This window comes from Triticum dicoccoides, chromosome 2B (assembly GCF_002162155.2).
Source record: "Triticum dicoccoides isolate Atlit2015 ecotype Zavitan chromosome 2B, WEW_v2.0, whole genome shotgun sequence".
NCBI classification, from domain to species: domain Eukaryota; kingdom Viridiplantae; phylum Streptophyta; class Magnoliopsida; order Poales; family Poaceae; genus Triticum; species Triticum dicoccoides.
The window spans coordinates 604,201,746-604,273,834 of record NC_041383.1 but is presented as its reverse complement, the minus strand read 5'-3'; positions in this window follow the sequence as shown (position 1 = coordinate 604,273,834).

The window sequence follows — 72,089 nt, the reverse complement described above, 5'->3', positions numbered from 1 at the left end:
GAAGTACTCTGCGCAAGATGAAAGAAGAAATGTCAAGTAGGGCGACATGCCATAAAGCAGGCGGCAGACGAAGAAAAGAGGAGAACAACTCACCGTCGACCATGTCCTCAATCGTGTCGTAGACGTCGTTTAGCGCCCTCTCCGCATTGGCCTAGTTCGCCGCTGGTCTCGTACTCGGCCTGGAGGGTGGTCTCCCTGTCCTTCGCTGCCTGAAGGGCTGCCTTGTGAAGCTCCTCCTGGTCAGCAAGCTTCTTGACCAGGCAGTCGCGCTCTTGGGCCACCTTGCTGCACTCCTCCTCCTTGGCACACAGCGCGGTTTGGGCCTCGCCCAACTGTTGCTACAAGGTGGCATTGGCTCCTACAAAGATAACAAAGAAAGATGATCAATAAGTAAGAAAGGAAATGAGAAGTTGCCAGAAGAGATCTGGCTCGACTGCTCAACAGTTGGCCTGAATCTCTGGGACAACACCCAGTTGGTGCACTGACGCACCCCCATGAGAGAGAGAAGGCGGAGTGCTTACTCTGGCTCTCAGACAGGTCAGCCGTCTTCTGAGCCAGCTCCTGGACCTGGGAGTTTAAGGCGGCCGCGCAAAGATTATGATAGTCCTACAATAAGGACAACAGACAAGAAAACGCAAGTCAACACTCGAACCTACCTGAGAGTTTCAGGCCGCCTGCGCAGCAGCCGTCCTTGAACTAGGGACTACATCTAGTGGGTGCGCTGACGCGCCCCCACGGAAGAATGCAAGAATCAAAGACAAAGAAGCATACCCGGATGGCCGTCTGCGACACCAGGAACTCCTGTTTGTAGGTATGGAGGATGGCAGCCTGAGCCTGGAGCCGAGCCCGGACGTCCTGTGCTGCCGCATTCAGCACGGCCGTCCCGCCTCTAGGCACCCACTCCGGCAAGCTGATGCTGGAGGCCTCCACCTCCAGGGCCGACGAGCTTGCGCCCCCGGTCGCCTGCGGCTGTGGCGTCGAAGCCGCCTTCTCCGCGCGCCATCTTGCCGGAGAGTGGACCGCGGGGTCCGCCTCCGCCGCCAGTTCACCGCCAGCCGGCGGCGCCGGTGGTACGTTGGGCTGGCCGCCTTGGTCCTCGATGGTCCGCGCCGGCAGAGGCACATCCGCCCGCAGGGCGATGCTATTGCCCCCTCCCTCTCCATGGCCGGCTGGTCGCCGCCGGCTCCTTCGGGCGCCGCTGGGTCCTCAGGCGCAGGCGGCACGGCGCGGAGGGGGATGACGAGCTGCGGGGTTCGGCCACAAGCGGCTCTTCCGTCTGCGCCTTGGCCGTGGCGTCCGCCTGGGCCTTGGCTGCGGCATCGGCTTGCGCCTTTACGGCCTCGTCCGCCTCCTCCTGTGTCGCCTTGGCCGTTGCCGCCTACTGCCGCTCCGCCTCCTGCTCCTCACGTGCTTCCTGCACGTTCCTCTTCGTCGCCGCCGGGAGCTCGGTGCACGGGTCCACGCAGCGGGTGTTAGCGGAACCCTCCGCCGTCCCAACTACGGTGGCGGCGCCAGACCGCTCGAGAGAGAGCAGCTCCCTGATCAAGCAAGCAGAAAAAAGCTCAGAAGGACGTTTGCAAGAAAGAAGAAGGGATGTGATAAGGAATCAACACTTATGCAGACACCATTGGGGGCTCCTTCACGACCTTCCGAAGGCGGATCGCCTTTGCGGCCGCCTCCTCCCGCTGGTCGCCACTGCCGAGCCCCTGGGCTTCTTCGGTCGGCTTCCGAACTTCAATGGCTTGGCCCGACGCTTCTGCGCATCGCCTGGAGTAGCCGGCGCGGCTGATGAACTCGCGCCTGCCCGGTCGGTAGCTGTCTGGCGGCACGGGCGCGTTCTCCTCGGCGTCGTCGTCTGGCCAGTCGTCGAGGCCGCCTCCACCTCCGGAGCCGCCTTCCCTGCCACCACCGCCCGTGGCGTCGTTGTCCTCCAGTGCGGCTGCCCCTAAGTCGGGGTCATCCACATCACTCACCACTCGGTCGGCGAGATATTCGTGGGTCTGCCCCGCGGCACTGGCTGCCGACTGGATGATGGAGTTCTGCTTCATGGCCGACTGGTCAGATGGCAGATGAGAACCCGGCAACTAAAAAAGAAAAAGAGAAGGAATGAAGACTTACCGCAAGCAGCGGATGCGCGCGCGAATACAGTTCCTTTCCAAACTGCCACTCCTCCGCCGGGAGCTTGCAGTTTGAGATGTGGTTCACCAAGTGAGCCACCTCTGCGTGTGGCATCTCCTTGGTTCTCATCCTGCATGGGTCCAGGTTCCCGCTCATCTGGCAGCTCATGTGTGGCTGGCCTTGAAGGGGGGCACCTAGGGCACCATGAAGGCGGTCAACAGGTCCGCCCCCGTGAGGCCTTCCATCCTTGTCATCACCTTGAGCCGTCGACGGCGGTGGCGGAGATGGCCGACAGAATCTTTGGTCGATATGATCAGTTGGAGCGGGATCCAGTCGGCTGGCCGACTGCATAAGCCGGCAGGCTGAAGAAGTCGGCCTATGGGTGGATGTTCTTGACATAAAAGTAGGATTGTTGCCACAGCTTGACCGACTGTGTCAACGTGATGGATGGGAAGGGGTTGTCAAGAGCCGGCCTCCGCATGGCATTTCAAGACATCGAGGCGTTTCTGCTCCCCATGGCATTTCAAGACATTGGGGCCGGCTGCGCCCCTCAAGCGTCCAAGGCAAAGGGCCGCCTTCTTGTGGCCGACTGGTCCAAGCGGCCGGCTGCAGGAAGGAGGCAAGGCCCAAAGAGTGATCCCAAAGTGGGCCGACTCCTAACAGGCGGCCACTAGAGTGGCTGACTCCTAGAAGGCGGCCCATACATGCACCCTCAAAGTTTGTACCCACATAACAGCGACGAGACGAGGCATGGCTACAATGCAGCCTGCCACCCCAGAATCCCGGAGCAGGCGTGGCCATAGTGCAATGTACCAGGCGGCCATCCCTCGCCCGACACAGTACTATTGCCATGTTGAGCCTGACATCATCCATGGCAGAGCTGCCATACTCCCACGGCGGGCTGTCAGTACGGCCCACATGCGGCGGGTCCTACCTGCCAGAGAGACACTTGAAGGCGGCATGCCCAGACCAGTTGGCATAGGGGGAGGTTGGCTCCCAACAGCCGGCCCTTCCCTTCGCTAGAAGTTTGTGCACCATCAACCAGATAAGACGAGGTGTGGCTACAGTGAACGCCCACCAGGCGGCGGCACTATAGCCACACCCTCCCCGACCAAGACATCATCACCGGGGGTGAGGCTACAGTAATAAGCCGCTGACAGGGCCCACAGGCAATGGGCCTAACCTCTCGGCCGAGAGCCCGACAGCCGGAAAGACCCACTAGGAGACGGGCCCCAGCGGCCGGCGGAGAAGCCGACGACCGTAGACACTGGCGGCCCGGGCCTACACCCAACCGAATTACCATTGTAACCCTGGGGGGTAGGCCTATATAAACCCCCCAGGGCACCCATGCAAAGGGTTCAGCTCTTAGACTACACACACCCCCATAGAGAAAGGAGTAGTGCTAGCCTTGCTCTTCTTCCTCCTCTAGCCGAACAGCTCAAGGAGCAACTTGTAGCTTCTTGCCGATTTAGTGATCATGTAGAGACCCCGCAGAGCAGGACTAGGGGTGTTATCTCCTAGGAGAGCCCCACACATGGGTAAGATTCGCCGGCGTGCATGCCTTCGCCTTATGCCTTTTCCAGGCACCGACGACGTCTTACTAGCTCCCACAATGATTAGCCATCCTTTGGCATATGTCGCACCAACCACCCGACAACCTACTTCTCTCTCATAGGACCTACTACCTTCTCGTAGGTAAAATAGAATAAAACAAGATAGGCCCTGGCTCTCCATTATGGAGAATGGAGACTATCCTGTCTCCATTTCTTGCCCTTCACACAATGTTGTTTCCAAGTAGCTCCCTACGAGTGACCATACATTTTTTCCAATCTTTGATTGTCATGTCTTAATTAGTTTTGGAAATCCAATATGAACAAGAGTGATTCGTAGGATGACTTGCCCGTATATTTAAAACATCAAGGCGACCTTTCTGAAACATCAGATGAGGCACACACTCCCGTGGGATTATCTGTTAAAAAACATAGTAATAACTACGTAGTTAGCGATGTAGTTCAGTTTTAGAAGAATTTATGCAAAAGATGCACAGATGTCGTAATACTAAAAAAATCTTACCATGACATCTCCACGGATGTTACCATAGTTGAACACGTGCACTAGTGGCACGTATTAACCATAATGTGGAGGAGTTTGATAATACATATTGTAATTCTCAAGATTAGTAATAAATGCAATTAGATGATTTTTCTCCTGATAAGTTAATTATGAGACATCGGTGTAGTAGGTTCTGTCTACCATCTTCCGCACATTCTTTCAAGAATGAAAATAAGCTATAAATGGAAATAAGATGTCAACTATTTTGAAATAAACAATATAAATTACTTAATAACTATGTTTGAGAAAATCACATAGCGGTAGAAATGGAAGCGTATCAACAAGGACCCAAATGTCCAAATTGTCTTTGGCGATGTCAGGATCACCAAGATCCATGGTGACATGCATACCCTCATGAAAATCATACATCTTGCAAAGTTCTTCCCAATACGGGCAACCAAACTGGGATACGTTGTCAGAATTGTATAGATTTACCTTAAAATCCATACCATGATGGGTCCTTAGGTAATTTTTTTTTGTTCCCATACTTTCATGATCTTCAAAATCCATCCTCTCCAAGACATAGCATCTTGCATGGCATGGGATAAGCCGGTCAAATCGTAAAAGACAAAAATTACACATTGAAGTAGTAAAAGTCGAGCTTAATTATGAAAAAACACTTTGCGTCGTAGCGTATCGTTTCAACATTGAAGGTCTCCTCGAGCTTAATGCTGAAGCACCAACCTTCTACCAATTGAGGTGTGGCGCAGAAACCCCGGTTGTCACTGCACCAGGAGCACTCCGCGAGACTTTCATCCGACAACATTTCCTATGTTCATAATTCAGTGATTAAACTTCTAAAATTCAATATATGTACTACAAAAACTAAATTAGATCATTATTATTCAGCACGGGTTTACTATCGGTCTGTCGAGTCTTTTTTTGAAAACTCTCAGCTCACGTGGTGTATATATTCGACCGTTGGTGATGGTCACTCCTCCCTTCGTCCCCATGCGCATTAAGCCAAAATGTCTAGCACATGGGAACGAAGGAGAAGCGACCCCCACGACAACAATCAACATTCTTCTTCTCTCATATATGGTGGACACACTCCCTCACTATTTTTTCGACCGTCGGCGATGGTCGTTACTCCTCCTTCCCCTAGTGCATAACAAAGGTCTAGCACAAGGAGAAGAAGGAGAAACGACCCCCATGACAACAATCGGGATTCTTCCTCTCTCATATATGGTGCAGACTTTCTCCCTCACTCATTTTTTGATTATCATGTATGGAGCCTCGATAGACTTAAAGTCAACCCGAAATGTCGTTTAATATCTTTCTAGAAAATTTAGGCCACTCGATATTTCCTACATATTCTAGCACAAGTCATGCCAAAATTCATGGAAAAAATCTGGCATGACCTTTGCTAAAAAAGGACATATCCAGCGCTTGAAATTTGCCGGAACGGAAATTAATCAACACTCCGGCAAAACATAGGCCACTCGGAGGTGTTACCTCCAAACATGGCCACTTGGGAAAGCACATATCCTATTTGCATTCAAACTTAATGGTCATTGCATTCAAACTTGATGGTCATTGCATTTCAATGTTTGAAATTATGAAAGAAAACATTTCAAAATATCTTATAGGACTTATATTAACATGGAGATTTGGTTGGTCTCACCTCGAGGCTGGAAGTGGTCTGTGACGGGGACGACGGCGGTGACAACATGGAGATTTGGCTGCAAAAACAAAATATAAATAAAAACATTATTATCATCATCTAACGACTTAGTGAAACCCTATAAGCTATCAACCAATCAAGTGCATACACCTTGCATAGTGCTCTCCAATTTGAGCATTCAAAATAGGAGTAGTTCTCCAATTTGAGCATTCAATAAGCAAAACTAAATCATCTCTTTCAGCCGTACATCGTCAAATATTATCACTAATACATCTTGAATAGTATCATACATATAACCTCACTATACAGCTAAAACACTAGCGAACGACAGGTATCGGCCCGGGCGGTGGACATCCAAAGAGAAGGAACCATCACATGATCATAGCTCTAGTGAGATCCCTGAAGAACCTGCCAGATATTGGAGAACCTGCCCTCCAACGCAACCATGTAGTGATGGACGTGCTCGTCCTCCTTGCTGACACGGTGACGTACCACCTCCATGGGGTCGTCAAGCCTCCGCATCGTCACTGGCCCACGCGACTGCCACCAAAGAAGGTTTGGGTCAACGACGGGCTAGCTCCTCACCAAGCTGCGCCTCCCGGAAGGTAGCACATCCCAGTACCAGCCCGGCGGAGCCCATTCCCGAACATGGCCCCTCTGATCAAGCAGGCCTCCTCAACCGAGTTGACGACGAGGATGCGGGATAGGCATCGTCAACGTCGATGCGGGAATAATTGCTTTAACTAAAAATATATACTAGTTCTATTAATTTTCGTAATAAAAATGTATTAATTCAACTAGTTCAACTAAGCACTTACTATAAATAAAAATAAACTAGTTCAACTAGTTCTATTAATTTTCTTACTAAAAAAACTAGTTCTATTAATTCAACTAGTTCTTACTAAAAATAAACTAGTTCAACTAGTTCTATAAATTTTCTTACTAAAAATAAACTAGTCCTATTATTTCAACTAGTTCTTACTAAAAATAAACTAGTTCAACTAGTTCTATTAATTTTCTTACTAATTCTATTGAACACTTACTAAAAACAATAAAAAAACTATATTGATTTTTCTCTTAAAGCTAAACACCACTGCCCTAATTAACATCTAGTTAAACCCCACTGCCCTACTTCTTAAGCATCTACAAGTACTAACTAATTAGATGAACCCTAGCTAGGTACTAAACCATCTACAACTACTTAAGCACCATTGATGAACCCTAGGAATTTGTCCTAAAAACTACTTAAGCATCTACAACTACTACCCTAATAAACATCTAGTTTACAATTATATTTATTTAACAACATTGGGTGCACAACAACTATATAACTACTTAAGGATCTACAAGTAGTAGCTAATTTGATGAACCCTAACTAATTAGATGAACCCTAAAATTTGATGTACCCTAGGAACCCTAGCTAGGCAGAGGTAGGGGAGGAGGAGGAGGAGGTGTAGGCGTGCTCACCTCGAGCTCTGGCGGAGTTAGGGAGCGGCAGAGGGAGGGGCACACGACGTCGAGGTCGGGTTCGGGGTTGGTGTCGCGGTCGAGGTAGGGGTCGGGGTCGGGGTCAGCTTCGAGGTCGAGGTCGGGGTCGGTGTCGAGGGCAGGAGAGGGTGTGCGGAGGGCGAAGGGGGAGCGCGCGGCGGCCGACGGCGATGCAGGGCGACAACAGCGGCGACAACAATTCGAGGTAGGATTTGGGGGAAGTGGCCGGGGGGAAGAAGAACGCATGGTTAAGTCAAAAATAGCAGTAGCACGTTTGCGGAAAAGCGCTACTGCTATATTAACTATAGCTAACATAGCTATAGCGCGGGCGAACAGAACGCGCTACTGATATGTTGGCTATAGCGCTTGTACTGAAAGCACGCTGCTGCTACGCCTTTCTGCTTTTTTATTTTTCTTTTATTTTCCTTCACATTTTCTTTATTTCCTTTCCCCTTTTTTGATTTCTTTCATTATCATTTACTTTTGTATATGTTATTTTATTTTATTTTATTTTCATTACTAGTAGCGCTTTCGACGCAAAACACGCTGCTACAACCATCTTAGCAGCAGCGCACTTTCCGTGAGCTCGCTGCTACTATTCCTAGCCTGCGGAGAATAGTGTCGGCATTATAGTAGTAGCACTTCTTTCGCCCGACGCGCTACTGCTATAATCTTAGCTACAACGCGTTTATTTTCCGTGCGCTAGTGGTAAGTAGTAGTAGTGATTCTTTCTGACACGCGCTACCGATACGTTTCTGTGTATAAGGTTTTCCCTAGTAGTGCATGATCATGAGACGATACCCCTCTGGTTCTCCTATATGTACTACTTACTGGCCTCGACCAAAGACAGGTCATAAACAGTTAGGGTTTTGCCTCATCTTGCAACTTGCACCGCCACCATAGTCTACTCTACCCCAAACGCCGGCGTGTGGGAGAGCAAGTCTCCAGAACTGTTCGTCCTTGTGATCCTGCACCGGGAGAGGATAAATTAGGTTTTTTGGAAGCGCTCTATGCTACTGCTCAATTTCGTCATCATGGGTCATCTTTCGTCCAAGTCGGGTGGTCCTACTCATTGTCGCCTCCATTACCGTTAACATCACATTGTGACCAACATCGTCACTCATGCAACAACTAATGAACAATACGTCATTCGTGATATGTTCATGTCTCTTTATGTAGTTGTTGTTTCATGTGCGGTGTTGGTGTGCATGATTTGCTGTTCATATAGTTTGCTAGATCGTTGCATGCTAGTCACTTTTTTAGCCATGAATTATTTAGAGGACTTAATCATGAATTTTCCTAATATTCCAACAATCCAAAACCTAATTACAGGCAATTTCCTAAGCTAACTAAGGTTGGATTCACTGATGCACTAAGGCCCTATAAGTTTATCAATGTGCACTTTAAGAGTAGTCAGGTGAAGTCCACCCTGTGGCTTACTGCTCTGAAAGTTTTCAACGTTAATGTTGGTGCTCCAGAGGGAATGTCAGAGGAAGATAATAGAAAGTTCCAGGAAGCCAATACTATGTTTGTGGGATGCAATTTGAGTGTTGTTTTTGACCGTATGTGTGATGTTTACATGCACATACAAGATGGAAATACACTGTGGGATGCACAAAAAGCTAAATTCAGTGCAATAGATACAGGCGGTCCACTGTACATCATGGAGAATTTCCACGACTACGAGATGCTGAATAACTGTTCAGTGGTTGAACAAGTTCATGATATATAGTGCATTGTGAAGGAAATGGAACTCCTTAAGTGTGATTCACCAGATAAATTCATGGCTGGGTGCATGATTCCAAAGTTACCTCCTTCATGGAGGAATTTTGCCACAACTCTGAAACATAAGGGACATGAGCTATCAGTTGAAAATCTGATTGCATCTCTTGATGTGGAAGAGAAAGCTCAGGCTAAATACACACCTGAGAAAGGAGGTGAGGTTCGGCCTACTACCAACATGGTGCATAGGTACCCATAGAACAAGAACAAACCTGCCAAGACTACTACCTTCAATTATAAGAAGTTTAACAAGGCTGTCGGCGTTCTGGGAACGGGGGTACCCAGACTTGCCTGCCTGCGGCCTGCAGCGTGGCTCAAGGAGTGGCCCAGTACGACCCATCTTCGTCAACACAAGCTCAAGACCCTCGCGAGGGGCCAAGCCTCGTCAGGCGCAGCCTCGTCAGGCCTCGCGGGGCGGACCAGAGGAAGCTTCCTCAGGCGCAGCCTCGTCAGGCTGGCTCGCGAGAAGGCGGAGAGATCAAGGCGGGGTACCTCACGAGGTGCCCATGACGCAAGCCATGACGACCGAAGCCAGGTGGGCGCCAGGCGGGCGCCGACCTGCGCAGTGTCCTTGTTTCCTCTTTGGTGCAAAGGGGGCAAGCGCAGGCCAAGGTATCAAGCAAAGGCTACCATTTCGGTGCAACAAGACCAAGACCAGCAGAACGGCAGGATGGAGGTCATCGTGGAGCCCAGGAAGGCGTCATCATTAGAGCCTTTGGCAGGCGAGGACCAACTTTAGTCAGGATAAGTGTACTAGATGTTCCCCTTCAAAATGGCCAATTGTTGGCGCCCTTCCCACTCAATATTTGGGAAGAGGACCAGGGCCTCGCTCTATAAATAGGACTAGTCATTCTCAAGGAAATCGACGGATCGAACCTTAGCCAGAGCTCCTCCCCTCGCGAGGCTGTTCTTCCTTTGTATTGTTCATCATCAGCCCCTGAGGCAATCCACACACCACACACTAGAGTAGGGTATTACACCACAATGGTGGCCTGACCTAGTATAAACCTTGCGTCCCTTGTGTTGTTCTTCGTGTAGCCTAGATCCTTTGCGAGGCGACGAAACGTGAGTTGGTCGAGGAGTGATCTTCGTGCGCACCCCAGAGTTCGAACCTTAAGGGTCTGCCGGAACCCAAAATCCGACATTTGGCGTGCCAGGTAGGGGTGCGCCGGAATCCTTCTTCCTCCGCCTTGCATTCTGTTGCATCGTCATCCTCGTGTCCGGCGACCCAACGGGCAACCCCGACCCCTGGGCGGCCTGGACCGCCCACACCGAGACGCCCGCCCAGGGCGACCTCAACCTCGTGCCCTAGGCAGCCCGTGCACTGCAGGGCGCTGCGGTCCGCAGGCGACACGGCCAGGCACCACCTGCTCTCATGCCGCGGCAGGTGCGGTCAGCGGAAAGGGCTTCAAGCCACGCCACTGCCATAGCGCCGTACACCCGACGGGAGCAGGCGAATTCAAGGGCCGCACTCACGGTGGCCCAAGAACTGCTGCGATGCAGGCTGCTGGAGGGCGGCCACGACGTGCTACTGGAGCGGGTGGTAGAGCTCCTGGGCTCCGCCGCCTCGGGGGCTCATCCCTTCTGTGCCCAAGTGCCACCCCAGGACCAGGGCGGACCGTATGGAGGCCCCATACGCACCCGTGCAGCTCCGAGCGGATTCCAAGGCCTCCCATGTTGGGGAATGTTGCAGAAAATAATTTTTTTTTCCTACGGTTTCACCAAGATCCATCTATGAGTTCATCTAGAAACGAGTGATATTAGTGCATCTACATACCTTTGTAGATCGCGAGCGGAAGCGTTCAAGAGAACAGGGTTGAGGTAGTCGTACTCGTCGTGATCCAAATCACCGATGACCATGTGCCAAATGGACAGCACCTCCACGTTCAACACACGTACAGAGCGGATGACGTCTCCTCCTTCTTGATCCAGCAAGGGGGAAGGAGAGGTTGATGAAGATCCAGCAGCACGATGGCGTGGTGGTGGATGCAGCAGGACTCCGGCAGGGCTTCGCCAAGCTACTACGGGAGAAGGAGGAGGTGTAGCAGGGGAGAGGGAGGCGCCAAAGCTTCAGGGTGCGGCTTCCCTCCCTCCCCCCTCCTTTATATAGGCCCCCAGGGGGGCGCCGGCCCTGGAGATCCAATCTCCCAAGGGGGGCGGCGGCCAGGGTGGTGGAGTGCCCCCCAAGGCAAGTGGTGCGTCCCCCACCCTAGGGTTTCCAACCCTAGGCGCAGGGGGTCCCAAGGGGGGTGCACCAGCCCACTAGGGGCTGGTTCCCTCCCCACTTTAGCCCACGGGGCCCTCCGGGATAGGTGGCCCCACCCGGTGGACCCCCGGGACCCTTCCGGTGGTCCCGGTACAATACCGGTGACCCCCGAAACTCTCCCGATGGCCGAAACAACACTTCCTATATATAATTCTTTACCTCCGGACCATTCCGGAACTCCTCGTGACTTCCGGGATCTCATCTGGGACTCCGAAAAACTTTCGGTTTGCTGCATACTCATATTCATACAACCCTAGCATCACCGAACCTTAAGTGTGTAGACCCTACGGGTTCGGGAGACATGCAGACATGACCGAGACGGCTCTCCGGTCAATAACCAATAGCGAGATCTGGATACCCATGTTGGCTCCCACATGCTCCTCGATGATCTCATCGGATGAACCATGATGTCGAGGATTTAAGCAACCCCGTATACAATTCCCTTTGTCAATCGGTATGTTACTTGCCCGAGATTCGATTGTCGGTATCCCAATACCTCGTTCAATCTCGTTACCGGCAAGTCACTCTACTCAGACCGTAATGCATGATCCCGTGACCAGACACTTGGTCACTTTGAGCTCATTATGATGATGCACTACCGAGTGGGCCCAGTGATACCTCTCCGTCATACGGAGAGACAAATCCCAGTCTCGATCCGTGTCAAACCAACAGACACTTTCGGAGATACCTGTAATGCACCTTTATAGTCACCCAGTTACGTTGTGACGTTTGGTACACCCAAAGCACTCCTACGGTATCCGGGAGTTACACGATCTCATGGTCTAAGGAAAGATACTTGACATTGGAAAGCTCTAGCAAATGAACTACACGATATTTGTGCTATGCTTAGGATTGGGTCTTGTCCATCACATCATTCTCCTAATGATGTGATCCCGTTATCAATGACATCCAATGTCCATAGTCAAGAAACCATGACTATCTGTTGGCTAACGAGCTAGTCAACTAGCGGCTTACTAGGGACATGTTGTGGTCTAAGTATTCACACGTGTATTACGATTTCCGGATAATACAATTATAGCATGAATAGAAGACAATTATCATGAACAAGGAAATATAATAATAATCATTTTATTATTGCCTCTAGGGCATATTTCCAACAGTCTCCCACTTGCACTAGAGTCAATAATCTAGTTACATTGTGATGAATCGAACACCCGTAGAGTTCTGGTGTTGATCATGTTTTGCCCGCGGAAGAGGTTTAGTCAACGGATCTGCGACATTCAGATCCATATGCACTTTGCAAATTTCTATGTCTCCATCTTGAACATTTTCACGAATGGAGTTGAAGCAACGCTTGATGTGCCTGGTCTTCTTGTGAAACCTGGGCTCGTTGGCAAGTGCAATAGCTCCAGTGTTGTCACAGAAGAGTTTGATCGGCCCCGACGCATTGGGTATGACTCCTAGGTCGGTGATGAACTCCTTCACCCAAATTGCTTCATGCGCTGCCTCTGATGCTGCCATGTACTCCGCTTCACATGTAGATCCCGCCACGACGCTCTGCTTGCAGCTGCACCAGCTTACTGCTAATCCATTCAACATATACACATATCCGGTTTGTGACTTAGAGTCATCCAGATCTGTGTCAAAGCTAGCGTCGGTGTAACCCTTTACGACGAGCTCTTCGTCACCTCCATAAACGAGAAACATGTCCTTTGTCCTTTTCAAGTACTTCAGGATATTCTTGACCGCTGTCCATTGTTCCTTGCCGGGATTACTTTGGTACCTTCCTACCAAACTTACGGCAAGGTTTACATCAGGTCTGGTACACAGCATGGCATACATAATAGATACTATGGCCGAGGCATAGGGGATGACACTCATCTCTTCTTTATCTTTTGCCGTGGTCGGGCATTGAGCCGAGCTCAATTTCACACCTTGCAGTACAGGCAAGAACCCTTTCTTGGACTGATCCATTTTGAACTTCTTCAAAATCTTATAAAGGTATGTGCTTTGTGAAAGACCTATGAGGCATCTCAATCTATCCCTATAGATCTTGATGCCTAATATGTAAGCAGCTTCTCCAAGATCCTTCATTGAAAAACACTTATTCAAGTAGGCCTTAATTCTGTCCAAAAGTTCTATATCATTTCCCATCAGAAGTATGTCATCTACATATAGTATGAGAAATGCTACAGAGCTCCCACTCACTTTCTTGTAAACGCAGGCTTCTCCATAAGTCTGCATAAACCCAAACGCTTTGATCATCTCATCAAAGCGAATGTTCCAACTCCGAGATGCTTGCACCAGCCCATAAATGGAGCGCTGGAGCTTGCACACCTTGTTAGCATTTTTAGGATCGATAAAACCTTCCGGCTACATCATATACTGTTCTTCCTTAAGATAGCCGTTAAGGAATGCTGTTTTGACGTCCATCTGCCATATCTCATAATCATAGTATACGATAATTGCTAACATGATTCGGACGGACTTCAGCTTCGCTACGGGAGAGAAAGCCTCATCGTAGTCAATCCCTTGAACTTGCCGATAACCCTTAGTGACAAGTCGAGCTTTATAGATGGTAACATTACCATCCGTGTCCGTCTTCTTCTTAAAGATCCATTTGTTTTCTATCGCTCGCCGATCATCGGGCAAGTCTGTCAAAGTCGATACTTTGTTTTCATACATGGATTCTATCTCGGATTGCATGGCTTCAAGCCATTTGTTGGAATCTGGGCCCGCCATCGCTTCTTCATAGTTCGAAGGTTCACCGTTGTCTAACAAGATGATTTCCAGGACAGGGTTGCCATACGTCTCTGGTGTGGAACGTGTCCTTGTGGACCTACGAAGTTCAGTAGTAACTTGATCCTAAGTACCTTGATCATCATCATTAATTTCCTCTCCAGTCGGTGTAGGCACCATAGGAACATTTTCCTGAGCTGCACTACTTTCCGGTTCAAGAGGTAGTACTTCATCGAGTTCTACTTTCCTCCCACTTACTCCTTTCGAGAGAAACTCTTTTTCCAGAAAGGATCCGTTCTTGGCAACAAAGATCTTGCCTTCGGATCTAAGGTAGAAGGTATACCCAATGGTTTCCTTAGGGTATCCTATGACGACGCATTTTTCCAACTTGGGTTCGCGCTTTTCAGGTTGAAGTTTCTTGACATAAGCATCGCATGCCCAAACTTTAGAAACAACAGCTTAGGTTTCTTCCCAAACCATAATTCATATGGTGTCGTCTCAACGGATTTAGAAGGTGCCCTATTTAAAGTGAATGTAGCTATCTCTAGAGCGTATCCCCAAAATGATAGCGGTAAATCGGTAAGAGACATCATAGATCGCACCATATCCAATAGAGTGCGATTACGACGTTCGGACACACCATTACGCTGAGGTGTTCCAGGCGGCGTGAGTTGTGAAACGATTCCACATTTTCTTAAGTGTGTACCAATTTCGTGACTTAAATATTCTCCTCCATGATCTGATCGTAAGAATTTTATCTTTCGGTCACGTTGATTCTCTACTTCATTCTGAAATTCCTTGAACTTTTCAAAGGTTTCAGACTTGTGTTTGATCAAGTAGACATACCCATATCTACTTAAGTCATCAGTGAGAGTGAGAACATAACGATATCCTCCGCGAGCCTCAACGCTCATTGGACCACACACATCAGTATGTATGATTTCCAATAAGTTGGTTGCTCGCTCCATTGTTCCGGAGAATGGAGTCTTGGTCATTTTGCCCATGAGGCATGGTTCGCATGTGTCAAATGATTCATAATCGAGAGACTCTAAAAGTCCATCAGCATGGAGCTTCTTCATGCGCTTGACACCAATGTGACCAAGGCGGCAGTGCCACAAGTATGTGGGACTATCGTTATCAACTTTACATCTTTTGGTATTCACACTATGAATATGTGTAACATTACGTTCGAGATTCATTAAGAATAAACCATTGACCATCGGGGCATGACCATAAAATATATCTCTCATATAAATAGAACAACAATTATTCTCGGATTTAAATAAGTAGCCATCCCGTATTAAACGAGATCCAGATACAATGTTCATGCTCAAACTTGGCACTAAATAACAATTATTGAGGTTTAAAACTAATCCCGTAGGTAAATGTAGAGGTAGCGTGCTGACGGCGATCACATCGACCTTGGAACCATTCCCGACGCGCATCATCACCTGGTCCTTCGCCAGTCTTCGCTTATTCCGCAGCTCCTGCTGTGAGTTACAAATATGAGCAACGGCACCGGTATCAAATACCCATGAGTTACTACGAGTACTGGTAAGGTACACATCAGTTACATGTATATCACATATACCTTTAGTGTTGCCGGCCTTCTTGTCCGCTAAGTATTTGGGGCAGTTCCACTTCCAGTGACCCTTCCCTTTGCAATGAAAGCACTCAGTCTCAGGCTTGGGTCCATTCTTTGACTTCTTCCCGGCAACTGGCTTACCGGGCGCGGCAACATCTTTGCCGTCCTTCTTGAAGTTCTTCTTACCCTTGCCCTTCTTGAACTTGGTGGTTTTATTGACCATCAACACTTGATGTTCTTTCTTGATTTCTATCTCTGCCGACTTCAGCATTGAAAATACTTCAGGAATAGTTTTCACCATCCCCTGCATATTGTAGTTCATCACAAAGCTCTTGTAGCTCGGTGGGAGAGACTGAAGGATTCTGTCAATGACCGCCTCGTCCGGGAGGTTAATGTCAAGCTGGGACAGGCGGTTGTGCAACCCAGACATTTTGAGTATGTGCTCACTGACAGAACTGTTTTCCTCCATCTTACAACTATAGAACTTGTCGGAGACTTCATATCTCTCGACCCGGGCATGAGCTTGGAAAACCATTTTCAGCTCCTCGGACATCTCATATGCTCCGTGTCGCTCAAAACGCTTTTGGAGCCCCGGTTCTAAGTTGTAAAGCATGCCGCCCTGAACGAGGGAGTAATCATCAGCACGTGACTGCCAAGCGTTCATAACGTCTTGGTTTTATGGGATGGGTGCTTCACCTAGCGGTCCTTCTAGGACATATGCTTTCTTGGCAGCTATGAGGATGATCCTCAGGTTCCGGACCCAGTCCGAATAGTTGCTGCCATCATCTTTCAGCTTGGTTTTCTCTAGGAACACGTTGAAGTTCATGTTGACATGAGCGTTGGCCATTTGATCTACAAGACATATTTTGCAAAGATTTTAGACTAAGTTCATGATAATTAAGTTCATCTAATCAAATTATTTAATGAACTCCGACTCAGATTTGACATCCCTCTAGTCATCTAAGTGTTACATGATCCGAGTCGACTAGGCCGTGTCCGATCATCACGTGAGACGGACTAGTCATCATCGGTGAACATCTCCATGTTGATCGTATCTTCCATACGACTCATGTTCGACCTTTCGGTCTCTGTGTTCCGAGGCCATGTCTGTACATGCTAGGCTCGTCAAGTTAACCCTAAGTGTTATGCATGTGTAAAACTGTCTTACACCCGTTGTATGTGAACGTAAGGATCTATCACACCCGATCATCATGTGGTGCTTCGAAACGACGAAATTTAGCAACGGCTCACAGTTAGGGGGAACACTTTCTTCAAATTATTATAAGGGATCATCTTATTTACTATCGTCGTTCTAAGTAAACAAGATGCATAAACATAATAAACATCACACACAATTATATAGTAGTGACATGATATGGCCAATATCATATAGTTTCTTTGATCTCCATCTTTGGGGCTCCATGATCATCTTCGTCACCGGCATGACACCATGATCTCCATCATCATGATCTCCATAATCATGTCTCCATGAAGTTTCTCGCCAACTATTACTTCTACTACTATGGCTAACGGTTTAGCAATAAAGTAAAGTAATTACATGGCGTTAAATCATTGACACGCAGGTCATACAATAATTAAGACAACTCCTATGGCTCCAGCCGGTTGTCATACTCATCGACATGCAAGTCGTGATTCCTATTACAAGAACATGATCTCATATATCACAATATATCATTCATCATTCATCACAACTTTTGGCCATATCACATCACATAGCAATTGCTGCAAAAACAAGTTAGACGTCCTCTAATTGATGTTGCATCTTTTACGTGGCTGCAATTGGGTTCTAGCATGAACGTTTTCTTACCTACAAATAACCACAACGTGATTTTGTCAACTTCTATATACCCTTCATAAGGACCCTTTTCATCGAATCCGCTCCAACTAAAGTGGGAGATACAGACACCCGCTAGCCACCTTATGCAACTAGTGCATGTTAGTCGGTGGAACCTGTCTAACATAAGCGTACATGTAAGGTCGGTCCGGGCCGCTTCATCCCACGATGCCGCTGAAGCAAAATAATACTAGTAGTGGCAAGCAAGTTGACAAGATCTACGCCCACAACAATTTGTGTTCTACTCGTGCAATAGAGAACTACGGATAGACCTAGCTCATGATGCCACTATTGGGGAACGTTGCAGAAATAAAAAAAAATCATACGGTTTCACCAAGATCCATCTATGAGTTCATCTAGCAACGACTAATATTAGTTGCATCTACATACCTTTGTAGATCGCGAGCGGAAGCGTTCAAGAGAACGGGGTTGAGGTAGTCGTACTCGTCGTGATCCAAATCACCGATGACCAAGTGCCGAATAGACAGCACCTCCGCATTCAACACACGTACAAAGCAGATGACGTCTCCTCCTTCTTGATCCAGCAAGAGAGAAGGAGAGGTTGATGAAGATCCAGCAGCACGACGGCGTGGTGGTGGATGCAGCAGGACTCCGGCAGGGCTTTGCCAAGCAACTATGGGAGGAGAAGGAGGTGTAGCAGGGGAGAGGGAGGCGCCAAAGCTTTAGGGTGCGGCTGCCGTCCCTCCCCCCTCCTTTATATAGGCCCCCAGGGGGGACGCCGGCCCTGGAGATCCAATCTCCCAAGGGGGGCGGCGGCCAGGGGGGTGGAGTGCCCCCCAAGGCAAGTGGTGCACCCCCCACCCTAGGGTTTCGAACCCTAGGCGCAGGGGGGGCCAAGGGGGGGCGTACCAGCCCACTAGGGTATGGTTCCCTCCCCACTTCAGGCCACGGGGCCCTCCGGGATAGGTGGCCCCACCGGTGGACCCCCGGGACCCTTCCGGTGGTCCCGGTACAATACCGGTGACCCTCGAAACTCTCTCGATGGCCAAGACAGCACTTCCTATATATAATTCTTTACCTCCAGACCATTCCAGAACTGCTCGTGACGTCCGGGATCTCATCCGGGACTCCGAACAACTTTTGGTTTGCTGCATACTCATATTCATACAACCCTAGCGTCACCGAACCTTAAGTGTGTAGACCCTACGGGTTCGGGAGACATGCAGACATGACCGAGAGGGCTCTCCGGTCAATAACCAACAACGGGATCTGGATACCCATGTTGGCTCCCACATGCTCCTCGATGATCTCATCGGATGAACCACAATGTCGAGGATTTAAGCAGCCTCGTATACAATTACCTTTGTCAATCGGTATGTTACTTGCCCGAGATTCGGTCGTGGTATCCCAATACCTCGTTCAATCTCGTTACCGACAAGTCACTTTACTCGTACCATAATGCATGATCCCGTGACCAGACACTTGGTCACTTTGAGCTCATTATGATGATGCACTACCGAGTGGGCCCAGTGATACCTCTCCATCATACGGAGTGACGAATCCCGGTCTCGATCCGTGTCAACCCAACAGACACTTTCGGAGATACCTGTAGTGCACCTTTATAGTCACCCAGTTATGTTGTGAAGTTTGGTACACCCAAAGCACTCCTACGATATCCGGGAGTTACACGATCTCATGGTCTAAGAAAAGATACTTGACATTGGAAAGCTCTAGCAAACGAACTACATGATCTTTGTGCTATGCTTAGGATTGGGTCTTGTCCATCACATCATTCTCCTAATGATGTGATCCCGTTATCAATGACATCCAATGTCCATAGTCAAGAAACCATGACTATCTGTTGACTAACGAGCTAGTCAACTAGAGGCTTACTAGGGACATGTTGTGGTCTAAGTATTCACACATGTATTACGATTTCTAGATAATACAATTATAGCATGAATAGAAGAAAATTATCATGAACAAGGAAATATAATAATAATCATTTTATTATTGCCTCTAGGGCATATTTCCAACATCCCAGGCGCTAACCTGGCCATAGCGCCGGGCGAGCAGCGGAGCCGGCTCCGCCTCCAGCCAGCGAAGGGGCATTCGCTGCAGCCCACGGTCCCGGCGGGCCGACGCGCTACCGCCCCCAAGAAAGCACTTCGAGCAGGACTGCATGGCGCGTGGGGCACTACAATGCGGCATTCGGGGCGACGACCCCAGAAGCCTTTGTGCCCCACATGGTAGATCAAGGGCGCGCACTGGAAGAAGACCATGGCTCGTTCCTTGGACCAGGCTGAGGGGAAGAGACACCGGAAGCTGAGCTCTTTCAGCAGCCCCAGGAGAGCCTCGACGATCGCGCTGGTGGGAGCAACTATCAGGTACCGCTAATTGCTCAGGAGCAAGCTTACAGTTACCATGGGTCACAGGAGGTACAAGTCACCGCAGTAGATGGCTGCCCCAATCCAGCAACTTCCTACCCATCAGGAGGAGGGCACCGGGGGCTGCCGGAGAGGGGCCAAGATCCGGCCTCAACCCCACGGCGCTCGGAGCAAGGCATCCTCAGGAGGTAGGCCCTCTGCCGGGGAGGTGCCCCAGTGCCTGCCCCCGGCAGAGGACCCGTGGTCGCCGAGGGAACTGCTGGCGACTGCTCTATCCCATTGGCGGCGTCCTCGGTCTCCGGCCGTCGTTGGTGGCAATAAAGTGCGGCGCAAGGCGGGCCCCTCGTCTGGCGATATGAAGCAAGGCCGGTACCTGTGAAGAAGGCCCAGTGCCTGTGAAGCTCGCCGCCCGTGACAGTCTCACGTAATAATGAGTTGGGGCTGTAAACGCCCCGGAGTCTCCGGAGAGCCGCCCTCGGGCCTCGGGGGCTCCCGCCCACGCCTAGTGGCAGCACTTAGCTCCGCGCTGGTGAGAAGACGTCGAAGACTAGACTAGGTGCCGGACGCGGGTTTTTTGCTTTTTTGCCTTTCTCCTGGTTGTCGAGTTTCTTCGATTTGAATTTAAGTTGGGTTCGAGCTTGAGACTTGCGTGTGTTTGGGGAAGGGGTGTATAGTCTCATTCAAGCAATCTCTCGCGTTCTGGTTGCCGCTTTGCCTCCCCTCGCGGGCCCATCGCGAGTCGGGCCAGGCCAGGCATGTATGCAGCCCGGACTGCTGTCACTACGCCCTCTCAGGAGGTTCTTATCACAGAATTAGTGGGTCCACTCAGGAGACACTCGGGGCACTGCGGCTACTGCAGGCTCGCTCAGAACCCGCGCGGATCGAAGGTAAACAAGTCGACTGACTCATCGCGTGGCCAATCGCTCGGCATAAGCATGCATGCGACATCATGTCTACAGATACACTGACTGCAAGTTTTTACATGAGGGGCTCCCCTCCCAAAATGCTCTTACGACCTTCAGGGCCGAGCCTGAACTCTTTCTGCGCAGGATAAACAGCGGGAATAACACGCGATCAATCGGATAAATCTCCCAATGCATCTTCAGGAGCGCCCCCGGAGGCGTCACTGGCGTCACTGGCCTCACCATCGCTCATGCCATCGCCATCGTTAGCATCGTGCGCATTTACAACGCCTCCTTCATCGGCATCCATGACCACGCCATCGTCATCAGTGGCGAAGGCCCTGACGAGGGCATCCATGTTGTCCTCCACCCACTGCGCCAAATCACCCCGAACGGCTATGGGCACCGGTGCGATAGCTACGTCGAAGTCGAAGTGGGGGTCCTGGTCCTGAAGATAACTGAAGATGCGAGAAAAAGCACGTCCAAGAAGGGCTCAGCTCCTCTCCTCAACAAGCCTATCGGCCCTGTCAGAGTGGGTCTCCAGCTACGTCACCACGTCTGTGAAGAACCGGAGATTGCCAGCATAGTTGATCACGCGAGGCTCCGCGACGGTCGCCTCGCAGATGTAGCCCAGGGCAGCGTTGGCCCTTTCCCTAAGCCCTCGGAGCATGGGGACATGCTCATGCTCCAAGGTTTGCCGCTGCCGGATCTCATCCTCATTCCACCACGCAACGGCCTCGGCGCCATCAACCCTCTGTTGAAGAAGGAGCACCTCGGCGCGGGAAGAAGCCAGCTCCGTCTGCGCTGCGCCAATGGTGGCTCCAGAGGCGTCCGCACGCCACGTCACTTCATTCAGCTTGGCCCTAAGGGCGGCGGTCCTGCCCTCCGCTTCGGCCCTGATCACCTCCAGCCTTCCTCCGTACTCGCGCTCAAGATTCGAGCAAGCCTCCGCCACGCGACGGTCAACCTCCTCTTGGACTTGGGCTTCCCGCGCGGCGACTTCATCCTCCGCCTGGGCCACCAGGCGCTCCCTCATCTCCAACCGCTCGAGGTCAAGATTGCACTCGGTAGCCTCCAACGTCAGCGCCTCCTCGCGCCTCCGGAGCCCCACCTCGTCATTGGGTGACCCCTTCAACGACACGAGGGCCGCCTAACACAGCTCCAATTGCTGCTCTAGAGAGTTGCTCCAGGCTTGGAGCTCCCACGCACGCTCCTCTGCAGCCTGGCGTCATCGATCTGCCAACCGTGCCTCCTCAACGGATTGGGAGCAGGCCTCCTGCCAGGCTGCCAGCGACGCCTCAGCCTTTGCATTTTCAAGATCGCGCTGGTGGCGCGCAAGGCTGACGGCCACAGCTTGCGCCTCTCGTCAGCGAGGCGCAGGCCTTCAGCCTCGAGGCGTGCATCCTCGCCAGCAAGCTCCACCCCGAGCTGGTCCACCGCGTCCGCCGCCTTTTGAAGGAACTCTCGGCGAAGGGCGCTGCACTCCCGGGCCCGCCTAAGCATGTCTTCCATGTCGTCCTCCGCCCCTGGCGCATGCGGAGGGCCATGAGCCGGCACGCCCCCTCTGGGCAGGGGCTAGGGGCTGGCGCCCTCGTGATCGCCGGGCATGCCCCGTCCAGGACCCGGCCTGGTGCTGGTTTGTCCCCAAGGAAGAATTCAAGATCGGCCTCAGCCAGTCGCCGTCTACGACCAAGGGAGGAGCTCGGGGCAGGCTGGCTATGCCCCAGAAGAGCTCGCGAAGAAGGGGCATGAGGCACGCAGGATCAAGATGCTCCGCTGGACGACTCACTTCTCCGACCAGCCCCACGACAAGAGCGGTACTCGAGCTCGGGGCTCTCAAAATCGGAGGAGAGGGCGAAGCTTGAGGGGATGGCTCCTCAGGCGCCTCCATGAACTCGGCAGGAAGGGCCCTGGAAGGCAATGGTCAGCTGAAGCAACGGGAAAGTAAGGGACCGAGAAAGGAGAAGACTTACTCGTCGATGGAAAAGTACTTCCTGCGCTTCAATAGGCAGCAGGGGTAATTGTCACCACCCAAGGCTTCCTTTCTCTTACGGAGGGCCTCGAAGTCTATGCGGAAGCGGCCTAGGCGCTCGACGCAAGGGTCTGTCTGCTGTGAGGAGGAGGCGTCAAGGTGATCGGCGTCGGAGGCATCGACCTGGAGTGCGCCGCCAGGCGCCGCCTCATGGAGGATGGCCGGGGCCTTTGGAGCCTCGGCCACAGGAGCGACAGGCCGCGACTCCACGCCTGCTGCTGCTCCAGGGCAGGCTTCAGGAGATGCCACCTCAGGAGCTCCGCGCGGCGTCAGTATCTTGACAGCAACCTCCTCATCCCCCGGCAGTCCTCGCCTCCCAGCTCCATCACCAGAGGCAGGACCACCATGGGCAGCCGGAAGAGCAACCACATCAACTGGGTTCTCGCGGGGCCCCGTGAGGCCGACTGGGCGCAGCCCCCATTCACCGAAGTTGGGTATCTGCTTCACAAAGTCGGCCCTACTTGAGAAAAGATACAAGAGGGCAGCCCCTTGCTGAAGGCTACCTGGGGAAGGATCGCCAGTCAGGACCTTGAGCACCGTCCTTAGCACTTCGGACGCCAGATCTTCCTCCTGGAGCCTCATACGGTCTCCACGCCCCTCAAAGGCCCACATCCGGCGGGAATGACGCTGGAGAGGAGCAATGCGGCGCTGAAGGAACTCCTTCACCACCTTGGGCATCGTCACGCCAAGCGCCCTCAAGTTCCCGAAGCGACGCCAGACGAAGGCGAGCTGGGAGTTCGTGAGCATCTCGTGGCCCCAGCCCGAGTTGGGGATAGCGGGCGAGGTTGGGTGCGAGAGCAGGGGGCTGGGCACCCCGACATCCACATATAGCCACCGCTCTCGAAACCCAGCCATAGGAGGAGGAAGGCTGAAATCGATCCCCGAGGCAGCCGTCTCTGGCATGGCAAGGAAGCTCACGCACCCCGAGCATTGAGTGGGGTCGCTCATGCGCAAAGAGAAGAAGTGGCGCAGGAGGGCAACAGAAGGAAGAATGCCCACCATGGCCTCGCAAACAAAGGTAAAAACGGCAAGGAGAGTAATGGATTCGGGACCCAAGTGCATCATATGGATCTGATAATGGGAGAGCACAACATTAAAGAAATCGGAAAAGGGGGGAACCAGACCCGCCCACAGGGCATCGACGAGGAATCGGACCTCGGTGACTACCCGGCTGAAGGAGGAGTGGGAAGCGGGCCAGACCGTTGTCCTCCCGCACTCGTTGAAGATGGTGGCGAGGGCAGAGCTGACCTTGTCCAAGGCTTCTGGATTGAGTATGATCGACCGATTGACGGCAGGAGCCGCCGACGGCGGCGAGCGGGGCGAAGGCGCGGGCTTCTTCACCCTCTCCTTCTTCGTTGGCGCCATGGCGACAGGAATGGGAAGAGTTCGAGATCGGATTGGAAGCAGAGGTTGTAGCTCAAGGGAGAGGAAGAGCAGGACACGCGCGAACGGTAAAAAGGGGGATGACTGTGTGCAACCACGGGTCCGCCTAGCCGGGCGCATAATGAGGGGCATGGGGAAACAGGGGCGCCCACGTCCAATCAACCGCCACGCGGCGCCCAAGTCCGCAGGCTGTTGGGGCCCACAGTGCTTTGCACTTGCCCCTTCGCTTCTCTGCTAAGCCAAGTCCAGGCGCGCTTTGGGCCCGGGTGCTACTGTCGGCGTTCTGGGAACGGGGGTACCCAGACTTGCCTGCCTGCGGCCTGCAGCGTGGCTCAAGGAGTGGCCCAGTATGGCCCATCTTTGTCAACACAAGCTCAAGACCCTCGCGAGGGGCCAAGCCTCGCGGGGCGGACGAGAGGAAGCTTCCTCAGGCGCAGCCTCGTCAGGCTGGCTCGCGAGGAGGCGGGGAGATCAAGGCGGGGTACCTCACGAGGTGCCCGTGATGCAAGCCATGACGACCGAAGCCAGGCGGGCGACAGGCGGGCGCCAGCCTGTGCAGTGTCCTTGTTTCCTCTTTGGTGCAAAGGGGGGCAAGCGCAGGCCAAGATATCAAGCAAAAGCTACCATTTCAGTGCAACAAGACCAAGACCAGCAGAACGGTAGGATGGAGGTCATCGTGGAGCCCAGGAAGGCGTCATCATCAGAGCCTTTGGCAGGTGAGGACCAACTTTAGTCAGGATAAGTGTACTACATGTTCCCCTTCAAAATGGCCAATTGTTGGCGCCCTTCCCGCTCAATATTTGGGAAGAGGACCAGGGCCTCGCTCTATAAATAGGACTAGTCATTCTCAAGGCAATCGACGGATCGAACCTTAGCCAGAGCCACACACACCAACATAAGAACTCCTCCCCTCGCAAGGCTGTTCTTCCTTTGTATTGTTCATCATCAGCCCCTGATGCAATCCACACACCACACACTAGAGTAGGGTATTACACCACAATGGTGGCCTGAACCAGTATAAAACTTGCGTCTCTTGTGTTGTTCTTCGTGTATCCTAGATCCTTTGCGAGGCGACGAGACGTGAGTTGGTAGGGGAGTGATTGCCGCGCGCACCCCAGTGTTCGAACCATAAGGGTCTGCCGGAACCCGAAATCTGACAAAGGCTGAGCTAGAGGGATACGCCTATGGGAAGCCCGGTCACTTTTGCAAGGAATGCCCAAAACGTGCAGACCATAGAGGGAAAAGGAGTTGCAAGACTATCGACATGGTGACCGCTAGCAATACTGATGGGTATGGTAATTTACCTATGGCTCTTTAAATATTTCAATAATCTTCATGGTGGATTGATTTGTTGTAAATATGCCCTATAGGCAATAATATATGTATTATTATATTTCCATATTCATAATTATAGAGTTTATATTCTATGCTATAACTATTATGATCCTGGAATATGCAATTCAGTGGAAAACTCATATGCACGTGTGGAATGATAAATGGTTAAATAAAAGATTCCTCGTCTTGCCTCTAGGACTAGCCCAAGTGTTGTTGGTGATCTTGTTTTTTTGGATTTTTTGATATTGTTAAGTGTTAAACGATAGGCCTAAAACAACATTGAGATTATGACATTGGAAGAATAATCTTATCGAATCACCCAAAATTGTCTGTTATGAATTGAGTTAATATCACCTATATTCAATTTTAGTAAAGAAGAGTGTCAACGTGTGATTTTGCTCCTTAGAAGATGAGAGTATCACAGTCACTTCTTACCATACAGTGGACTTTGGGGTTGCTCAAACATCACCTGTAACACAGTGATAATAACGACAACTTACATCCTCATTAGAAAGTTTGACAAGGGACTAGATAGCTCAGGAGTGGGATTTGCTCCTCTGACTTTGGATAGATATTCTTAGGGCCCTCTCAGTGTGACGACATCCATCATCGTCTATCCAGACACAGGTGACTACATCACGGGGATGTCGGAACACAACAACGAGAAAGAAGAACAAAATCGGTAACAAGGATAACGATATAGTGAGCATGTGATGACCCAGGAGGATACTGATGCATCTCTGGTTTTGTAAAGCATCGCAAAGCAAACTGAACATCATGTGATAACCAAAGGTTCACTCAAATATCATTCGTGTGCTCATAAGGATTGATAAGGACGTCTACGATCCCGCTATCGGTCATTGAATGAAGGGGTTTCTTTCATGTCTATGAGTTACCATACCTATGGGGTCACAAGGCTTAAGGAAATCACTATCTACTGATTGTTAGTAGTACGAGAGTGATGAGAATATATTTGTAATTATTTCATAAATATTCGGAATAGTTTCGACAGGATCCAGAAGCGTTTCAGGGTCACCGGAAGGGTTTCAGAGTTTATCGGGCAATACCGGGTATTCCTGATAATTAAAGGTGGAAAATGTTTCTAGTGATGTTAAATTATATATAAAAGTGTATAATAATAATTAGAAGTCTTTGTAATTATTTAAATATCAACGGTCCTAAAAAGTCCAAGTGGTGGAAGGCAACTTGGGCCACGAAGACCCAAGTGGAGGAGGCGCCCCCCTTATGGAAGGGGGGGGGGGCTGAATAGGAGTAGGGGAGGAGGAATCCTCCTCCCCCTTGGCTGGCTCCCCAAGGAGGGACTTTGCCTCCTTGGTGGTTGCCCTCTCCTTCCCCTCCAACCTATATATACTAGTGTTTTTCCCTCTATTGGACATACTTGTTTTGGAGCCTACTCTAGTTCATCTAGCCCTAGTTCTAGTTGGTCCTAGTTGACTAATTAGAGCTTTTGTTTAGTTCCTCTAATCCTCATAATTAGAAGCCTGATGTGGTTCTAATCTCCTCCCTCTAATTCTCCGGCTATGATACACTCTGGACAGTGAAGCGCTGCTAGATCATGAACGATGCACGCTTGCAATGAAGTAGAGAGGTCGTGCTTTCGGTCTTCGGTTCGAGGTACTATTCATGGGCCATTCGCGGGATCGTTCATCGATGGTTTGAGGACTCCAAGTACGATATACACTGACACGTTCTTCTTGCGCTGCAACCTGATGACGGTAACGATCGTGGTCCTAACCCGTTATGGATTTTCATATTGATCCCGGGTATGTGTAGGCGCGAATATTTTTGTTTTCTACTACGTTTCCCAACAGTGGCATCAAGAGCAGCTATATGCGTAGGTGCATGTTGCGATCTAGATCACATGTGGACGTGAGGGTTTGATGTTCTTGCTTATGCATCCCTCGAGTGTTGCTTCAGTTCAATTCATTGGTGGCATGGTGAAGCTTTGCACAAAGTTCTGACAATCGCTCGACTATGGTTGTCGACAATCTGTTAACACTTCTTTGGGCCTCATCCTCATCAAGAATAGTGAACTGTCACATACACAAGAGGGTGCTGAAGATGGATGATCTTCTAGGGGGTGACGTGCATTTGACGAAGTTTAGTGTGGGGCTATACATTTTTAATTAAGTCTCTTGTTTCAAACACCCAAAAACTTAATCTAGCATCAAGAATCATCGCCTATGTTGTGGATGTAGGTAGCTAGTATTATTTGTTAAAGCTGGTTAACTACATAGCTAAAATGTTGCTTAAACCGATTAGAGGACGTCTAACTTGGTTTTGCAGAGTACGCATACGATATGGTATAGCCTTCATCATGATAATGAGCTTATGTATGAGATGGTTATATGTTGTAATGTTAAGTGGCCTATGCATCACGACATGATGGCTCGAGCCATGATATTTCCACGTTAATGTAAATATCAATGAGATAGCCTACATGTTACAGGAGACGATGCCAAACATACATAGAGGACCACGACATGGAGAAGGTGTACTTGGCGCAGTGAAAGGATCGATATAGTTGACTAGAGGGGGGTGAATAGGAAACTAACACTTTTTATACTTTTCTTTACCAAATTAAAGTTTGCATAAAAGTAGGTTGTCTAGATATGCAACTAGGTGAGCAACCTATATGATGCAACAACAACTAGCACATAAGCAAGCAAGGGATACAACACAAATAAGCTTGCACAATTAAAGGCACGAGGTAACCAAGAGTGGAGCCGATGGAGACGAGGATGTGTTACCGAAGTTCCTTCCTTTTGAAGGGAAGTACGTCTCTGTTAGAGCGGTGTGGAGGCACAATGCTCCCCAAGAAGCCACTAGGGCCACCGTAATATCCTCACGCCCTCACACAATGCGAGATGCCGTGATTCCACTATTGGTGCCCTTGAAGGCGGCAACCGAACCTTTACAAACAAGGTTGGTGCAATCTCCACAACTTAATTGGAGGCTCCCAACAACACCACGAAGCTTCACCACAATGGACTATGGCTCCGCGGTGACCTCAACCGTCTAGGGTTCTCAAACACCCAAGAGTAACAAGATCCGCTAGGAATTAGTGGGGGGAATGAAATTTCTCTTGGTGGAATTGTAGATCTGGGCCTTCTCAACCACTCCCAAGAAAATCAACAAGTTTGATTGGCTAGGGAGAGAGATCGGGCGAAAATGGAGCTTGGAGCAGCAATGGAGCTTTTGGGGGAAGAGGTGAGTCAACCTTGGGGAACAAGACCTCCTTATATAGTGGGGGAACAATCCAACCGTTACCCCCCAAGCATCCCCGCAGAGAGCGGTACTACCGCTGGGGTGGGCGGTACTACCGCTGTGACCAGCGGTACTACCGTCCCACCTTGCAGTACTGCCGCGCAAGAGGGGTGCGAGGAGTAAAGAGAGGATCTAGACCCAGAGCGGTACTACCGCGGTGGTAAGGGCGGTACTACTGCGTAGGAGTGGTACTACCGCCTCTACCACGACCAGTGCCTCACAACCCGGCACGAAAAACGAGCCCTCGAGTCGAGGCGGTAGGATCACGGAGCCGTAGCGGTACTACGACAGAGGACCCCAAGCAGTACTACCGCTGAAGAGTGGTACTACCACTTGATGCACTTGAGCGGTACTACCACTGTGGCCCACTGTACTACCGCTGGGACCAAGCGATGCTCCAAAGAGAGGGAAAGAGCACTCCATTGAAGCGGAAAGACTCAGAGGGTGTGATAATGATGTGTACGTTTTGATTCCACCCTAGCCTGACGAAAGCGGACCCCCTCTTGATAGTATGGTGACTCCTACGAAACTAGTCCACCAACATAGAAACGAAAGAGCTGCACTGTCTTGAATAACACTCAGAGGGGAGGGAATCGTCTCGTGCCTAAGGATGAATCTCTGAAAACTCAACGCACACGATTAGTCCACAAAAGCACTGTCATCAATCACCAAAACACCTTAGGGATAAATATGCCCTTACAATCTCCCCCTTTTTGGTGGATTAATGACAATACATGATTTGCACAAACGGGAAAAGTCATAGGACATAAGCAAACCCCACAATCTCTAAAGTATAGACGAGCTCCCCCTAGATGTGTGCTTTCTAGATAAGTGCTTTGGACTGCACGACACACATACTAGGATCAACACTCCCCCTATATTTTAGAGACCAACAACCTAAGCAGGATTTATGAGAGTAGAGTAAATAACAGGATAAGTATGCAACTCATAAGATACCAAGGACTAGATAGACATAGATAATGATAATATAAGGAAAAGGTTGCATATGTCTCACACCATATGTCTGGAACTTAGGTCTCACTGGCACAAAACCAAACAAAGCAAATGGCGAGAAAGCACAACGACACCACAAAGACACACTCGCAAACCAAACAACGACACAAATCCCTAAACTCTCTCCCCCTTTGGCATCGAGACACCAAAAATGGGAAAGAGTGTTGCTACGGCACCAGGTGATAGCAAGTGAGGATCTCGAGCATCATATCCCAGCGGGATCGGCTGCACCACCATCATCGGTTGGAAACTGCCCGGCGTCTGAATCTGACCATGGGCAGTGCTGCTGAATCCACTCCTCCTCCTCAGTTATCTGACCCTCAGATCCACTGTTAACTGTTGCACCCAACTGACGCATGAGCTCCTTGTGACGTCCCCTGGCCTTCTTCTCAGCCACATGAGTCATGTACTGACCATGAGACTCAATGCAGAAAAGCTTCTTCATCTTGAGCTTGAGCTTCTTTTCCCAAGAAGGCTCTGCTCCAGAAGGCTCATAGTCAGCGTCATCATCAGCATCAGCTTCATCCTCGGTCTCCATGGCAGCAGCAGAAGAGGAACCCCTAGCATTAGGGGTCGGGGTGCCCCAGTTGTCCTTCTTCCTTAGATGCTTGATCTCATGAGAGACCAACTCTTCAGTTTCCAACAAGGCTCTGGGATAGATATGCGCCCGGGCCTTCTCAATGAGTAACATGATGGACAGTCCATAGATCGGGCACTTGCACTCAGAGACAGTAGATAGAAGTTCAGACCACATAACATGAGAAATGTCTAGGGACTCGCCAGTGTTCTCTTCCTTCTCATGCTGACAGAAGAGAAGCATATCCACAAGATAGGAGTGGACCATATCCAGATTCCCGATGCGAGGGAAGAGAGTCTCTCAAAAGACACGGTGAAGGATGTCCAGAAAGGTAGGCAACTCATAGGTTTGCTTCTTAGTCTCTGGGTGAATCTTCACAGAACAATAGGGCCGAAGAGCTTGCTTGTGAGTGGAGGTTACATTGTGGTGAGGGCGGAAACCGACTGGCGTCTCAAGCCCGTGATCTTCCACTCCAAGTAACTCCATGAAGGCCTTAGCCTCCACCATAGAAGGGGGTCAAATCCAGAGAGAGAGTGGGACGAACGGACTGAGTCCATTCCCACTCGACCACATCACCAGCTCTCTTGAGCTCAAGAACACCTCCCCTCCCGAGGCCAGTTCGTCCACTTTACTAGTTCATCCTAAGCCCCTCAAGGCAATCCACCACAAAGCTGGAGTAGGGTATTACACCGCAAGGTGGCCCGAACCAGGATAAACTGATGTGTCTCTCTGTTCCTTTGAGCTCAACGTGCTAGGCTTGAGAATCACGAGTAGGCAGGCTAGGTAGGTTGAGATCTCCGCACGCACCCCAGAGTTCGAACCTATCACGGGTTTGCAGAATCTGAAATCCGACACTTTGGTATTGTAGATATAAATAATTTCTTTATAAACTTGGTCAAACTTTCAATAGTTTGACTTAAACAAAATATAGGCACTACATTATTGAATGGAGGGAGTAGCTCTTTCTCTCTCTCTACTTTCTCTCATGGGCCTCCCCTCTCACTCCAACTCTCTATACCGAGGGATTATACAGTCACTGTGTCAGCGTATAGCTCTATATATTGTTTAGATGACGGGTCATCCACTCCACAGGCTGCCTTGTCAGCTCGTGTTCTCAATCTTCGTGTGCTGGCCCATGTGGCAGTAGGTGAAAATAAGTAAACTAAAGGCACATCTCACACGCGTTGAAGTAAACAAAGTTGAAACCACTCGGGGTAGCACCCCGCACGCTAGTAAATTGAGGGCACACTTCTTCCGCGTGAAGGACGCACTCGCGCACACTCCACCAGTGCGCTGCGGCATGCACAGAAGGACGCACTCGCGCACACGGAGCACACAATACACACTAGCACACGTGTACACCGGCGTTGTCGCCGACTGAGATGGACGGCGAGGCAGACAATAAGCACAGGTGGCTCGAGCCAAAGCCGCATTCGGCGAGCCTGGACTTCATCAGCAGCCTCCCCGATGACATGTTGCTCATCATCATTAGTCTCCTCCCCACCAAATCTTCCATGCGGACCACCCTGCTCTCCCGGCGGTGGCGCTCCCTCTGGCGCCGCGTCCCCCTCAACCTCACCGTCGACAGCTGCCTCTGCAACAGGGATTACAAACACATGGCCACAGTCTCCAAGATCCTTTCATCACACCCTGGGCCAGCCAGACGCTTTAACATCCGCATGTTCAGTACCAACTACAAGGTCCAAGCCATGTTCGATGAGTGGTTCCTATCCCCCACCGTAGATCAGCTCGAGGAGCTCATGTTTGAAGCTGGACGATGTCGCTCTCTGCCGCCATCCATGCTCCGCCTCACACCAACACAAGATGGCTGAGTGTTGTGTTGCATTTTCACTTACAAGTGGGACCGTAGTTGAGCAAACCGACTACCGGCAAACCCCCACCCCGCCCACCGTGCGATGGCTGAGAAAACAGGAGGGAGAAGAGATGGTTGTGCCATGGACTCCAAGAAAATTTGTGTCAGATGGGACTTGTGTGGGTGGCGTGTGCCGTTCTGCTAGACGTGAATGCTATTATAGCCCATGCCACCCCACTATATCAAGGTGCTGGTTACGTAGAGCGATCACATTATCTCTCCATGAGTATGGTACACCACTAGTACTACTCACATTGTCGCGAAATTTCTTGGAGTCCATGCTCAGCCCTCCTCTCTCTCTCTTCTCAGCCAGCCAGTAGACGCACAGAGCCCATCGTCTGTTTGCTTACATGCGGTCCCATGTGTCAGTGAAAATGCAAGATGACCCACTGAACCTGCACATCTTTCACCTCGACATGCTGGTGATGAAAAACAAATCCAATAAAGTTCTTCGGTGTCCGCTTTTGGAGTTACTCAAGAGTAAGATTCTATTTATAGTTTAACCCAAGATGCACATCACATGGCTTCAACTAGAACTCCATTTTCTTGCATGACACGACTTGGATGCTGGATGTCCCACATGTCGCCAAAAGGAGGAAGAACGCAACCAAATCTTCTCCACATTTAGACCGAGGAGTAGGAAACACGGCAAGCCCTGTGCCTACATCATACTACGTACATGCCCACCTCACGCAGTCATGCTATCACCATATTTCTCGGCCTCCATGCGACACCTAGCTCTAGTTGATCTAACTAGAACTAACTATTGTGCTAGCATACTCCAATATTAGGTTGGCTCTATGTGATGTGGCAACTTCATATAACCAGATGCTGGCTATACTACTACGGTACTCACACTCCAAGAAGTGACTCGAAAACCATTCATAAATTGAGTTTATGACATGCATTTGCAAATGTACCATTCATTATATACAACAAGTCATCAACACAAAATGACAACGAGGATACATGTTGGATTATAGATTATTTCCAACAAAACATTCTAGTAAATACTAAAGTTTTCATCGGTAACAAGCAATGAAATGAACTTCAGCTCAACCAATCCTCGGTGTTGGAAATGCTTGCTTTGAACCATAGGTAAGCCTCCGGGATGGCCCCTCTATTTTCAATATCAAGATCAACGCAGGACTGATCATCCAGGCTGAAGCAGCCTACTATATCAGGACCAGGGTAGGGAACCACCGTAATGTCCGAGGTATTGATATAGTTGCTTCTCATAAATGGTAGTAATGTTGTGTTAACAGCAGCTGGATCGCCTTTCACCATCATTGGATAGTTTTGTCCAAGGAAGAGCGAGTTTTCTCCAAGACTATCAATATTGAACCTGGGAGAAGATGTTGGTGCTAGCATACTAGTATCCATCCCTAATACCCTGCAACGGGTGTTGGAATAGGTCCGGAGAGTGCGAACATGGGAGACAACACCTGCTTCCTTAGTATTAACATCAGCAATGCACTATATACATATAAGAAGAGGTGATCCATCAGAATAAGTTGTCAGGCGCCACTGAGTATATAGGCCTTGTTCGTCCTCATGCTCGTGATCATCACCATCGTCATCTCCCCCTTCCTTATAATTTTTTTCAAGTATAGGTGGTGGAATGTTCACAGGACCTTGGAAACATAAGAAGGTTAATTAGTAAAGGGAAACTTGCTAACCCGCATGCATGTGGATGAAACAATTATAATTATGGTGGAAGACAAACATACTGAAACCATAAGGATTCCATGCGAAAACAGTGCCACGAGTGGTGGCAGCAAACACAAGACCCTCGTATTCAATTGCATCACAGTACTCATCCCTGTACACAAAATGATTTTTGAGAAATATCCATGGAGGAGTTGTGGAAGTAAAGATGACAACAAGCTTGTCAAAGATAGCAACAACTTCATAGTTTGTGTAATCCCAAGATCGATTGGGAACTCGACAAATTGCTATCTTCGGTAGATGACAACCACCATGATCGTATTTGAACGTACGTAGATCATCTGTGTGCTCAACCTCAGGGTACTCTGAGTTTTTGGAAGTGGAATCCGCTGATGAGTGTACACATTCACAAGTTCCCACCCGCAGTTGTACCCAATATCAACAACCCAATCTCCATTTTCGCCTGCCCAGGCCTTACCCTTAAGCGATGGCATCTTAACATCACAAGTATCATTATCAAGCGTCATCAACTTCCACAAGGCGAGGCTTCCATCATCCGCGCCAGCGAATAGGGCCATGGCGAAGAAGATAGGGGAGATCAAACCACTCCTGGAGCCTTGGGTTATTTGTAATGATGTTATTTGTTGAGTCGACAATGGTCTTGAACGAACCTGCCATGCTAGCTAAGGTGATGATGTCGCACTGATTAATAAGTTCCTCCACCACATAAACTTTCAGATTGGGGCAAGAATAACGGGGTCGTTTCTAGCCTGTTCCCTCCATGGAGAAGACGACCGAACAATGCCAGAAGGAAGGGTGAAGGCAAATGGAGGAGGGATGAAGAGCATGCAACAGCAGTTCCAAATCAAGAGGGAAAGGCAAAGATGCGATGGACAGTTGCCACGGTACAGGGAGAGGCGCCCCGACCTACATAGATGTCTGTTCGAAAATTGTACAAAAGGACTCGCCGTCGTCACTGACATGTTGGAACGGGACCACATGTCAACGAAACATGGTGTGTCATTTCTCGTGCAAAATGCGATCTGGCGGCGTTGGCCCGAGGTGCCGCAATATTTCTCGTGCAAAATGTGATCTGGCATGCTATTCAGTTTTGAAGCACGACTAACTGGTACTGTATGCAGAGGAAATATAAACTACTCTACCACTACTCAATCTCTGTAGTACTAGTATCAAAAAAGATATATAGGCTGGAGCTTCAGCGCTTGCTTGCTAAAGGCTGCCCACTTGCTTCTCACACTATCGCCCTCTATCCATATCTAAAAAAGACGACCTCTCTCTCCCTCCTCACCGGTGGCCACAGATCCTCCGGGGAAGAGAAGGACATGCAGCGTTGACGCACTGGTCGTTGGCGAGCAAGGTCACGCACTAACAAGGGCTCTCGGGAGCACCCTAGCCGCGGAGGCGCAGATGCCGAGCTGGCGGTGCTGGAGTCCTTATCCCTCAACGACATGCCCGATCGGCTCAACAAGCAGAAGGGGTTCATCGGCGGCTTGGTGGAGCTGCTGAAGGAGAGCCTCGACGACATGCCTGCTGAGCTCAATGAGCAGGGGGAGTTGACCGCCGACTTGGTGATGTTGCTGAAGAAGAGCATTGCCTTAGATAACAAGGCGACCGACGAAATCCTGCAACTTCAGGTGGATAATGCGAAGCTCTGCCACCAGCTCAACCTGGTGAAGGAGGAGAACGCCGGCTGGAAGAAGCTGCATGAGAAGAGTAGTTCCTCGCTGAAGATGTTGCACGCTCTCGTCATGGAATAGAAGGAGGAGTTGGCAAAGCTTCGCATCGAGCACTCGACTGCTGTCAAGGTACGTAATGCGGACGTGGAAGATATGATGAAGGCTCGCATCGAGAAATCCCGCATCATGGACAGAATGAAGAAGATGGTGGATGAGATGCGCGAGCAGTTGGAGGTCGTGGAGGCGATGAAGAATCAGTTATGACTCCGCAGCTAGCAACCCTTCATGCAGTAGAGAGCAGCGCCCCAGACTTTGTGTGTGCGTCTTCCTTCTTTGGGGGGGGGGGGGTAATCTTCCTTCTTCTTTTGCTCCTATGTTTCTTCTTTTGCTCCGGATGTTTCGCCGCACGTGTCATGTTCTCTACAAGGCATGAATAGAACAATGCTAATGATGAGCGGCACCATGGATCGATGACTAGCAAATTAGATCATTTTTATTGCCATATCGCAATGGGTTGCCATGTTTCGTGCTCCTCTATCGTACTAGTACTCCAGTAGAAAACTTGAGTATATCGCACGGTTCTTTGCTCCTCCTCAGGTCATCGGCAACATTTATACGAGCAGTCAAATCACAAGGCCTCGCCTTCCAGCAGTAATGAGCCATCAAATCACAAAGGCCCTCGCCTCTCATGAAACCGACCAAGCGAGACTGCCCCGCCCTCTAGCCTTCTAAATGTGTACTTTTGTATATTAGTAGTATCGATGGATTGCTCCATGGAGCAAAACTAACAAGATGAAATTAAATATAAAAGGTGGTACATATAGAGAGTGCTCGTCGCCAAATTATGCATATAGTACTATTAAAAAAGCTAGTACGTGCTTAGCTGGGGTGCTCAATTCTATTAAAGAAATTAGCATACATATTTAATTCTTGGGTTTTTATTATTTATGCAACTAGTTGTGTCTCACTACTCAGTTTTGCCATTAGAAGTTACAACTACTCAAAAATGGCATCGATCCATGAGTTGCTTGCTCAAAAAATGCAATTAGATATCTAAAAAATGCCATCATTCCGTTAGATGTTTGCTCAAAAATGCCATTGGACATTGTTTTTTTCACGTCAAACCCGTTGACCACGTTATATGACAAAAATAAGCCTAGACCCACATGTCGATTCTCTCTATATCACAATGATAAGTGTGGCCCCGCTTGTCAGGAGTAACCAAGCGGATAATTTTACAGGAAAATAAGAACGATGTTGGGATCAAGTAGGCCCCATAATTTATTATACTATAGTGAGATAGAGGGAGACCTGGCATGTTGTTCAATAGGTATTTATATCATTATAACATGGCAAAAAAGAATTGAGTCACAACAGAGGTTTCTAGCACAACACACCCCTCAAATAAAACTAAGCACCCTAAAATTCTTTGACAACTAAACTGCTGGCTATAAGATGTTGGCCATGTATGTTGTACGTATATAATGTGAAGAAACGAATGGTAGTACTACCAACTACAAGATGAACTATGAGAAATACTAGTATGTACGTACTGAAGAGTTAAAGTAATGAGAAGGAACATAACATACGTCTGTTGGGGGCTCAGCACAACACACCCCTCAAATAAAACGAAGCACCCTGAAATTAAACTAAGCAACTAATCCGGTAGACACTGAATTACAACCACCATGAGCTACGACATTGATGCCTTACTCGGACTCCTCGTCCACGTGCTCGACTTCGTCCTTGTCCCTCTTCCTCTTGGCCGATACTTCTTTGCTTGAACCGCACACTTGGCTTTGACTCTTCATCCAACTCTTGTAGATATGGAAACAAAGGTAGGCATCCATTGCAACATAATTGATGTGCTCTCTATCTAATACATTCCACTGCCATGCAAGATGAAACTCGTGCGGAGGTTTCCTCAGTTTACCATACGAAGGATCAACCATGGTTGCTGCCAAGGTCAGCATTGAAGACTGATGGGAGGACATCAAAACATTCCTATGGAGGTCGAAGGGCTGGCGTAAAACGAGGCCTATCCGACCCAGGACTTCTTTGTCGTTCATAAAGTCTACAGAAACGAATTTGACTTTGTCGCCCACGAGGAAGTTCTTAAATTCCTCGCACTCAACATCGACATGGCATATGTGGTAGACCAAGCACAAGTTATGCACGCAAACCTGGATCACGGCGGGCTTCTTCTTCTCTTGCTCCTTTAGATTCTTCTCTTCTCCCAGGACAATGGTGTACTCAACATCTAGCCCAACGACCCACTCTGCCTTTGAGTTTTCAAACATGCGTCTAAAGCGAGCAAGGCATCCTTTCACCGTCACAGAAGAATGAGTGTAGATGACGTCGAACTCATCGCCGGTGATGGTTCTAACCTTGTACTCAGCGCCGATCATCGAGATTCAGGACGCCATGGATTTGGGAGGAGGGTTAGTGAGGGAGTCCTGGATTAGGGGGTGTTCGGATGGCCGGACTATGACCTTTGGCCAGACTCCTGGACTATGAAGATACAATTTTGAAGACCCCGTCCCGTGTCCGGATGGGACTTTCCTTGGCATGGAAGGAAAGCTTGGCGATACGATATGAAGATCTCCTCCCATTGTAACCGACTCTGTGTAACCCTAGCCCTCTCCGGTGTCTATATAAACCGGAGAGTTTTAGTCCGTAGGACGAACAACAATCATACCATAGGCTAGATTCTAGGTTTTAGCCACTCCGATCTCGTGGTAGATCTACTCTTGTACTATCCATATTATCAATATTAATCAAGCAGCAGTAGGGTTTACCTCCATCGAGAGGGCGCGAACCTGGGTAAAAACATCGTGTGCCTTGTCTCCTGGTACCATCCGCCTAGATGCACAGTTCGGGACCCCCTACCCGATATCCGCCGGTTTTGACACCGACATTGGTGCTTTCATTGAGAGTTCCGCTGTGTCATCACCATCAGGGAGGATGCCGCATCCCATCTTTAAAGATGGCATCGTTGCTAAAGGAGCTTTGGCTGTCGGCCAAACTCTCCGGCTAGGCAGGGTTTTGATGACCGCCAGTCCGGCCGCCGCGCCAACGATGACCTCTCGGGCCATCGAAAGCAATCTTCACATCAGCTCGGAGCTCGCCGAGCAGTTAGATCCGATGGAGCTCTTCTCCCTGAACGAACTCTTGGATCGCATCGCGGCCCTGGGAGTCGCTACTGATTACGACCAGATCGGGCTTAAACCTGATCAGAGAGAGATCGACTCTCCCCAGATCACCCACCACGTCGAAGTGGTGGAAGAACAATGCGGCGAGTCTTCGCCCGCCCTAAGGACCAGATGTGTCCGGATCCCCGATCCCTCCAAGCCGGAAACCCGCGGAGGGGAGGATGTCGCCCGAACCCTGAACCTAAAGTCAGGCAGCAGGCCCGGTTCATTGAATAATATCCGAAAAAGCAAGCTTCCTAATTCGGAAACCGCTCGGCCCCTGAATCTTACATTGGGCAGGGTTCCGGATTTATTTCCACCCGCCCACCCAACTATACGGGATTTATCCCTAATACGGCAAGAGTCCAGAGAAACAGTACACCGCTACTGGGCCAGATTCCTCCTGATTATGAACAGGATAAAGGACTACCGTGATAAAGAAGCAATTTCACTCTTCCTTGACAACTGCACGGACATCAGAATCCTCAACGCCATAAGTCGCTGCGAAATTACACGATTCGCCGACTTGACATCCATAGTACGAAAGTACTGTGCGATTGAGAGCGTTCGAAAGACCGAAGATAAATTCTGGGACAATCCGGCCTCGAATATAACACGAGTCCGAAACAAAAGGGCGCATTACCGCCAGGCATCCGAGCCAAACATCAAAAAACAAAAACCCTATACAGGGTACGGGACCGTATTGGAAGGATGGCTCAATGGACCCTGTAGAATTCATAATTCAGGGAAAGCCACACCAACGCACAGCCTCAGAGCATGTTGGATACTATGGCAGGTAGCCAGAAGCGGCGAGGAGCTTTTAACTCCAGCACCCGAAGAATACCTCCCCAGTACGGTGTCGACAGTCTTCGAGACGTTCACATCAAACAATGCAAGGAAACGAACGCTCCGCAACCTCGCTGAAGTCTACCAAGTAGCAACAATAAACCCATGGAGTGACACGGCTATCACCTTTAACGCTAGTGACGAACCTAAATTCCGGACAGCCCGAGCACTAGCCGCATTGGTCCTCAGTCCGATAGTGGACGGCTTCCGACTTACAAAGGTACTCATCGACGGCGGCAGCGGACTCAACCTCATCTATGAGGAAACCCTGCGAAAAATGGAAATTGACTGGAGCCGCATTGAGCGAAGCAACACAACTTTTAGGGGAATAATCCCAAGCCGGGAAGCGTGTTGTTCAGGAAAAATCACACTGGATGTGGTGTTCGGCACGCCGGACAATTACAGATCCAAGGATGTCACGTTTCAAGTGGCCCCGTTCAGCAGTGGCTACCACGCTTTGCTAGGGCGAGAAGCATTTACAATTTTCCAAGACATACCCCATTACGGGTACATGAAGCTCAAAATGCCCGGCCCAATGGAATCATCACTCTCGCAAGTGAGCCGGACATAGCGCTCCGCGCTAAAAACAAGACAGCCGCACTGGCCCTGGAGGCATTATCTGAGGCCCTAGCAGCCGAGGAGTTAATGGCGTTGCACTCCACGGTGGACAGAGACGATGTGATACTAGACAAGAGATCCAAGTCCACCTCTTTTAAACCGGCGGACGAAATAGTCAAATTCCAAGTCCATCCAACGAACCCTACAAAAACGGCCTCCATCGGGGCACAATTAAAACTCAATGTAGACACCGCACTCAGAGATTTTCTGCGAGAAAATTGGGACATTTTCGCCTGGAACCCTTCGGATATGCCAGGAATCCCACACAGGCTGGCCGAGCATAGCCTGAACATCATAAAAGGGTTTAAACCCGTCAAGCAGACTCTAAGGCGCTTTTCTGAACCTAAGAGACAAGCCATGGGACAGGAGCTAGCAAAACTGCTGGAAGCCGGGTTCATCAGAGACATAAAACATCCGGACTGGCTAGCAAACCTGGTGATGGTACCAAAGAAGGACAAATCTTGGCACCTATGCGTCGATTTCAAAGACCTAAACAAGGCCTGTCCAAAGGACCCTTCCCCACTCCCTCGAATCGACCAAATCATCGATGCCACTGCAGGACACGACTCATTGTGTTTCCTCGATGCATACTCTGGCTACCATCAAATCAAAATGGCAGAGTCAGACCAGGCTGCAATGGCATTCATCACCCCGTACGGCCCATTCTTCTTCAACACGATGCCCTTCGGGCTCAAAAACGCCGGCGCAACATATCAGCGCGTGATTCAGACATGTCTGGCCAACCAGATCGGCAAAACAGTTGAAGCATACGTAGATGACGTGGTCGTCAAAACAAAACACGTCGATACTCTAGTAGGTGACTTGAGGCTCACGTTCGACAATCTCCGAACTTATGACATTAAGCTCAACCCGGAAAAATGCGTTTTCGGCGTACCAGCCGAAAAGCTCTTGGGCTTCATCGTATCCGGTAGAGGAATTGAAGCAAACCCAGCCAAGATCCAAGCTCTGTCACAATTGGATACCCCAAAGGACCTCAAACAGATACAAAAACTGACAGTATGCGTGGTGGCTCTAAGCCGCTTTATCTCCCGCTTAGGAGAAAATGCATTACCCCTCTATCGCCTCCTGCGATGCACCGACCACTTTGAGTGGACGGATGCCGCCACGGCCGGACTCGAAGAAATAAAAGCCATACTAGCAACAAATCCGATCCTGGCCGCGCCCAACACGGGCAAACCAATGCTATTATACATCGCAGCAACCCATCAAGTTGTAAGCGTGGTGTTCGTCGTCGAATGAGAAGCGAACGGACACAAGTTCCCCCTCCAAAAACCAGTGTACTACGTGTCCACTGTACTAACTGCATGCAAGTCACGGTACCCGCATTATCAAAAGATAGCGTACGCGGTGTTCATGGCATCCCGGAAGCTGCGACACTACTTTCAAGAGTGCTCCATAACAGTGGCATCCGAAGTACCCCTTAATGATATTATAAACAACCGCGACACAACGGGCCGAATCGCCAAATGGGCCATCGAGCTCCTCCCGTTCGACATAACCTACAAGCCAAGGCGCGCTATTAAGTCGCAGGTTTTGGCCAACTTCATCGCCGAATGGACTGAAGCCGCACTCCCTAAAGAGTACGGCGCATACTCCAACTGGATCATGCACTTCGACGGCTCCAAAATGTTGGCTGGCCTGGGGTCTGGCGTGGTTCTGACGTCCCCAACAGGAGACACAGTCCAATACGTACTTCGGATAATGTACACAGATTCCAACAACGCAGCCGAATACGAGGCCCTTTTACATGGCCTCCGGATGGCAGTCTCCATGGGCATTCAGCGCCTAGAGGTCCGCGGGGATTCAAACCTCGCAATATCCCAAATAAATGGAGACTTCGACGCCAAGGATCCGAAAATGGCAGCTTACCACAACGCCATCTTAAAGATGTCAGCTCGGTTTGAGGGGCTTGAATTTCATCACATAGCCCGGGAAAATAACCAAGCAGCAGACGTGTTGGCACGCATTGGCGCCAAGCGCGAGGCCGTCCCTCCCAAGATCTTCCTAGAAAGGCTGTTCAAGCCATCCGTATCATGGGAAGGAAATCTGGAAACAATAGCCCGGACACAACTACACCGCCCCTCACCGAACATTCTGACACAGTTGGGGGCTTCGCCAACGAAACAACGCCGTCAGCCCACGCAATAATGGCAGTCATCGCCCCGTGGACAGAACCATTCCTAGCCTACCTAACTAGGCAGGAACTTCCCGAGGACCAAACCGAGGCCCGCTGCATAGTGCGGCGATCTAAAGCCTACAAAGTCCACGAGGGAGAGATTTACAAGAAAAGCACGACCGGAGTCCTTCAAAGGTGTATCTCCGAAGAGGAAGGGCGAGACCTTTTGGCTGAAATTCATGCCAGACTCGGCGGGCACCATGCTGCAGCCCGGGCCCTTGTAAGCAAGGCCTTCCGTACCGGATTTTATTGGCCAACGGCCCGGGTAGACGCTCAGGACTTAGTGGAACGATGTGTTGGTTGCCAGTTATTCGCCAACCAAAGCCACATGCCGCCTTCCGCCCTACAAACTATACCCATTACCTGGCCTTTCGCGGTCTCGGGGCTTGACATGGTCGGACCCCTTAAAGGAGGAACCCACCAGCAAAAATATCTACTGGTCATGGTGGACAAATTCACCAAATGGATAGAAGCCAAGCCTGTAAAGACGGCCGAATCCGGACCAGTGATAGACTTCATATCCGGGGTCGTACACCGTTATGGCGTCCCCCACAGCATCATAACCGACAACGGCACAAACTTCACGGCTGATGAAGTCAAACTTTGGTGCAAAAACATGGGCATCAAGCTTGACTATGCTTCAGTCTATCACCCTCAAACTAACGGTCAAGTCGAACGGGCCAATGGTCTCATTATGAGCGGCATCAAACCCAGACTAGTGCGATCCCTCAAGGAATCTGACACGCACTGGGTAGAGGAGCTTGACTCCGTACTCTGGGGGCTGCGGACCATGCCGAATCGCACTACCGGATTCACACCATTTTTTATGGTATACGGCACAGAGGCAGTACTGCCATGCGACATAATCCATGACTCACATCGAGTGCGCATGTACGAAGAAAGAGAAGCCGAGCTCGATTGGCAGGACAGCTTGGACGCATTGGAAGAGGAGCGTGACGTGGCAAAAGCTCGTTCCAGATTCTATCAATAGCAGGCTCGAAGATACCAAAGCAGAGAAGTACGGGCTAAAACCTATAACGTTGGCGAACTAGTTCTACGCCTGCCGGACAAGAAGAAGGATAAATTAAAGCCCAAATGGGAGGGCCCCTTCATAATCGACAAAGTACTGACCGGCGGAGCATACCGTCTGCAAAACGCATTAGATAACCGACTCGAGCCGAACCCATGGAACGCAGCACGCCTACGAAGGTTCTACGCCTAGCGCCGGATTCCGTGTTCGTTTCCTTCCTCCGTCCCTTTGTTTTATTTTCTTTATTTTCATATTTTATTGGCAGTCCGAGATTTTGTTCCTTCTCTCTACCCCTTTTTCTCACAAGCCCTTAGGGGCTTGCCGGTGCATTATTCGCACATACACGACGTGCTACCTGCGCTCATAATACCTCGGGGGCTTCTTTACCAAGAAGCTTATATAAAATGGGCCTCATGCCCAAAACATGTGTGATGCTTCCGTATGAACCTTTTATACACCATTATATGCATCGATATGAGTTAAGTTTTGGCCAAGCTGGGTTGCCTGGCTCCTGTGCTTACCCCTACGTTCCCGTTCGTTCGGCTAGGTGGTAAAGGGAGCACCTCTGCGATTGTTACTGCTGGGTCAGCCGGATGTGTACCTGAGACTGGGTGAAGCCGAAAGCTAGCGTTCTTAAGGGAATATTCGGTCGGTGAACTAAAAGATGATCTTTCGTATTTATTCATTTTCCCCCAGATGCTTTTCTGCTCTTTCTGGCAGTTCGGACATGCACTTTAGGGCATGCCTCCCAGCGAAAGGAACCCCTAACAGAACTATTCTCCCTGGAAGATGTTTCTTAGTAACCATGTAATATAACATAACTAGTTGGGCACTTGTCTGCTAAAGCACTTATGACCCCTACGCCTTGTCTCCATGCATGCCCCGGTTTTTACATAATCGAGATGGTATTCGGACACACTCCGGACTATAGGGTCCAGACGTCGAAGAGAAAAGGTCTGCAATGACAAACGATCTACAATCTGGCTAGAAGGCATTTTTATGTCATTTTTACAGAGTCAATCCGACTCGGCATATTCTTCTTCAATACCATCCAACAGGCGGTCTAATTTACAGTCCTGTTGGGAATACTTTGCAGCCAGCTCCACGTGGCCATATGCTAAGCTGACCGGGATCTCCTTTCCGTCCGGACCTATAGGGCCGACCTCGGCCATGTGGTTTGGGTCAGTCTTCGTGTACCGAGTCTTCACCATGGCCCAGGCCTCCCTGGCACCTTGACGGCAAGCCGATATCTTCCACAACCGGAAGCGCTGCCGCACTCCCTCCAGCTTCTTGGTAAGCTCCTCAAGGCCTTCGGGCACGAAGAGGGATGGCCACATAGCGTGGATGATGCTTTGCATTGCCTGCCGAACTCGTTCGTGTAGTTGCAACAGCTCGGGAAGAAGGTCTCGGGATGAACCGGGCATTTCCTCCGCAGGACGACCCGTCAGCAGACCTGCAGACATAGCTCTGTCAATCAACTTCCTCGCCGAATTCTTTTTTCGAAGATTCGCTCAAGCACTTACTAAAAATGCCGCGTCGAAGTCGCCGATACTCCTTCACGGCAGAAGACAGCTGAATACGAACATCTTTCAGTTCCTCGCCCAGCTGGGTATTGGCGTCTTGAAGCTTGTTCTTCTCTTGCCTCACCCTAGTCAGCACGCTCTCGCCAGCCTTTAGTTGGCGTAGGAGTTGCTGCTTTTCTGGATTTACTCCGGCCTCATCTGCATTATTATCGTCAGGGTTGCACGCCTGCCGTATTTCAAAACGGAAGTACCTTTCGAAGTATATATTACATGCGGGCGTTCCCTTGACGTTTTCTGTAGTGGACAATGCGGCCTCAAGCTGGGCCTTGCACTCTTCGAGCTCCTGGGACAATTGCGTATTCTTCTTTGGAAGACACTGCATAGGACATGATCCTTCAAATAGTTATCTTCACTGTTTCAAGTCTCGGGGGCTACTGACATATATAACCTTCAATTCTACTCACCTGTATGTCTTTCACATACTGCTCCGTGGCTCTGGCTAGACCATCTTGAGCAGCACGGAGATACGCATCTCCTGTATTAAAGGCGTCCAACGCCTCAGGGGAAAAACACGCGTCACGGAGAACAGTCCGGCGACGCCTGTGGTTTAGGGCACTCTCCACCTCTGAATTGGTGGCAGATAGCCCATCGGCGCCCTCTGTCGGAGGAGCGCCCGAGGCACGTCACGTGTTTGCCTCCGCTTCCGGACCCGGCCTCGAACCTTGGCCGCCGGACATAGTCCGGCGGGCTCTCTTCTTTCTAAGAAAATCATGAGCATTAGCAAGACTGAAGGGCATGAACCCTAGGTGTTAAATCCGCACACCATACCGTTGCACCGGAATCTTGATCTGGTCAGCACTTCTTTTTGGCCTGCCTGGTTTCAGCGGCCCTTGCTGGATGCCCACCGTGGGCTCGGCCTTCCGCCTCAAGGATTTACCCTGCGAAACGCTGTTAGTGCACGGCATGCAAGATAAAGCATGAGAATACTGGGACTTCGGTCTTAGTTACCTTGGAGGCTGGAAGTAGTCCGGGATAGTCGGCCGTGATGGCCACTAAGGAGTTATCCTTGCTCAATTGATGAAATACTCCATCAACCAACTCCACGCATAAGTCCGGATCTTCTTGGGAGTCCGGATCGAGGGACCGTTCCTGATCCTCGGGTTGTGGAGCAGGGCTGTTTATTTCCTTCACAGCCTGGCGCAGCTCCTGCGTTTAAACATTACTAGTCTAAGTACTCACCTACAGGAATTTCGAAAACGGATAGGCAAGTGAAAGTGTCCGCTCACCCATCTAGGAGGATTGTACATAGTGAATCCGCCTTCCGGGTTGACGCGGAGGAATTCTTCCTCTTCCCCATTGTACAAAGCGGATAAGATTTTCGTTAAAGTGGCGGCCGAATCTAGCCCCTTGCGACCGCACCGAGTAGCATCATCCTCCCTGTTGAAATCCCACATAGGGTGGCCTCTGTATTGAAGCGGCTGCACCCCTCGCGTAATGCATATGGCCATGACCTTAATCATGGTCAGTCCGGAATGAGCCAACAACCTTATCCGGCTCATCAGGTACAGGACGTCCCTGTCAGCTTCCCTCTGAGGGTTCCGTGGGCGCCAACTCAGACGCTTCTTCAATGGGGCATTGTTAAACTCGGGGAGGCCGATCTGTACAGGGTCCGGCAGGGGGACGTCATCTATATAAAACCATTCCGAGGGCTAGTCTTCGGACACCCTCTTTGGGGTGCCGGGTAGATATCCGGTCCCGGCGATGCGCCATAGTTCGGCTCCGCCCACTTGATAAATAGACCCCTCCTGAGAACGAGGCACAAGGCAAAACAACCTCTTCCACAGCGTCAAATGGGCCTCAACGCCCAAGAACAGCTCGCAGAGGGCCACGAAGCCCGCAATGTGCAGAATTGAGGCAGGCGTGAGGTTGTGTAGTTGGAGGCCGTAGAACTCCAGCAGCCCTCGAAGAAACGGATGAAATGGAAATCCGAGTCCTCTCATCAAATAAGGGACTAGGCATACCCGCTCTCCTCGAGAGGGATTGGGGACGCTCTCCACCTGCTCTCCGCCGCTATAGGTAGTAATCCCGGCTCGAACTGGGACCATACATGCTGGGGGGAGAAGCCCCTTGGACTGAAGCACTACTAGCCCGCTATGCGGGACGGAACACCGCCCCCAATCTCCGGGCCGAGCACTGGAGGGGCGAGAGGAGGAGCTGCACCGACCGGCCATGGTGGAATGGATCTCTGTCGAGGGCACTCTGATGAAATCTTGCAAAGGGAAGATGGTGTGAATTGGATCTAAATCTCTGTCTCTTTTATGGGCGGTTCATTAACGCAACCAGGGGGGTAACTGAGAAAATCCCCTGGCTTTTCGCATTCATTTGACACGTGGAAGATGGTCATTATGGGGCACAGAAGCAGAGGAGGGCGGCATGCACTAGAAGCCGGACACTATTCGACGGATACAGAGAATTTGCAGGAGAACAAGCCTTGCAATGCCGAAGACAACTTGCGCGCCGGACTCGTCATCATTGAAGCCTGGTTCGGGGGCTACTGAGGGAGTCCTGGATTAGGGGGTGTTCGGATGGCCAGACTATGACCTTTGGCCGGACTCCTGGACTATGAAGATACAAGATTGAAGACTCCGTCCCGTGTCCGGATGGGACTTTCCTTGGCGTGGAAGGCAAGCTTGGCGATACGATATGAAGATCTCCTCCCATTGCAACCGACTCTGTGTAACCCTAGACCTCTCCGGTGTCTATATAAACCGGAGAGTTTTAGTCCGTAGGACGAACAACAATCATACCATAGGCTAGATTCTAGGGTTTAGCCACTCCGATCTCGTGGTAGATCTACTCTTGTACTACCCATATCATCAATATTAATCAAGCAGGAGTAGGGTTTTACCTCCATCGAGAGGGCCCGAACCTGGGTAAAAACATCGTGTCCCTTGTCTCCTAATACCATCCTCCTAGACGCATAGTTCGGGACCCCCTACCCGAGATCCGCCGGTTTTGACACAGACAGTTAGGATTAATGGAACTCCTATAATGTGAAAGGACGAGATGACTAGGAGCAAACTACCACAATGTTAAAGGACGGCCGGGGACGAGTAGGAGCGAACTGCTAGCAGTTTTCCTATTGTAAAAATGCTGAGTGGGGCATGCGAACAATAGGGATTTCCATGCTCCCATGATACAGACTTCCGAGATCCCTTGGATTTGTGATCAAACAGTTGCATAGCGTGATTCTAGACCTATGGATGAATATCCTATCCTGGAGGGTTATTCTGTAAATTTTCAGCAACTTAGCATGCGATCGTTCGATCTCAGATCCAAGGGCTGTTAGCAGCCCGTATCATGGTCGCGCCTACAACAACCGTCACCTCGCTCGCGCGGTCGCGCTCTTGGACATTTCAGATGGCTATAAATGAGCATTTTTGCCTACTTCGCATGCATGAAACTACTACCTCCATCCAGGTGCGTTAGGCTATATGATGTTGGCATGTCATACATAGTCATCACTTAGTCACTCATACAACAAGGTTAGCTATTAGGTTGGCTATAAGAGTAATTTTTTTACTTCTCTTTATCTCTTTCTTTGTACTCCCTCCGTTTCAGTTTACAAGTCCTGCGTGTATACCTAGGTTGTCAATTTTATCACCGTAATATAAACTATATAATACAAAAATTATACCATTTGAAAATAGAACATCTGAAGTTTATAATGGTAAGTTTTTTCTAATACTCTATATGACTTCTATTATGTTGGTCAAATTGACGACCTAGGGGTACGCGCACGCCTTATAAACTAAGGAAAGGGAGTAGTATTTATTGCCTTTGCCAAAAGGAGTAAGGAGTACAGTACTGGGCACCTGTATACCTTGGAGGTGGTCAGGAATCGGGAGACTCACGCCGGTCATAGTCCCACAGTCAAATCACAGGGCCCCACCCGTCTAGCTGTAATTCCCATCAAATCACACAACCCTATGTTTGCAGTAGCCTACTTTCTCATCTTCTGGCTTCTCTGTTGAACCGACTAGGCAGAACTACCCCGCCCACCGCATGGGAAAAGCCCGACCCTCTACTTCTAAATATAATTTGGTATCCATGGAGAAAGGCCTCAAGAAAACGGCGGTGCACATGTATACAGCATGCTCGTCTCGTTTGCGTCGCACCCCAGATGGTCGGTCGGTCTGGCACGCCGCTCTCCGAATGGAACGCGCGTCATATTGCGTTTGCGTACACATGTGGGACCGCAGTTGAGAACTGACCATAGGCACACTCCCTGGCCCCGCAAGTCGGCTGAGTTAATAGAAGAGGGAGACGAGCGATAGTACTGGAGCAGTGTTGTACAGACGTCGGTGCCTGGACGATCCATGCATGACACGGAAGATCAGTTCGTCCATGCAGACCAGACTCCAGCAGACGACTGGATTGGCTATCATCTACATATCATGCAGGCTGTCTTTTACAGGGTTGTAGTTCTAATGAGAAATTAAAAAAGGGTTCTTGTCATCTCGCAATATTAGGTGTGATGTGCTTCGGATCACTATGAGGCTCAAACAACGACAACTGAGTTCCTCCAAGGCGCTAGTCATTGGGGGCACATGCATGAAGACTACTCGGCTACCATCTAGGTCAACCGGCCATGTTAATTAGGACATCTATCAATGGACCCCTTTTCTACGAGTTTATCTTTAATATGAGCTTTGATCCTCGTCTAGTTTGTCCGTTGGGATTCATGTTGTCTCCTTGGGGCAGTGAGTTATGGTTTCTTGTCATGTGGCATTTTTTTGTGTTATATCTTAATCCGGTGCTTCAGATCAAAATGACAACAACTGCGCCTCCGGGGCACATGCATGAAGACTTATCGAGAGTCCTTGAGGAGGTCAAGACGACTTCGGTAGATAAAATAAAACTACTCCACTATATAGGTAGGAGCCTCCATGCTTGCTTGCTACTGTTGCTCTCTTGACAACGTCTCATCCTCTCCAGATCTAAGCACGACAGCGGTGTCCACACACTCTCTCTGCTCATTGCTGAGCACAGATCCGGCCGGATCCTCTCTGCCGGGGAAGGTGAGAAGGTGCAATGTTCACACGGTTGTCCCCGGCTATGGCTCTTAGCCTATTACCCACTGCCGGCACGTCCCGATCAGTGTGCTTTGCTGTTCTCTCACACGCAGCACCGGCTAGGGAGGGCCTCTGACCCCTTTTTCCTCACTGCCGTAGTGTGGGCAGATCCGGCCTCCCGCCGCCCACCTAACGACATCCCGGCGACCCTCAGGTATAACTTCCTCCGAAACCGGCCTTGCTCTACTTCCCCAGCTCCCGACATCGCTGCATTTGTATCTTTTACTATTTCTCACGCCCCCTCATAGATTGGATCGATCGGTTGTTCGAAAGCCACCTAAATATTTAATGTTAAGAGGTAAAACTAGTTCATGCAGTCGAATCTAGTACTACTTGGTACAAACAGGGAAGAAAGGGGGTGGGGGTGGGGGAAGATTTGTTACCTGAATCTAGGACATGGTCGAAAGAGGAAATAATGGAGGAGAAAAGTAGCAGAGACGGGCTATCCAACTGGTCTCTTGGTCTAATAGGGAAATAAAGGAAAACGCAGCACAAACTCAACATAAACCGATCTATTGGTTGAAAAATGAAAGAAACTGGGGACTGGGGGACAAGTCAACAGAGTATGTCCAGCACTAGATTTGCTAGCCTCACACAGTATGAGGTGGCTATACCGAACAAAAATGGGACCAACCCAGATATCCCGTTCTCATGTTTGTTGCCCCGAGCCCATCTTATGTAATGCCACTGGTAAAATCTAGCAGTCGCACTATTAAAAGTAAGGACACATTAAACCAATGTTGTTTTCGATGTAATGCCTCTAGTAATATGAATCAATGGCACTGTTTTTCATGTCCTGCTAAATTTCCCATTAAGATAAGTTGCTTATTTTGGTTAAAATGCAACTGTCCTAGTCCGCATACTCTCCCGTGCCCAAATGCCAACTCTTTAGCAGTTGTTAATGTAATGTTGCTGGTAAAATGAAGCAATGGCACCATTAAAGCAATGTCGTATTTAACAGTTGTCATTGTTAATCCTAATGCCCACACTAATATCTAGTAATGTTGCTGCTTTAGAAATTGCTACTGTCGTTGTAGGATCGCCATTCAGATAAGGAACATGCTTCTTTTCATTTGATGTATGTTTCATCACTTGTTAGTCACCCTCCTTTCCACCTTTTTGTGCAAACAGATATATACATTTCATGCATGATCTTAGTTGAACTGCACAAATGATATCTAAATTATAGTTGAACATTCCACGAGCTTCACAACCAACCTTGAACATTCCACGAGCTTCACAACCAACCTTGCTGTTGCTCAATTTTATTGCAACTAATGAAGAAGAAGCTGCTAGCTCACGGGGCATTGTTTCATTTTAGGTGAACTGCACAAAAAGGTCCCATGAATTTAATCATCCATGTTGGTGACTGGTGGCATCCCTTCTACGATGGCGTTGACTGCAGATATGGTTCCCATCATGATGTATGTTCCTTTTTGTTCCGGCCATTTGCCAAAGATACTGCATGTTGAGTCTGCTCTTGTGCTATTGTTTTGGCACTGCCATGATAAAGCAGTAATGTTATTATTTTGCACCTTAATCTAGTGGCACTATTAATTTGAGATAATGTTTTGGCACCGCTAGTGCCACTAATTTTTTTTAGATATCGAAAGAGGGGGTTTCCTCCGATTTCATTAAAGAAACCCAACCATAGAGAACTATTATCCAACAACATCTCAGTGTAAACGGGCAGTTATGCAAATACTACTAGAACGGACTGAGTACTAGTAGGAGACAAATTCGCCAAATAAGCTAGGCAGGTAGGGGGGCGCAGCACCAGCTTGACCAAGTTTGGATTACAACCCTAATGCTACCACAGAAACATCAGGGGGAAGATAGGGACTGAAAGAGCCAGCTTCAGCATTCGAGTCTAAGCACCCCTGCCCGTCCATCCTTGCGATGCACGGTACACCTCGCTTGCCACCTGCTCGACCCTAGTGCCACTGATAAAATGAAGTAATAATACAGTTAAAATAGAGCAAGTGTCCTCTCTATCATTTCATTTCCAATGTGGATAAAGAAAGTGCTTCTCTTTGTTAGTATATGTTTCATCAACTAGTCCCATTGTTAATGTTTAAGTGTTTCTGCCAACTGGGGTGCTTAATTTTAGTTGATCTGCACAACAATAGAGATTGGAATGTCTCAAGGCCCCTCCTTGTACTACCGCTGTACACTGATGTTCATCACTGGCAGAAGGTGTATCGGGGAGAATTGGGTCGATTTCTAGTATGAGGCCTACCGTATGAGGCGTTGCAGGGCCCATCTCACCCTCGCAACATGGCATACTATGATACTATCGCAATATTTTCTTCAATTTATTAGTGTATGTTTCATCAACTAATGCCACTATAATGTAATCATGATTTTTCATTATCTGTGCAAACAGGGTTATTTAGCTGCATTTTGGTGGAACTGCAGAAATGTACGAATGGAATCGGCATATATGCAGAGTGCGAGGTGTGCCAAGTAAAAATTACCGACACCAACCATGCTCCATGTAAGCATTGGAATCCACCACCACTAGTGGGATGTGTGGCGCTCTCTGTGGACGGATCTTTCTCGGCAGCAAATCCTCTAACCAAATACTAGTAGCTTATATTGGCACCTTTCTAAGGAGTTCTCTTTTCTAAAAGAAGCACCAATCTATTTTTTTATTTGTACACTATGTTATACGTTGCAAAAGTAATATATTTTGAAAGTACATTCAGATATGAACCAAATGATATAATTTTTGGTGACATGCATTCACATTTTGCTTCAAATACAGTACGTGGTCAAACTTTGACCCAAAATACGCAAAACAAAAAAAATACTTCCAAGACCAGCGCCACTCCTCTCCTCTTAAAACACCGCCGCTCCTCTCCTGTTCCAATCTAAATCTAGCGTCGCTCCTCTCCTCTTCCATTTCAAAACCGCCACCCCTCCTCTCCGGTTCCAATCCAAAACTAGCGCCGCTCCTCTCCCGTTCTAATCCAAAACCAGCGCCGCTCCTCTCCTCTTCCATTCAAAAACCACCAACGATGAGTGAAGGTGTTGTGGAGAAGTAGATAGATGGAGGAGTACAACCGATACATGAGGATCGCAGATAGCGACCCTGTGAAGCTAGCTAGGATGTTGGAGATACAATCTTGGTTTGACAACAAGGACCAACTAGCGGCGACGGTGACATCCATGGCCAAACATTTGCAACAGAGTGAAATGGCAGCGATACTCCCGAAGGGAGTCCCGCGGGAGTACATAGAGCTTCTCCTCTGGGCCATGGAGCAAACAGATTCACCGAATGCGATCGTGAGGCAGCGGTGGTGGGAGTATCGATCCAAGATGGAGCATCCACCAGAGATTGAAGGATCGAGCATCTACAGGGTGCCATGCCAGAGTGAGCCAGTGGAGTCTTTGTCGACCGAACCCAACTACAAGAGGAGAAAAGCAGTTGGCTTAACGATGCTTCCCCGCCATCCTCTGCCTCGCCGTTCACATCGTGGCACGGGGCGGCTGTCTGCCACCGAGGAATAGGAGGGGACTGCCTCCCCCCAACCCAATAGTCGGGCAGGTTGTGAATTGTCATGAGGAGCTTTGGGTTGTTAGTATTTGCAGGTTGTGAATTTTGTTTTGTGTTGTGTATTTTGAGAGTACTTTCATATATGAATGTCTTTTGAATTTCATATTTGCAGTATTGAGCATAAAGAGAAGAAAGATTGCTTCAGACGCCTATACCTGGATAGGAGTGCAGACAACATAGAGAAGTACAAGATGGCGAAGAAGGCCGCAAAGCGAGCTGTTGGTGAAGCAAGGGGTCGGGCATATGAGGACCTCTACCAACGGTTAGGCACGAAGGAAGGTGAAAGGGACATCTATAATATGGCTAAGATCCGGGAGAGGAAGACGAGGGATATTGGCCAAGTCAAATGCATCAAGGACGGAGCAGGCCAACTCTTGGTGAAGGACGAAGAGATTAAGCATAGATGGCGGGAGTACTTCGACAAGCTGTTCAATGGGGAGATTGAGAGTTCTACCATTGAACTGAATGACTCCTTTGATGAGACCAGCATGCGTTTTGTGCGGCGCATCCAGGAGTCTGAGGTGAAGGAGGCTTTAAAAAGGATGAAAGGAGGCAAGGCGATGGGCCCTGATTGTATCCCCATTGAGGTGTGGAAAGGTCTCGGGGACATAGCGATAGTATGGCTAACCAAGCTTTTCAACCTCATTTTTCGGGCAAACAAGATGCCAGAAGAATGGAGACGGAGTATATTAGTACCGATCTTCAAGAACAAGGGGGATGTTCAGAGTTGTACTAATTACCTTGGAATTAAGCTGATGAGCCATACAATGAAGCTATGGGAGAGAGTCATTGAGCACCGCTTAAGAAGAATGACAAGCGTGACCAAAAATCAGTTTGGTTTCATGCCTGGGAGGTCGACCATGGAAGCCATTTTCTTGGTACGACAACTTATGGAGAGATATAGGGAGCATAAGAAGGACTTGCATATGGTGTTCATTGACTTGGAGAAGGCCTATGATAAGATACCGCGGAATGTCATGTGGTGGGCCTTGGAGAAACACAAAGTCCCAGCAAAGTACATTACCCTCATCAAGGACATGTACAATAATGTTGTGACAAGTGTTCGAACAAGTGATGTCGACACCGATGACTTCCCGATTAAGATAGGACTGCATCAGGGGTCAGCTTTGAGCCCTTATCTTTTTGCATTGGTGATGGATGAGGTCACAAGGGGTATACAAGGAGATATCCCATGGTGTATGCTCTTTACGGATGATGTGGTATTAGTTGACGATAGTCGGACGGGGGTAAATAGGAAGTTAGAGTTATGGAGACAAACCTTGGAATCGAAAGGGTTTAGGCTTAGTAGAACTAAAATCGAGTACATGATGTGCGGTTTCAGTACTACTAGCTGTGAGGAGGAGGAGGTTAGCCTTGATGGCCAGGTGGTACCTCGGAAGGACACCTTTCGGTATTTGGGGTCAATGTTGCAGAAGGATGGGGGTATTGATGAAGATGTGAACCATCGAATCAAAGCCGTATGGATGAAGTGGCGCCAAGCTTCTGGCATTCTCTGTGACAAGAGAGTGCCATAAAAGCTAAAAGGCAAGTTCTACAGGACGGCGGTTCGACCCGCAATGTTGTATGGCGTGGAGTGTTGGCCGACTAAAAGGCGACATGTTCAACAGTTAGGTGTGGCGGAGATGCGTATGTTGAGATGGATGTGTGGCCACACGAGGAAGGATCGAGTCCGGAATGATGATATACGAGATAGAGTTGGGGTAGCACCAATTGAGGAGAAGCTTGTCCAACATCGTTTGAGATGGTTTGGGCATATTCAGCGCAGGCCTCCAGAAGCTCCAGTGCATAGCGGACGGCTAAAGCGTGCGGAGAATGTCAAGAGAGGGCGGGGTCGACCGATTTTGACATGGGAGGAGTCCGTTAAGAGAGACCTGAAGGATTGGAGTATCGACAAAGAGGTAGCTATGGACAGGGGTGCGTGGAAGCTTGCTATCCATGTGCCAGAGCCATGAGTTGGTTGCGAGATCTTATGGGTTTCACCTCTAGCCTACCCCAACTTGTTTGGGACTAAAGGCTTTGTTGTTGTTGTTGTTTGTAGTATTGAGCATATGAAGTATTTTATGAATTCTAGAGATATATTTTTAGCACTTACAAAATTTAGTTTCATATAAAAGTGCAGAGAATGTTATTCTCAGAGAAGAAACTTCAGTTTCAGATGAGAAACTGCAAGTTTCAGAGGCAGAGCACTTATATTAACACACCCTTTTCAAACAGGGATAACATGATGTTGGAAGTTTTATTAATGGTTGAAAATGGAACTACCAACGAGTTAACATCTTGCTGATCAACATTCATGCATAGCACATCTTCGTATGATGCACTGTCAAAAAGATATGCTATTTTCAAAATGCCCACATAATGTTGAGTGTGGGAAAAATAGAGAAAATGAGGGACGAAGTTTTCGCAAGTGTTGGACGTTGTGTTCGTAGATGACAATGGGGACCCACATGTCAAGAATGGCAGATGCAAAAAATTTGGAGATATTTTCACTGCATCAGGTGGGATCGAACCCGGGCGGAACAGCGGTCGGGTAGTGTCACTTGGCCACTGGGCTAGTTCAGTTGTTTCGGTAGAAATAAGGCACAACATCTACCATTACTATAGCATGCCTTCCCCGGCTCTGGCGGTTCGTTCCCGTCCTCCGCCTTTGTGCGCTCGCCGCGGCGCCGCTGTCTGCTGTTGTGAACATGCTGAACAAACGAGAGGAATCTGGAGAGGAATGTACGTGGAGAGGTAGACAGTTGGGACCCACCAGGTCTATGGCCATACGCAAGCAAGTGCCTCATTGAAAAATACTTCCTCCTAATGCTATACTGACGTTGGGGCCCACAGGGTTGTCAACATAGTTAAAAAAATTGAGGTGCTTCAACGTAGTTACTAAAGGAGAGAAATTTGCAACGAAGCAGGGGAGCTGGCAGGTATCATTTATTATTAGTGGGCCAACAAGTATCAGCTGGGTGGTGGGCCGCCCCGTCTAGGCTTTCATGTTTAAGATGCGCAACCCACGACATGCCGGTTTGTATATTCTTTAGGGCCGTCATGTATCGACCGGCTTATGGACCTCCCATCCTAGGTTTTATTTTTCCTGAAACATCTGCAGCCCAACTTATGTATTTTTTTTGAAGAAAACGCAGAGGGCTGTTCTATTTTTCTATATAATAATAAGAACGCCAGGTCCAACTTATGTTTCCCTTCTAACTATATTATATATATTTATATTATTTTATATGTTATTATATATTATTGTTATTGTCATCATATATTTAACAGATACTTACATATATAAGAAAACAATATCCCATGTCTTATTAAATTATAAAATTAATTTTAAAAAAATAAAATCCTGGATTTTTTTTACATTAAGGCAACGAAAATCCTCGTGATTGTGTACAAAAGCTTGGTAAGATTTAAGGACCAATGTAATAATAAAGCACTTATTATTTAAATATATTTAATACAAAATGCTTAGCCCCTGTTTATTTTTTGATAATATTGCTGCGCCCAACCCAACACTATCATTAGACCAGCCCAGCCAAATCGTGTATTTTCAGAAAGTGCAAATGGGCTGTAATTTTTGAGGAAAAAAATAAATGGGCCATATGGATGCTACATTATTTGTTCAGATAGCCCAGCAAATTCATGTATTTCGAGAAAGTGAAAATGGGATCTAGTTTTAAAAAATGGGCCGCATGGACGCTACATTATTTGTTCACCCAACCCAGCAAATGGATTGTAATTCTAAAAATATATCAAATGGACTGTAAATTCTGAAATTAAATGGGTTGAATATGTGCCACATTTTTTTAGGCTGAATTGTGGGCCAATAGGTCGAAGCCAACACAAGTTGTTGTCAACTTAGTCAACAAATGATTGTGACATCAATAGCCATTGGATTTACATTCAACGACCGACATCCATCTACAATCTCTCGTCTTCTTCCACCAACACTGCCGGGACCACCTGCTCCCACCTCCTCTTGCTAGGAGCTCTTCTTAGCATGCTTCGCTGTGAAGCGCTACCCCACCGTCGGCCAGGCCATCCCTCCACCCCTCCACACCTCCTGATCTTCTGCACCGACTGCCGAACCACGCCGCACCAGAACGAGTTAACCCTCGTACACCTCTCTATCTACGACTCCACTCCCGCGTCTTCCCATCTCCGGCTCGTTGCTGTCTGGTGTCTCGCTGTCGTCCACCACCTTGGATGCGCTCGGCGCAGCATGGTCAACACACAGAAAAATGAAAAATCCCCCTGCTAGCTGGGACCCACCATGGTGGGAGGCTGACTTGTGGGCCTACTAACTTGACACTCATGGCGGGCTCTGTCAACTTAGTAAATATGAATGATTCTATCTCAAGTGACCATACGATGTCGATCCAATGGCCGTAGTGCTTCTTCAACCTCTGGTCTTCTTACTCCAGCTGCCCAAACTAGCGTCGGTCGTGGCACCTGCTCCTGCCTCCCGTGGCTGGCTCTGCTACCGTGCAGGTCTCACCGCCCACTCTAGTCCAACCTCTGGCCAGGCCATCTCTCTACTCACCCACAACCCCTGTTATTCTGCGGTGAATGCAGCCTCACACCGCAGCCGAACCAGTCAATCCTCGTACTCCTCTCCGCATGGGCATCCACTACCGCATCTTCCCTGGCTCCGCGTTGTCCCCTTCCTAGGCCTCGCCGATGTCGACCGCCTTGGTGCCCGCAGCGCGGCGTGGTCAATGTGGTCAAGGAACGACTTCCATCGGAAGAGTACTACACGTGGAGAGGCTGACAGTTGGGTCCACGACCGCAGCAAGTAAGTGCAACCTTATTACGCGTAAGAAAATTATTCCTCCACCTGACAGCAGGGACCCATAGGAAAGGCCACCATATTTCATGAAAAAAATATTTCCCCCCTAACTGCTGGGACCCACCAGCTACATCTTCGCATGCAAGGAAGTGCGTCCATATTCCAGGCAAAAAAATGATTCTCCCCCTGACAGCTGGGACCCACCAACAATAACTTTGCACGCAAGGAAGTGCCTCCTTATCCTCCCTTGAAGTCGGGACCCACCTGGTCATAGCGTTCGTAGCGTTGTCATTCTGGTCGCGAACATGTATGTACATACTAGTCGGTTGATCTGTCTGTAGGCTGTAGCGATGAACCGTGGCCAAGTAAGGAAGTGCACGTGTCGTACTAGAGGCGCGGACGTAGCATGTCACGCAGTCCTGTCAATATCATGTACACGTACGTACAGCCAGGGTGCAAGAAAGTAAATACGGCCATGTATGGACATACGGGCAGGGTCTCGAAATCCTACTCACGCATACGTACGTCCAGGGCTCGTGTACATGGAGAGGCAGCAGAGAGCAGCGACGATGTCCTATTCATCGGTAGCCAACCGTCTGGGTCGGAATGGAGAAACTGCATCGTCGTGTTCATCAGGAGGAAACAGAATGTGTCATGTTCATCGGGACCAACCGGCTTGGACGGAACAGCCGAAACGAGGCCTGGCGTACTGCAGAATGGAGGAAACGGCCTTTTGTTCGACCGCCTATGGTTGAAACGGGGTCCTGTTCACTGAGAGGAGTCTAGCATACTGCAAAATGGAGGAAATAGACTTCTCTTCGACCTCCTACGGTCGAAACAGGGTCCAATTGATCGGGAGGGGTGTGGCGTACCGCAAAACAGAAGAAACGGACTTCTCTTCGACCTCCTATGGTCGAAATGGGAGTCCTGTTCATCGGGAGGGGTGTGGCGTACTGCAAAACAGGACTCCACGGGCTACTGTTCATCCATCGTCTACTGCCTCGCTCCGGCCTCCACGGTCTACTGTTCATCCACCGTCGACCTCCTCCAGTCTCCACATGCGACTGTTTATCCACAGCGTCTCCCTCCTGCCCCCACCAACTACTGTTGATCAACGGGCTCCTGTTTATCCAGCCTCCACCTGCTACTGTTCAACCACCCCTCCACGGGCTACTGTTCATCCAGGCCTCCACCAGCTACTGTTCAACCAGCCCTCCACGGGGTCCTATTCATCCACCCCCAACCGGCTCAATCGGGGTCCTGTTCATCAAGTGGTAACGACCTCCACCCCCACGAGGTCCTGTTCATCCAAGCCCCACCGGGAACTGTTCATCCAACCCCCAACAACGCTCACTATTCATCAAGAGGCAGCATGTTCGATCTGATTCAGGTAGCAACAGTAGCAAAGGAAACGCTCGATCGGGTTCAGTTAACAACCAGGGATTGATCGATCGCTCGGGTTCAATAATGCGTAGCCAATGCAATCGCTTGGGTTCAGTAGGCGAACGCCTCGCTCGGGTTCAGTTAGAGCCCAACGCATTGCACCCATGCGCATACGTGTACGAGAGGAACGGGCCAAATCCCTCCATGCATTGCTCGGCCCCGACCACCCACCGTAACCGAGAACTCCCCGATATTTTCCTCGCCCTCGCTTCAACCACGGTTTTTCTGTCATGGACGGCCCAAAGAATGTCATGCAGCTGCGTCTCGGGCCCGCTCAAGATGAAAAGCCCATTTTCTATCATGATTTTTTGTCATAGAAATAGGAGCCCACCACATCTATGATGATACCAGGTTTTGTCACAATTATTGTCATAGAAGTGTCATAAGCATGACAGAAAAATTTTTGTTCGGCCCAAAATGTCATGGATGTGTCTTTTTTGTATTGTTGCTTAGGAGGAAAGAACACAGAGATTTACCCAGGTTTGGGCCACCTTGCGGTGTCAGACCCTACTCCTGCTTTTGGTGGATTGACCTCACGAGGAGGTGGTGGATGAACTAGTACAGTGGGTCAGGAGCCTCGCGAGGGCTCTGGTGATGAGGATGGATCAACCAGGATGGCGATCAACCGATCCCCCTCTAAAATGGAGGCTAGTCCCTATTTATAGTGGCTTTGGTCCTCTTCCCTTATCGCACAGGGGAAGCGATCCCACAACGGCCAATTTAGAACAGGGACAAGAAGTACATCTTATCCTGACGAAAGGTGGTCTTCACCTGCAAAGGTCCTGGCCATGATGTAGCGGTAGGCTCGGTGATGAAATCCGCCCTACCGAGCATGTGATCGTGGTCTCGTTGTACCGAAAGCGAAACCTTTGGGGCCTCCCTCGAGAACACGCGCCTGTCCTTGCCTCTTTGACAACAAAGAGGAAATTGTCCCTCCTGCACCCACCTAGCCTTGGTCATCACGACTCACGTCATCTTGAGCCTCATGGGGTGGGAGGTCTGCATAAAAAACTCTGCTCTTCGGGAGGCAGCCTGGGGAGGCTGCTCCTATGGAGGTCTTGGCGCCGTCTGCCTCGTGAGGCCGGGGGTCCTTGCAAAGGCCTTGCTTGCGTAGTCTCATAGCTGGGCCATATTGGGCTATCAAGGGTGGCCACGTGCTGGGCCACAGGCAGGAAAGTCTGAGTACCCCCGATCCCAGAACGACGACAGGAGTCCCTGGGCCCAAGACATGCTCGGGCTGGCATCGAGGCGAAGACAAGGAGCAAAGGGCAAAACAGTACAGGCCCCAATCGCTTGCGGGTCAGGCTTGACGTGTGACGCACAACAAGGCGTGGACGCCTCCACTTCCCCATGTCGCCTCGGTAACTGCCTGGCTGAGAAAAGACCGGCATACGCCGCAGAGCCATCGTTGCCCCAAATTTGAAGGGGTGCCGGTTGGCGTCCGCCAACTACTTATAAGAAAGCGAGGGGAGCAGAGCCCTCAGCCCGTCTTTATCTTCTCGCCCCCCACTCCAAACTGCCACCTTGACAGCCATGGCACTAGTGAGGAGGTTCTTCGCTTCCGAAAACGGGAAGGCCCCCTAGGAAGCACCAGGGTCACCGCCGCCCAAGAGGGGGTGCGGTCGCCCTAGCAAGTGCACACCAACACCAATGGTGGCCCCCCTAGGGCACGGGCGCACTCCCATGGGAGCCGGCTGTAATGGCCAAGATGCAATTCTATCCCAATCACATGATGAACTCATGATTGGGGCACAATCACATTTTGGACGCATAGCAAGGTGATATACAAATTCATACAACCTAGTGAAAAGATAGCATACGAGATCCAGACAATACTTGCCCCAGATTATCATAAGTATCATACAATCATCCATACATATAGTAGAGTCCGACTACAGACTAGATAAAAAGAAAACACCACCTTGCTATTAAGCCTCGGATACTCCGACTAGATCCTCTACTGACCGCCCAGATAAGTACATAGAAACGACCACGGTCTTCGTCAAACTCCCACTGGAGCTCAATGGCATCTCCTGCATTAGACTCAACGGTACCTGCAACTGTGTTTGTAGTATTCTTTGAGCCACAGGGACTCAGCAATCATATCACCCTCGGTATCAAGACTATCAAAGCTTAAATAGGTATGGCATGGTTAAGTGGTGAAGTTGCAGCAAGCACTAAGCATTTGTATGGTGGCTAACTTATGAATATAAGAACAAGGTGAGAAGCTACGCAAACGGTCGCAATCTAGTAGTGATAAAGAAGTGGTCCTGAACTACTTACGTTCAAACATAACCCCACCCTATTCTCTTCCCGAACCTCGTCGAAAAGAGACCATCACGGTTACGCACGCGGTTGGTATGTTTTAATGAGATTAGCTTCAAGTTCACTACAACCGGATATTAAAAACTCACATCTGCCACATAACCGTGGGCACGACACTCGAAAGTTCAAACCCTGCAGGGGTGTCCCAACTTAGCCCATGACAAGCTCTCATGATCAATGGAGGAAAATCCTCCTCCTGGAACAACCCGATCAAGCTCGGAATCTAAGTTCACAAGACATTTTGACAATGGTAAAACAAAACCAGCAAGACCGCCCGATGTGCCGACAAATCCCGATAGGAGTTGCACGTATCTCGTTCTCAGGGCACACCAGATGGGCAAGACGTCGGGTTGGCTGAGACCCTGGTTGCCCAGGGGGCGCCGAACATCGCCCGGCTTGGACCAACACTCAGAGGAGCACTGGCCCGAGTTGTTTATTAAGAATCCACAGGTTAATTACTCTTTATGTAAATTTTAGTTGTTATTAGGCAAATGGAAAACCAATGTTGGGTCTTGCTGGAAGAGTTTTATTCAAAGCGAGCTGTTAAGTATTATACATAAATTCTCCAGTTTCATGTTACTTGGAAGTAATTTGTTAATAAGACTTGATCAACCATATTAACGGATTCTTTTTGAGGTGCATGTGGTCGATGAATTTAGTAAGCAGAACCTACTGTACCTACAATTTGCTCTATGTTATTTAAAGTTTAATAAAGTAGAATGCCATGATTATCCTATTTTCTGAATTAACCATGCAATAAAAAAGTTCTTGAAAATAAAAGTTCTGAGAATGACCTGAAAATTTAGTACTATTTTTTCTATAATATTTAAGAATTTTTGGCACTAAACACACCCAGGGAGTGCTGTTGTGAGCCACAAGCTCACATGGCACACCTACACCCCTAGGCGCGCTGTCGGTGTACTAGAGTAGGGGTACCCTAGTACCCCGAACTTGTGCACGGGCAGTTGCAGCGCCCCGCGGCAAGGGCTTGCCGGATGACCGCCAAGATACTCCGTGGCTCCTTTGGAGCCATTCAAGAACAAAGTATTCAAGTCAAGAGGACAAGGCCCCGGCTAGAGGAGCTTGCCGGGAAGGCCAAACGAGGCATCTCAAGGAACTTGCCGCGACGCACCACGCGTCCCGGCAAGGCCCGATGAGCGACAAGCTTCCGGGCGCGACAAGACCACGACCGCGGCAAGGCGCTTGCCGCGGCAAGCGGCCACTCTGTGACCACGCTCCAGCGCATCCACCAACGTGTCGCCCTGGGGGCCTCTCCAGGCGCACGTGGCGGAATGTTGTGCAGCCAGCGGTAAGCGGTGGCATGCGATGCTGACAAGATCGCCATCGTGGCAAGCGGTGGCGCCCCTGACGGTCCTTTTTCTACACTGTTTAGGCGACACAGACGGGCATTTAATGCCCTTGTCCCCTGCCGTCAGGGTTAGGTAGAGAGCACTGTACAAGTAACTGTACCAACCACCTCTCTTTTTACTTTTTTACCCTTCTCTGCGTTGCCACCTGTCGGTGATCCCTTGTGCATATAAAAGGAGGCCCATGCGCAACGTAGAGGAGGTTTGACTGGTTGGGAAGGTTCGGATCATTTCGAAGCCAGAAAACACTTAGCTCTCTAGAGCAAGAACACAATACAATCAGACAAGCAGCAGTAGGAGTGTTATCTCTCCGGAGAGCTCCGAAGCTGGGTAAACTGCTCGTGTGCTTCGCCTCGATCTGCTCTTCGTGCGACCTCCGCCCCCCGCCGAACCAAAAGGGGCCCGGTCTGCCGGTCCCATAGGTGTTCGTGGATCAGTTTCCCCGACATCTTTGGCACGCCAGGTAGGGGGCGTCGAGATTGTGTGAACCTGATCCGGCGTTCACACGAGCTAGATCTTCGTTTTCTTCATCAACATGCCACCGAAGAAGAAGGCTTTGGAGGCAGCTGCTCCATCCGCGTCGATCTCACCGCCACCGGAACAAACGGGTGGTGGGGTTGACGCTGGTGGAAGAACAGACATCGACGAGGAAGCCCACGGTGCTGCCAGGTCCAAGGACAAGGCTGCACAAACCTTGGTGTCTTCGCATCCGCCGCGTCCCTCTCAGGAGGTGCAAGACCGACAGCGTCATGGTATTCGCAGTACCATACGCTTGTTGGACCAAGATCAAGCTGGTGGGTCTCGGGGCGCTCAAGACCAGCATGCACACCAACATGCTGGCACGAGTGAGGCATGGTCGCTTGGACGGGATACTGCTCCTTCTAACATAGTTAGGAGTCCGAGCACATCCCGCTCCTCGCGCCGTTCGCCACTGCCGCCCATCACTCCAGCAGAAGCTTTAGCGCGAGCTCAACTGCTCCTGGATTACCCTCCAACGTCGGACAAGATCGACAAATGGAGGGCCACCATTCAGAGCCTCATCGGCTACGCCAACGGCGACACTCCACGGCAGCCGAATGCATCGCTGCTGCGGCAGGACTGCCAGGCACGAGCCGGTGGCGACGAAACTGGTGGGGGTGCAACCACTGTGCACTCTCCACCCCGAAGGCCAAGATCGCCGACTCGCCGGATCCACCTCGACGGCGACTCCACCGCATCGTCAGATCCACGAGCTCGTCGCGATCAGCGCCAAGTTCTTCAAGATAGACAGCAAGAAGATGCTCGTACTCACATCGAGCGCCTAAGGGAAGCTCGACGTCAATCCGACAAGCGCGCTGGGCCCTCTGTTGACATGCATGCGCCAGGGGAACCAGGTGACTTGCCGTACGCGGTAGGTTGCCCTGCATTCACTCGTGAGCTGTGGCAAGTCCAGTGGCCCAGCACGAAGAATTTCAAGCCAGATGTACCAGAGAAGTATGACGGCAAGACGCATCCGTCAGAGTTCCTCAGCATCTACACCATCGCGGTGCAAGCTGCCGGGGGGCGAGACGACAAGATCCTTGCCAACTACTTCCCACTGGTGCTCAAGCCCAATGTCAGATCCTGGCTCATGCATTTGCCGGACAACTCCATATCCTCCTAGGCTGACCTGTGCCATCAGTTTGTTGGCGCCTTCACAGGCGGCCACAAGCCTCATGGCCAAGAGAGTGACCTTCACCTGCTCGCTCAGAAGGAAGGAGAGCCCCTGTGCAAGTACATACAGAGATTCAGCAACGTACAGCACAACATCCCAGACATCCACCCTACCGCGGTAATCAGCGCGTTTCATCAGAACATGCGGAACCGCAGGATGCGGGAGGAGATGGCGATGTGCAAGATCAGAGATGTCAGTGAGATATATGCTCTGGCCGACAAGTGTGCACGTGCTGAGCAAGGGAGGAGACTCCCCGGAGAGAATATAGGAGCAGGAGGATCTGACAGTGAGGATACCGCCCCGGCAAGGAAAAACCGGCGGCGGAATAACCGAAAGAAGAAAGGCAAAGAGGGGCTAGTTGTTGAGCAGTCCGACAGCGGAGGTGGCGCCAAGAAAGCCAAAGCTGGTGGCTCCGGCAAGGAGATTGCCGCAGAGGCTGTGGCAGTCGCCGACAAGCAGGACGGCACCAACAAGCAATACTGCAAGATCCACCGCACCAAGGGCCATGACCTCCAGAGCTGCAAGAAACTTGAGCAGCTTGTTGAGCAGCAGAAGGCTGAATACGAGCGGCGCGACAAGGAGAAGGCCTAGGAAGGTGCTGGAGGATCCGGCAAGAAACGTCCCGGCCGAGGAGGACAACGCGGCAAGGCCAAGTAGCGGCAAGGAGATAGACCTCCCCGCGGCCGCGACAAGGATGAAGATGACGACGACGAAGAAGACATGGATGATGACGAGACTGACGAGCAGGAGTTCCAGAAAGCCACAGAGGTCCTGTGTGTTGATGGCGGTGCTTCTTTGCATACTTCACACCGCCACTCAAACAATGGGTGCTGGAAGTCAATGCGGCAGAACCACCCGTCGAATCGCGCAGGCCTCTGAAATAGTCCAGCACGCCTATCATCTTTGATATTGAGGACCACCCAGATCGCATAACTGCGGTCGGGTGCTTGCCGATGTTGGTTTCACCAACTATCCGCAACCTCAAGGTCACAAAGATGCTAGTTGACGGCGGGACCGGCTTGAACCTGATCTCCTCCGCGGTGCTCCAGAAACTCCAGATCCCTGACAGCGAGCTCGAAGAGACCGGCACATTTCAAGGAATCAATCCGGGAAGGAGCAAGCCGAAGGGAAAGATCACGTTGCCGGTAACATTTGGCAGCGAGCTGAACTTCAGGACTGAGAGGGTCACTTTTGACGTTGCTGACTTCCCATTGCCTTACAATGGGATACTCGGCCGTCCAGCACTCGCCAAATTCATGGCAGCCTCTCACTATGCATACAACGTACTGAAGATGCCAGGCCCGATAAGCGTCATCTCTGTCCCTGGCGACAAGAAGGATGCTCTTATCTGCGCCGACAAGATCTACCGGGAGGCAACGGTCGTAACAGATCACAAATCACTTGCCGCTGAAACTCCCGGGGGGAAGAAGAAGACCAAGTCCGGCAAGAGTTCTGATGCCTACTCCGGCAAGCGCACCTCTTCGGAGTGCTGCGCTACCATCGAGGACGCACCATCGAGCTCCACCGGCAAGTGTAAGAAGGCAATGGCAGCTCCACCAGAGACCAAGAAGGTGTCCGCCAAGGGGGACGGCACTGGTGGTACCTTCACCATCAGTGCCACGCTCGATCCTAAATAGGAAAGCGCGCTCGTTGCTTTCATGCGGGCGAACGTCGACGTGTTTGCGTGGCAACCGCCTGACATCCCCGGTGTTCCCAGGAAAGTAATCGAGCACCATCTTGTCGTCTGTCCTCATGCGCGGACCGTCAAGCAGAAAGTCAGGAAACAGGCAGTGGAGCGCCAAGAATTCATTACAGAAGAAATCAAGAAGTTGGAAGCAGCAGGCCTTGTCAGAGGAGTGCTCCATCCTACGTGGTTGGCCAATCCTGTTGTCGTACGCAAAGCCAACGGGAAATGGAGGCTTTGTATCGATTTTACCGATGTCAATAAAGCTTGTCCCAAAGACCCATTTCCCTTGCCGCGCATCGACCAGATTGTTGACTCCACAGCCGGATGTGACTTGCTTTCATTTCTTGATGCATACTCAGGATACCATCAGATCTTCATGGCAGAAGAGGATGAGGAGAAAACCGCGTTCATTACCCCATGTGGCACATACTGTTTTGTACGGATGCCCTTTGGTTTGAAGAATGCTGGTTCAACATTTGCAAGGGTAGTCCATCACGCTTTTGAGCCGAAAATGCACAGAAATGTGGAAGCCTACATAGATGACATAGTGGTCAAGAGCAAGGACAAAGCGACCCTGATCCAAGATTTAGGTGAAACCTTTGCGAATCTGCGCAAGATCAACCTCAAGCTGAACCCCGAGAAGTGTGTGTTTGGAGTCCCTTCCAGCAAGCTTCTCGGGTTCTTTGTGTCTCAGCGGGGGATTGAAGCCAATCCCGACAAGATCAAGTCCATTGAGCAGATTGAAGCACCAAAGCGCGTCAAGGATGTACGAAGACTTGCCGGTTGCGTGGCTGCTCTCAGCAGGTTTATTTCTAGATCTGCTGAGCGCGCCCTGCCATTTTTCAAAATATTGAAAAAGGCAGGTCCAATGAAATGGACTCCGGAAGCGGAGGCTGCGCTGCAGGACTTGAAGAGATACCTATCCTCCACTCCAACACTTGGCGCACCTAGGCCACAAGAGAAGTTGCTGCTGTATATAGCGGCAACCAATCAAGTGGTTACTGCTGCGTTAGTGGCGGAGAGGGAGGCAGATGATGACCCAACAACCACGGCAGATGCATCCAACGACAGGCAGGGGGCTTCACCAACAAGCTCTAGTCCGGCAAGCTCTGGTCCAGCAAGCTCTGATCCGGCAAGCTCTGGTCCCGACAAAGATGGATCTGCACAGACGCATAAAGAGATGCAGAAGAGAATGGTGCAGCGCCCAGTTTACTTTGTCAGTTCCCTTTTGCAGGGGGCAAGGTCAAGGTACTCTGGTGTACAGAAGTTGCTTTTCGGCCTTCTCATGGCCTCGAGAAAGCTGCGCCATTACTTCCAAGCACATGAGATCACAGTTGTCACTCGCTTTCCGTTGAAGAGGATACTGCAAAATCCAGAAGCAACAGGCAGGATTGTCGAGTGGGCACTGGAACTGTCAAGCTTTGGCATCAAGTTTGAAAGCACTTCAACTATCCAAAGCAGAGCATTGGCAGAGTTCATAGCAGAGTGGACGCCAACACCAGATGAAGAGATTCCAGAGACGAGCATCCCCGTCAAGGAAGCAAGCAAAGAGTGGCTGATGTATTTTGATGGTGCCTTCTCGCTGCAAGGCGCCGGTGCGGGCGTGCTTCTTGTCGCGCCCACCGGAGAGCACCTCAAGTACGTAGTCCAGATGCACTTTCCCAAGGAGCAAGCAACAAACAATACTGCAGAGTATGAAGGCTTGCTTGCCGGTCTCAGGATCGCGGCAGACCTTGGGATTAAGAAACTCATTGTCAGGGGAGACTCACAGCTTGTCGTCCGCCAAGTGAACAAGAATTATCAGAGTCCGTTGATGGAAGCTTATGTTGATGAAGTGAGAAAGCTAGAAGAGCACTTTGGCGGCCTACAGATGGAACATGTTCCGAGAGCTCAGAATGACATTGCCGATGGCCTGTCAAAGTGCGCCGCACTTAAGTTACTTGTGGAACCAGGGATCTTTGTGCTCAAGCTGACTCAACCATCCGTGACGCCATCAACTGGACAGAGCAAGAAGAGAAAGTTGATTTCCGGAGACTACTTTCCGGCAGAGCTCCCCGAAGCCGCCGCCAAGAAGGTCCCCAGGATCAACACCAAGGGTGCTGAGGAGCAGTCTGCTCCGGCAAGCCTTATGGTTTGTTCCGTCAAAGCAGACGCTCCCGACAAGCTTTGTTCCGGCAAGCTTGCCGGGGAACATCAAGCTCCGGCTGAGCCGCAGGTTCTCGCCGTAGAAGCGGATGTTCCGGCAGCACTAGATGTGCCTTTAGTCCTTGTTGTCGAGCCGCAAGCTCCAGCATGGGCACAGCAAATTGTCCATTTCCTCCAGATAGGAGAACTTCCCGAAGAGCAAGAAGAAGCGGAAAAAGTAGCCTGGCAGTCAAGTATGTACCAGTTTGTCCACAACATTCTGTACAGAAGAAGACTCAACGGTGTGAAATTGAAGTGTATTTGCCGGGAAGACGGACAAAAGCTGTTGGCAGAGATACATGGAGGCATATGTGGTCACCACATTGGCGCAAGAGCACTTGCCGGCAAAGCTTTCCGGCAAGGTTTCTTTTGGCTGACAGCCCTCCAGGATGCAACTGCACAAGTAAGCAAGTGTGAAGCGTGCCAGTTCCATTCCAAGCAGATTCATCAGCCAGCTCAAGCTCTCCAGACGATCCCTTTATCCTAGCCGTTCTCGGTCTGGGGGCTCGATATCCTCGGCCCTTTCCCCCGAGCTGTCGGGGGCTTCGAGTGCTTGTACGTTGCAATCGACAAGTTCACGAAGTGGCCAGAAGTGGAACCAGTGAGGAAGGTGACAGCACAATCAGCAGTCAAGTTCTTCAGGTCGATTGTTTGCCATTTTGGGATCCCTAACAGGATCATCACTGACAACAGCACACAATTCACGAGCCGCACCTTCATGCAGTATGTCCAAGGTCTTGGCGCCAAGGTCTGCTTCGCTTCTGTTGCTCATCCGAGAAGCAACGGTCAAGCAGAGAGGGCAAATGCTGAAGTGCTGTGTGGGCTCAAGACCAGGACTTTCGACAGGCTGCGCAGGTGCAGAAGAAACTGGATCGAGGAGCTGCCGGTGGTTCTTTGGTCGATCAGGACGAAGCCAAATCGAGCCACTGGCCAGACGCCTTTCGCTCTAGTCTATGGAGCAGAGGTAGTTCTCCCCACAGAACTCGTATACGGGTCACCTCGAGTGCTCGCTTATGATGAGCTTGAGCAAGAGCAGCTGCGACAAGATGACGCGCTGCTCCTTGAGGAGGACCGTCTTCAGGCTGTTGTACGAGCTGCTCGATACCAGCAGGCTTTGCGCCGCTACCATAGCCGCAAAGTTAATGCCAGAAGCATCAAGGAAGGCGACCTTGTTCTTTGGCGCGTTCAGTCCACCAAGAATTCCAACAAGTTGACGCCTAAGTGGGAAGGCCCTTACCGGGTGAAATGAGTCACTAGGCCTGGCGCTATCCGCCTTGAGACCGAAGATGGCATTCCGGTGAGCAACTCCTGGAACATTGAGCATCTTCGTAAGTTTTACCCATAGGGCGCGGTTGCCGGAACCTGTTCCGGCAACCACCTTTTGTACAAGTCTTGCCGATGTTGCATGTAATCCTTTGTACAAAGCCGGGCGCAGATCCCGTGCATAAGTAAAGCGGCCGGGCGCAGATCCCGTGCATAAGTAAAGCTCATGTGCTCCGCACATCTTGTCAGTTTCATGCTTTTTACTTTACATTTGCATGCGTTATCTGACACTTTGTGCAGCACCTACCCCCGGTAAGCAATAACGAGCCGAAAGGCTCCATATCTTTATTTTCTCTTCTTTCTTTTTGAAAAGAAAGGTTCCCTCGCACACAATTTTGCCGGGGGGGAAGGAGAAGATAATAGTGTGGACCAGGCGTCGATTAAGGAAGATTCGCCTTGCCGGAATGGACCAGGCGTCATTTAAGGAAGATTTGCCTTGCCGGAAAGCAAACGACAGCAAAGCTAAGTTGCCAAAGTCTGAGCAATTAGTTTTAATTTTTAAGTTATCTTCCTCGAACGACTGTGCTTTGTATGGAAAACCTGTGCGCGGAGGAACCAACTCGTAGCTAGTTGCGCCCTTACTTTGTTTCGAGTCCCCTCAACAACTTAAGTATGCTGCAACTAGTCGCGACAAGGTTTCTTGTCGGAGCGGCACCGCCAGCAGGCTGCTGACGTCCCGCACTCTGCGCTCGCGGCTCGGGTGCCTGCGCCGACAAGTCCCCTCAAAACGTAGGGTAAAACATACAAAACAATGGATCTAGTAAAGGGAATAACATAGCGATCATCATCCAAAATAAAGTTATATTACAAGATAACTTGTCGCAACTCTAACACATTGTTCCCATGACATGACCAGCAGCGACAAGGAAAAAGATAAAGTAGGCAGCCTAGTCTACGCGATCACCCTCAACCCTCTTGATCCCGCTCACCTTGTCCACAATGGGTGCGAGGCCTTGGGCGCTTCCAGATCGGCGTCGGGCGGCAGGGATCTGAGGACGTTGGTGAGGTTGAGGCCTGGGTTGCGGAAGGCCACCTTCACCAGCACCTTCTGAAGAACTCCCGCGCAAATCTTGCGCGACTCGTCGGCCAGCTGCTTTGGGATCTTCTCCCGAAGCCGCTGGAGAGCTATCGCCACGCCCTTGAAGAATAGGCTGAGCTTGGCGCTGGGTTGGAGATGCTCGTCGGAAGAGTACCCGAAGTCCTCCATCCCCAGCTGCGCCAGCTCCCCGTCGATGACTGCGGCGATATTCACCAGACCCTCGGTCCAGTGCTCCACCGTCTCCCTGAACGAGTTCTGGGTGACGGCAATGCTCGCCAGCAGCTCCTCGTCGGCCTTGATCTTCTCCGACAAGGTCACCTCTCGCTCCTTGGCGGCGTCCAGCGTCTGCGTCAGCGTGGCCAGCTTCAGCTCGAGATCCGCATTGGAGTCCTTGGCGGCGCTGAGCTCCTTGCTCCTCTCAGCGAGAAGACCTTGCAGCTCACCATGGGCGGCAGCATCCTACTCACGCTCGCGC